General features: G+C 43.9%; 1 protein-coding gene across 1 annotated transcript; it reads right to left on the minus strand.

Moving 5' to 3' along the window:
• Nucleotides 1-7634: 7634 nt before the first annotated feature.
• On the minus strand, nt 7635-48254 carry LOC129858958 (noelin-3-like). The gene is made up of 6 exons (XM_055928216.1): nt 47811-48254; nt 19693-19836; nt 17776-17931; nt 14811-15030; nt 13043-13149; nt 7635-9046 (listed from the first exon to the last, which is right to left on the minus strand). The coding sequence occupies exons 1-6, from the start codon at nt 47877-47879 to the stop codon at nt 8369-8371; spliced, it is 1374 nt and encodes a 457-aa protein (XP_055784191.1). The 5' UTR covers nt 47880-48254; the 3' UTR covers nt 7635-8368.
• Nucleotides 48255-72089: the final 23835 nt, after the last annotated feature.

Here is a 72089-nt window from a genome sequence, read left to right on the forward strand (position 1 = left end):
ATCAATACACAGTGTAACACTTCACTGGGTGCTATATCAATACACAGTGTAACACTTCACTGGCTGCTATATCAATACACAGTGTAACACTTCACTTGGTGCTATATCAATACACAGCACAACACTTCACTGGGTGCTATATCAATACACAGTGTAACACTTCACTGGGTGCTATATCAATACACAGTGTAACACTTCACTGGGTGCTATATCAATACACAGTACAACACTTCACTGGGTGCAATATCAATACACAGTGTAACACTTCACTGGGTACTATATCAATACACAGTATAACACTTCACTGGGTGCTATATCAATACACATACCTACAAACAAGCAAAATTTCTAACTCTCACAGACCTGTAACTTCTTCTTTAAGAGGCTCCTCTGTCCTCCACTCGTTACCTGTATTAATGGCACCTGTTTGAACTTGTTATCAGTATAAAAGACACCTGTCCACAACCTCAAACAGTCACACTCCAAACTCCACTATGGCCAAGACCAAAGGGCTGTCAAAGGACACCAGAAAGAAAATTGTAGACCTGCACCAGGCTGGGAAGACTGAATCTGCAATGGGGAAGCAGCTTGGTTTGAAGAAATCAACTGTGGGAGCAATTATTAGGAAATGGAAGACATACAAGACCACTGATCATCTCCCTCGATCTGGGGCTCCACGCAAGATCTCACCCCGTGGGGTCAAAATGATCACAAGAACGGTGAGCAAAAATCCCAGAACCACATGGAGGGACCTAGTGAATGACCTGCAGAGAGCTGGGACCAAAGTAACAAAGCCTACCATCAGTAACACACTACGCCGCCAGGGACTCAAATCCTGCAGTGCCGGACGTGTCCCCATGCTTAAGCCAGTACATGTCCAGGCCCGTCTGAAGTTTGCTAGAGAGCATTTGGATGATCCAGAAGAAGATTGGGAGAATGTCATATGGTCAGATGAAACCAAAATATAACTTTTTGGTAAAAACTCAACTCGTTGTGTTTGGAGGACAAAGAATGCTGAGTTGCATCCAAAGAACACCATACCTACTGTGAAGCATGGGGGTGGAAACATCATGCTTTGGGGCTGTTTTTCTGCAAAGGGACCAGGACGACTGATCCGTGTAAAGGAAAGAATGAATGGGGCCATGTATCGTGAGATTTTGAGTGAAAACCTCCTTCCATCAGCAAGGGCATTGAAGATGAAACGTGGCTGGGTCTTTCAGCATGACAATGATCCCAAACACACCGCCCGGACAATGATGGAGTGGCTTCGTAAGAAGCATTTCAAGGTCCTGGAGTGGCCTAGCCAGTCTCCAGATCTCAACCCCATAGAAAATCTTTGGAGGGAGTTGAAAGTCCGTGTTGCCCAGCAACAGCCCCAAAACATCACTGCTCTAGAGGAGATCTGCATGGAGGAATGGGCCAAAATACCAGCAACAGTGTGTGAAAACCTTGTGAAGACTTACAGAAAACGTTTGACCTCTGTCATTGCCAACAAAGTATTGGGTATATATAGGGTATATAACAAAGTATTGAGAAACTTTTGAAACTTTTTCCACCATAATTTGCAAATAAATTCATTAAAAATCCTACAATGTGATTTTCTGGATTTTTTCCCTCATTTTGTCTGTCATAGTTGAAGTGTACCTATGATGAAAATTACAGGCCTCTCTCATCTTTTTAAGAGAAGAGGAGGGAGAGAGGTGTTGTTTTTTAAGAGAAGAGAAGAGGAGGGAGAGAGGTGTTGTTTTAAGAGAAGAGAAGAGGAGGGAGAGAGGTGTTGTTTTTTAAGAGAAGAGAAGAGGAGGGAGAGAGGTGTTGTTTTTTAAGAGAAGAGGAGGGGAGGGAGAGAGGTGTTGTTTTTTAAGAGAAGAGGAGGGGAGGGAGAGAGGTGTTGTTTTTTAAGAGAAGAGAAGAGGAGGGAGAGAGGTGTTGTTTTTTAAGAGAAGAGGAGGGGAGGGAGAGAGGTGTTGTTTTTTAAGAGAAGAGGAGGGGAGGGAGAGAGGTGTTGTTTTTTAAGAGAAGAGGAGGGGAGGGAGAGAGGTGTTGTTTTTTAAGAGAAGAGGAGGGGAGGGAGAGAGGTGTTGTTTTTTAAGAGAAGAGGAGGGGAGGGAGAGAGGTGTTGTTTTTTAAGAGAAGAGGAGGGGAGGGAGAGAGGTGTTGTTTTAAGAGAAGAGGAGGGGAGGGAGAGAGGTGTTGTTTTTTAAGAGAAGAGGAGGGGAGGGAGAGAGGTGTTGTTTTAAGAGAAGAGGAGGGAGAGAGGTGTTGTTTTTTTAAGAGAAGAGGAGGGAGAGAGGAGTTGTTTTAAGAGAAGAGGAGGGGAGGGAGAGAGGTGTTGTTTTAAGAGAAGAGGAGGGAGAGAGGTGTTGTTTCAAGAGAAGAGGAGGGAGAGAGGTGTTGTTTTTTAAGAGAAGAGGAGGGGAGGGAGAGAGGTGTTGTTTTTTAAGAGAAGAGGAGGGGAGGGAGAGAGGTGTTGTTTTTTTAAGAGAAGAGGAGGGGAGGGAGAGAGGTGTTGTTTTTTTAAGAGAAGAGGAGGGGAGGGAGAGAGGTGTTGTTTTTTAAGAGAAGAGGAGGGGAGGGAGAGAGGTGTTGTTTTTTAAGAGAAGAGAAGAGGAGGGAGAGAGGTGTTGTTTTTTAAGAGAAGAGAAGGGAGAGAGGTGTTGTTTTTTAAGAGAAGAGGAGGGGAGGGAGAGAGGTGTTGTTTTAAGAGAAGAGGAGGGAGAGAGGTGTTGTTTTTTAAGAGAAGAGGAGGGAGAGAGGTGTTGTTTTTTAAGAAAAGAGGGGGGAGAGAGGTGTAGTTTTTTTAAGAAAAGAGGGGGGAGAGAGAGAGGTTGTTTTTTTAAGAGAAGAGGAGGGAGAGAGGAGTTGTTTTAAGAGAAGAGGGGGAGGGAGGGAGAGGTGTTGTTTTTTAAGAGAAGAGGGGGAGGGAGGGAGAGGTGTTGTTTTTTAAGAGAAGAGGGGGAGGGAGGGAGAGGTGTTGTTTTTTAAGAGAAGAGGGGAGGGAGAGAGGTGTTGTTTTTTAAGAGAAGAGGAGGGGAGGGAGAGAGGTGTTGTTTTTTAAGAAAAGAGGGGGGAGAGAGGTGTAGTTTTTTTAAGAAAAGAGGGGGGAGAGAGAGAGGTTGTTTTTTTAAGAGAAGAGGAGGGAGAGAGGAGTTGTTTTAAGAGAAGAGGGGGAGGGAGGGAGAGGTGTTGTTTTTTAAGAGAAGAGGGGGAGGGAGGGAGAGGTGTTGTTTTTTAAGAGAAGAGGGGGAGGGAGGGAGAGGTGTTGTTTTTTAAGAGAAGAGGGGAGGGAGAGAGGTGTTGTTTTTTAAGAGAAGAGGAGGGGAGGGAGAGAGGTGTAGTTATTTTTAAGAGAAGAGGGGAGGGAGAGAGGTGTAGTTATTTTTAAGAGAAGAGGGGAGGGAGAGAGGTGTAGTTATTTTTAAGAGAAGAGGGGAGGGAGAGAGGTGTAGTTATTTTTAAGAGAAGAGGGGAGGGAGAGAGGTGTAGTTATTTTTTAAGAGAAGAGGTGTTGTTTTTTTAAGAGAAGAGGAGGGGAGGGAGAGAGATGGTCAATGATTTAGTATGTCTCATGGCCTGCTACTGTAAAACTGTCAAACCAGACAGATTGGTGATTTTATCAGAAATTATATGTGTCTGTGTGTGAGAGAGAGTGTGTGTATGTGCTTGCGTGTTTATAAAATAGATAGTTACCATATACCGTCAGTGTTGGTGACAGAAACTGAGCTACACTATGAGTATATGGATGCAAAGGGTGGGGACTGGGGGGTGATGCAATCTGAATCATCCCAGCTCTTCTCTGCCTGTTCCTGATTGGAATGCCAAAGGATAGCACTCAACCATCAGACAAAAATGCTTTAGAACGGATATATGAAAATGCCAATCTTTGCAATCCATCATCCTCATCATCATCATCATCATTCATAAACGGGGCCTTCATAATAGGATTCCCTTCAGCCCAGCTGTTTTTATCTTGGCAGGAAGATGTCCAATTTTTATATTTTACTCTGACTGTAAAATATTTCCCTATTTCCCTGTATTATCAGGCAGACTTCTTTCAAAAATGTTACAGGTTGAACAGACATCAAGATGCAGGCAGACTACAGGTAGAACAGACATCAAGATGCAGGCAGACTACAGGTAGAACAGACATCACGATGCAGGCAGACTACAGGTAGAACAGACATCACGATGCAGGCAGACTACATGTAGAAAAGACATCACGATGCAGGCAGACTACAGGTAGAACAGACATCAAGATGCAGGCAGACTACAGGTAGAACAGACATCACGATGCAGGCAGACTACAGGTAGAACAGACATCAAGATGCAGGCAGACTACATGTAGAACAGACATCACGATGCAGGCAGACTACAGGTCAAACAGACATCAAGATGCAGGCAGACTACAGGTAGAACAGACATCACGATGCAGGCAGACTACAGGTAGAACAGACATCGAGATGCAGGCAGACTACAGGTAGAATAGACATCACGATGCAGGCAGACTACAGGTAGAACAGACATCACGATGCAGGCAGACTACAGGTAGAACAGACATCAAGATGCAGGCAGACTACAGGTAGAACAGACATCACGATGCAGGCAGACTACAGGTAGAACAGACATCGAGATGCAGGCAGACTACAGGTAGAATAGACATCACGATGCAGGCAGACTACAGGTAGAACAGACATCAAGATGCAGGCAGACTACAGGTAGAACAGACCTCAAGATGCAGGCAGACTATAGGTAGAACAGACATCGAGATGCAGGCAGACTACAGGTAGAATAGACATCAAGATGCAGGCAGACTACAGGTAGAACAGACATCAAGATGCAGGCAGACTACAGGTAGAATAGACATCAAGATGCAGGCAGACTACAGGTTGAACAGACATCACGATGCAGGCAGACTACAGGTAGAACAGACATCACGATGCAGGCAGACTACAGGTAGAATAGACATCAAGATGCAGGCAGACTACAGGTAGAACAGACATCACGATGCAGGCAGACTACAGGTAGAACAGACATCACGATGCAGGCAGACTACAGGTAGAACAGACATCAAGATGCAGGCAGACTACAGGTAGAACAGACATCAAGATGCAGGCAGACTACAGGTAGAACAGACATCAAGATGCAGGCAGACTACAGGTAGAATAGACATCAAGATGCAGGCAGACTACAGGTAGAACAGACATCACGATGCAGGCAGACTACAGGTAGAATAGACATCAAGATGCAGGCAGACTACAGGTAGAATAGACATCAAGATGCAGGCAGACTACAGGTAGAACAGACATCAAGATGCAGGCAGACTACAGGTAGAACAGACATCAAGATGCAGGCAGACTACAGGTAGAACAGACATCAAGATGCAGGCAGACTACAGGTAGAATAGACATCACGATGCAGGCAGACTACAGGTCAAACAGACATCAAGATGCAGGCAGACTACAGGTAGAACAGACATCACGATGCAGGCAGACTACAGGTAGAACAGACATCAAGATGCAGGCAGACTACAGGTAGAATAGACATCACGATGCAGGCAGACTACAGGTAGAACAGACATCAAGATGCAGGCAGACTACAGGTAGAACAGACCTCAAGATGCAGGCAGACTACAGGTAGAACAGACATCAAGATGCAGGCAGACTACAGGTAGAATAGACATCAAGATGCAGGCAGACTACAGGTAGAACAGACATCACGATGCAGGCAGACTACAGGTAGAACAGACATCACGATGCTGGCAGACTACAGGTAGAACAGACATCACGATGCAGGCAGACTACAGGTAGAACAGACATCACGATGCAGGCAGACTACAGGTAGAACAGACATCAAGATGCAGGCAGACTACAGGTAGAACAGACATCAAGATGCAGGCAGACTACAGGTAGAACAGACATCAAGATGCAGGCAGACTACAGGTAGAACAGACATCACGATGCAGGCAGACTACAGGTAGAACAGACATCAAGATGCAGGCAGACTACAGGTAGAACAGACATCAAGATGCAGGCAGACTACAGGTAGAACAGACATCAAGATGCAGGCAGACTACAGGTAGAACAGACATCAAGATCCAGGCAGACTACAGGTAGAACAGACATCAAGATGCAGGCAGACTACAGGTAGAACAGACATCAAGATGCAGGCAGACTACAGGTAGAATAGACATCACGATGCAGGCAGACTACAGGTAGAACAGACATCACGATGCTGGCAGAACATATTGAGCCTAACAATGTGTGTGTTTGTGTGTATGTGTGTGTGTGTGCACATGTGCATTTGTGTGAAAGTATATTGAGTTGCAGCCCCCCCCCTTACTTTGTCGGGCCATGGCCTCTGCAAGGTGTCGAAAGCGTTCCACAGGAAAGCTGGCCCATGTTGACTCCAATGCTTCCCACAGTTGTGTCAAGTTGGCTGCATGTCCTTTTGGTGGTGGACCATTCTTGATACACACAGAAAACAGCTGAGTGTGAAGAACCCAGAAGCGTTGCAATTCTTGACACAAACCGGTGGGCCTGTCACCTACTACCATACTCCATTCAAAGGCACTTACATTTTCTGTCTTGCCCATTCACTCTCTGAATGGCACAGATACACAATCCATGTCTCAAGGCTTAAAAATCCTTCTTTAACCTGTCTCCTCCCCTGCAGAGTAGCCAAGTGGTTAGAGTGGTTAGAGTGTTGGACTAGTGTTGGACTAGTAACCGAAAGGTTTCAAGTTCAAATCCCCGAGCCAACAAGGTACAAATCTGTCGTTCTGCCCCTGAGCAAGGCAGTTAGTTAACCCACTGTTCCTAGGCCGTCATTGAAAATAAGAATTTGTTCTTAACTGACTTGCCTAGTTAAATACAGGTACATTTTTTAAATAAAAAATCTACACTAATTGAAGTGGATTTAAACAAGGGACGTCAATAAGGGATCATAGCTTTCACCTGCATTCACCTGGTCAGTCCATGTCATGGTAAGAGCAGTTGTTAATGTTTAGTACAGTCACGCCCTGACCATAGAGAGCCCTGACCATAGAGAGCTCTGACCATAGAGAGCCCTGACCATAGAGAGCCCTGACCATAGAGAGCCCTGACCATAGAGAGCCCTGACCATAGAGAGCCCTGACCATAGAGAGCCCTGACCATAGAGAGCCCTGACCATAGAGAGCCCTTGGTTCTCTATGGTGTTGTAGATCAGGGCGTGACTAGGGGGTGTTCTAGTCGATTCGTTTCTATGTTTGGGATTGAGTATGGTTCCCAATTAGAGGCAGCTGATTATCATTGTCTCTAATTGGGGATCATACGTAAAGTGTCCCTGTCCCCACCTGCTTTGTGGGATATTGTTTTGTGTATGTGAGTGTTGCACCACGTCGGTCACGTTTCGTTGTTTGTTTTTCGTGTTTTTGTCGTTGTTGAAGTTTCACTAAATTAAAGATGTGGAACTCAAATCACGCCGCGCCTTGATCCGACCATGTCAACAAACGTGACACGTGCACTTCGTGTATATCAAGATGTAGCATTTTCATACCAAGATAAAAGCATTGAATTACTTTGGTGCTGGATTGGTCGGTTTCAGTTTTGTGCTATAAGAAGTAATGCCTTTGAAACACAAATAAAAAACTGATACACTTTTGATACAGTATTTTATAACAAACAAAAAATATTTACTTAGCTTTCGCATAGAGACATACAATTGTTACCACAATGTTTTCCATAATAAGACTGTCCATTTCCCTTTGTAACATGGCAGCAAATACTCTGGAGAGGACCTTAAACCGGGTTTAAATACTTTAAATAGACGTCACTACAAACACTGTGCGAACTGAAGGACATCTGGAACAGAAACATAGCAAGTACACTGCATCATTGTAAATTACAGCAGACAAAATGACAGACATTCATGCACATATCTATCAAGAGCCTGTGGATCATAGAGAACGTAAAGACAGCAGTAAATAAGGCCATATAGTAAAGTCATATTTTCAGCAGCGATGGGAAAAGAAGAGGATCATAGAGAATGTAAAGACAGCAGGAAATAAGGCCATACAGTAAACTCCTATTTTCAGCAGCGACGGGAAAAGAAAAAAGAAGAAAGGATAAATAGAATCTATGACATTCTGTCCGTGTTCAAGTCACCTCAAGTGTTCTGGCCCAGAAAATACAAAAAAGGCAATTTCTTCAAGTAATGGCAATGTAATGACAGAGCAGTTCACTTTAGGGAGGAGGTGAGGAAAAACATGAACAAGGTTGTAAGCAACAAGGTCCCTTTTTATATCACAAATGATGGCGCTTTGCCTTGGAAAGTTGTCATTTCTACGGTGTCCATATGAGGACTTGTGACATTTCATCTCCCGTGTCCTCTAGGAGTCGTCTTGGGTTTTGATGACGTGGAACAGAGTGACATTGAACAGCACCTGGTGTCCATTGTTCCAGCCATAGAGGGCCCTCTCCCTGGCGTTATAGGCCAGCATGGAGATGTGAAAGTACTGGTTGTGGAAGGGGATGTCTGTGTACTCATAGCTGGAGGTCTTGGTGGAGTACGAGTAGTAGACCTTAGCACCCGTCAGGTGAGAGTTGGTGATGTAGAGTGTTCCGCAGATCATAAAGGATTCCCCCGCGTTCCGTCTGGAATATTCCGTGTTCCAAGTCTTCTGGAGTTCCAGGGTGTCCGGGTCCATCTGGGCGATGACGATATTTCCCGCGTTCTGATTGGTTGCGTACACTACCCACATGCCCAGTTCGTCGGCCATGACATCGATGTCAGAGTATCCTCCCCAGGAGTAGGGGTAGGTATTGTGGAAGCCGGCGTACTCCAGAGCCCGCTGAGCCAACACCCGACCCGTCTCAAAACTGTACTTGACGATGATGTTGCTCTGATACTTATTGTAGTACAGAGATCCATTGTACGCCACGTGACCGGTTCCCTCCCATTTAAACGGGAGGTTGTAGGTTCGCGACACCGCGTTAGCTACAAAGTCGTCCATGGTCTTGTACTCACGGACAATCTTACTGTTGGTGTAGCTGTCCATGTACCAGACCTATGTCAAAGAAAGATGAATAGCAGGAAGCTGATATGTATTAGACTGAACAGTGACTGAGTTAACATGCAACATACATTTAAATATCTTTATGGAAAGGTGATTTTTTTCTCCATCTCTCTTATGAATATACAGTGGCTTGACAAAGTGTTCACCCCCATGGCATTTTTCCTATTTTGTTGCCTTACAACCTGGAATTAAAATATATATATTTTTTTGGGGGGGGATTGTATCATTTGATTTACAAAACGTGCCCACCACTTTGAAGATGCAAAATAGATTTTTTTGTGAAACAAACATTGAGAGTGTGTTAACAATTCCCCCCCCCCCCCCCCCCCAAAGTCAATACTTTGTAGAGCCACCTTTTGCAGCAATAACAGCTGCAAGTCTCTTGGGGTATGTCTCTATAAGCTTGGCACATCTTGCCACTGGGATTTTTGTCCATTCTTCAAGACAAAACTGCTCCAGCTCCTTCAAGTTGGATGGGTTCCGCTGGTGTACAGCAATCTTTAAGTCATACCACAGATTCTCAATTGGATTGAGGTCTGGGCTTTGACTAGGGCATTCCAAGACATTTAAATTTCCCCTTAATCCACTCGAGTGTTGCTTTAGCAGTATGCTTAGGGTCATTGTCCTGCTGGAAAGTGAACCTCCGTCCCAGTCTCAAATCTCTGGCAGACTGCCACCACCATGCTTCACTGTGGGGATGGTGTTCTCGCGGTGATGAGAGGTGTTGGGTTTGCGCCAGCCATTGCGTTTTCCTTGATGGCCAAAAAGTTAAATTTTAGTCTCATCTGACCAGAGTACCTTCTTCTGTATATTTGGGGAGACTCCCAAATGTCTTTTGAAGAAAACCAAACGTGTTTGCTTATTTTTATCTTTGAGCAATGGCTTTTTTTCTGGCCACTCTTCCATAAAGCCCAGCTCTGTGGAGTGAACGGCTTAAAGTGGTCTATGGACAGATCATTTGCAGCCCCTTCAGGGTTATCTTTGGTCTCTATGTTGCCTCTCTGATTAATGCCCTTCTTGACTGGTCCGTGAGTTTTGGTGGGCGGCCCTCTCTTGGCAGGTTTGTTGTGGTGCCATATTCTTTCAATTTTTTTATAATGGATTTAATGGTGCTGTATGGGCTGTTCAAAGTTTCTGATATTTTTTTTATAACCCAACCCTGATCTGTACTTCTCCACAACCTGTTTAGAGAGCTCCTTGGTCTTCATGGTGCCACCTGCTTGGTGGTGCCCCTTGCTTAGTGGTGTTGCAGACTCTGGGGCCTTTCAGAATAGGTGTATATATACTGAGATCATGTGACAGATCATGTGACTCTTACATTGCACAGAGGTGGACTTTAGTTAACAAATTATGTGACTTCTGAATGTAATTGGTTGCACCAGATCTTATTTAGGGGCTTCATAGCAAAGGGGGTGAATACATATGCACGCACCACTTTTCAATTCTTTTTTTTTTTTAAACAAGTAATTTTTTTCATTTCACTTCACCAGTTTGGACTATTTTGTGTATGTCCATTACATGAAATCCAAATAAAAATCTATTTAAATTACAGGTTGAAATGCAACAAAATAGGAAAAACGGCAAGGGGGATGAATACTTTTGCAAGGCAATGTACCTGAACTACTTCCCAAGGCATTATAAATCTAATACCTGAACGACTTCCCAAGGCATTATAAATCTAATACCTGAATGACTTCCCAAGGCATTATAAATCTAATACCTGAACGACTTCCCAAGGCATTATAAATCTAATACCTGAACGACTTCCCAAGGCATTATAAATCTAATACCTGAACCACTTCCCAAGGTATTATAAATCTAATACCTGAACGACTTCCCAAGGCATTATAAATCTAATACCTGAATGACTTCCCAAGGCATTATAAATCTAATACCTGAATGACTTCCCAAGGCATTATAAATCTAATACCTGAATGACTTCCCAAGGCGTTATAAATCTAATACCTGAATGACTTCCCAAGGCATTATAAATCTAATACCTGAATGACTTCCCAAGGCATTATAAATCTAATACCTGAATGACTTCCCAAGGCGTTATAAATCTAATACCTGAATGACTTCCCAAGGCATTATAAATCTAATACCTGAATGACTTCCCAAGGCATTATAAATCTAATACCTGAATGACTTCCCAAGGCATTATAAATCTAATACCTGAATGACTTCCCAAGGCATTATAAATCTAATACCTGAATGACTTCCCAAGGCGTTATAAATCTAATACCTGAATGACATCCCAAGGCATTATAAATCTAATACCTGAATGACATCCCAAGGCATTATAAATCTAATACCTGAATGACATCCCAAGGCATTATAAATCTAATACCTGAATGACATCCCAAGGCATTATAAATCTAATACCTGAATGACTTCCCAAGGCATTATAAATCTAATACCTGAATGACATCCCAAGGCATTATAAATCTAATACCTGAATGACATCCCAAGGCGTTATAAATCTAATACCTGAATGACATCCCAAGGCATTATAAATCTAATACCTGAATGACATCCCAAGGCATTATAAATCTAATACCTGAATGACTTCCCAAGGCATTATAAATCTAATACCTGAATGACTTCCCAAGGCATTATAAATCTAATACCTGAATGACTTCCCAAGGCATTATAAATATGATACCTGAACTCCTTCTCAAGGCCTCATGAATCAAAATAAATGATCCTCTGCATCAGAAAAGCTATTGAATATTCCCATCTCAGAAGCCCCTAGAAGAAAACCAACCCCATGATATTAGGTCATGAAAAGTCTTTGATTATTGTTATAAATCCTTCCGTAGTGGTCCGGAAACGAAACAGAGATGTTGTTAAACACCCAGAGACACCCCCAAAGACAACGCTATCGCCTCCCACCTCCTCCACTCCACTCCACTCCCATCACTCACCCTGTTAACACCCAGAGACACCCCCGCAGACAGCGCTATCGCCTCCCACCTCCTCCACTCCACTCCACTCCCATCACTCACCCTGTTAACACCCAGAGACACCCCCAAAGACAACGCTATCGCCTCCCACCTCCTCCACTCCACTCCACTCCCATCACTCACCCTGTTAACACCCAGAGACACCCCCGCAGACAGCGCTATCGCCTCCCACCTCCTCCACTCCACTCCACTCCCATCACTCACCCTGTTAACCTCCAGAGACACCCCCGCAGACAAAGCTATCGCCTCCCACCTCCTCCACTCCACTCCCATCCCATCACTCACCCTGTTGACACCCAGAGACACACCCGCAGACAAAGCTATCGCCTCCCACCTCCTCCACTCCACTCCACTCCCATCACTCACCCTGTTGACACCCAGAGACACACCCGCAGACAAAGCTATCGCCTCCCACCTCCTCCACTCCACTCCACTCCCATCACTCACCCTGTTAACACCCAGAGACACACCCGCGGACAAAGCTATCGCCTCCCACCTCCTCCACTCCACTCCACTCCCATCCCATCACTCACCCTGTTAACACCCAGAGACACCCCCGCAGACAGCGCTATCGCCTCCCACCTCCTCCACTCCACTCCACTCCCATCCCATCACTCACCCTGTTAACACCCAGAGACACCCCCGCAGACAAAGCTATCGCCTCCCACCTCCTCCACTCCCATCACTCACCCTGTTAACACCCAGAGACACACCCGCGGACAAAGCTATCGCCTCCCACCTCCACTCCACTCCACTCCACTCCCATCACTCACCCTGTTAACACCCAGAGACACACCCGCAGACAAAGCTATCGCCTCCCACCTCCTCCACTCCACTCCACTCCCATCACTCACCCTGTTAACACCCAGAGACACACCCGCGGACAAAGCTATCGCCTCCCACCTCCTCCACTCCACTCCACTCCCATCCCATCACTCACCCTGTTAACCCCCAGAGACACCCCCGCAGACAGCGCTATCACCTCCCACCTCCTCCACTCCACTCCCATACCATAACTCACCCTGTTGTTCCTCTGAGAGGCCTGTGGGTCAGTCATCCATGCTCCAAACCGGGTGCCAGATGTCTTTATTGTTACAGGTCCAGTGATTTTCATTAATTTCCCACATGCTGTTAATAAAGAAATGCAGTGGTAAGATGTACTGTTGTTTTCCCTCCTCGTCTTACTAGATTTCTCAAGCCAATTTCATGCCTGCGCCACTGTGAGAGTTTACTGAACACCGCTGTACATATTAATAAAACCAGGCTGGCGGAGAAAAGCACACACTCAGCTCTAGGCCTCAGGCAGTCATATAGGCCTCAGGCAGTCATATAGGCCTCAGGCAGTCATATAGGCCTCAGGCAGTCATATAGGCCTCAGGCAGTCATATAGGCCTCAGGCAGTCATATAGGCCTCAGGCAGTCATATAGGCCTCAGGCAGTCATATAGGCCTCAGGCAGTCATATAGGCCTCAGGCAGTCATATAGGCCTCAGGCAGTCATATAGGCCTCAGGCAGTCATATAGGCCTCAGGCAGGCATATAGGCCTCAGGCAGTCATATAGGCCTCAGGCAGTCATATAGGCCTCAGGCAGTCATATAGGCCTCAGGCAGTCATATAGGCCTCAGGCAGTCATATAGGCCTCAGGCAGTCATATCGGACTCAATCAATTGGCCATAGGTACTGACTACATGTGAAAGCGGTTTGCTAATACTGCTTGTGGTATCCCACATGTTATTGCAGAGTTATATATGAGCACATGCAGGTACAACTGATTACTCACTGGGTTTTACCCACGCAGTCGATACTGATCTGGTTCTATTCACTGAGTTTACCCACGCAGTCGATACTGATCTGGTTGTCCTCACTGAGTTTACTCACGCAGTCGATACTGATCTGGTTCTATTCACTGAGTTTACCCACGCAGTCGATACTGATCTGGTTGTCCTCACTGAGTTTACCCACGCAGTCGATACTGATCTGGTTGTCCTCACTGAGTTTACCCACGCAGTCGATACTGATCTGGTTCTACTCACTGAGTTTACTCCTGCAGTCGATACTGATCTGGTTCTACTCACTGAGTTTACCCACACAGTCGATACTGATCTGGTTGTACTCACTGAGTTTACCCACGCAGTCGATACTGATCTGGTTGTCCTCACTGAGTTTACCCACACAGTCGATACTGATCTGGTTGTCCTCACTGAGTTTACCCACACAGTCGATACTGATCTGGTTCTACTCACTGAGTTTACCCACGCAGTCGATACTGATCTGGTTCTACTCACTGAGTTTGCCCATGCAGCAGATATTGATCTGGTCCTACTCACTGAGTTTGCCCATGCAGTCGATATTGATCTGGTTCTACTCACTGAGTTTGCCCACGCAGTCGATACTGATCTGGTTCTACTCACTGAGTTTGCCCATGCAGCAGATATTGATCTGGTTCTACTCACTGAGTTTGCCCATGCAGTCGATATTGATCTGGTTGTCCTCACTGAGTTTGCCCACGCAGTCGATACTGATCTGGTTCTACTCATTGAGTTTGCCCATGCAGCAGATATTGATCTGGTTCTACTCACTGAGTTTTCCCATGCAGTCGATATTGATCTGGTTCTACTCACTGAGTTTGCCCACGCAGTCGATACTGATCTGGTTGTCCTCACTGAGTTTACCCACGCAGTCGATACTGATCTGGTTCTACTCACTGAGTTTGCCCACGCAGTCGATACTGATCTGGTTCTACTCACTGAGTTTGCCCATGCAGCAGATATTGATCTGGTTCTACTCACTGAGTTTGCCCATGCAGTTGTGCAGCCTGCTGTCCAGTCTGAGGACCCTCTGGTAGAGCTCGTCATAGTCGTATGCCCCCATCTCCTCCTGAATAGTGGTGAGCACCATGGACAGGTTCCTGATCTCCTCTTTAAAGGAGGAGATGAGCTGGGCGTCAGTCTTGTACTGCTCCAACACAGGGATCAGAGGCTGCAGCTCATCCATCTTGTTCTTCAGCTCCTGAAGCAGACACAAAGACAGAGACGGACACAGAGACAGACACAAAGACGGACACAGAGACAGACACAAAGACAGAGACGGACACAGAGACAGACACAGAGACATAGACACAGAGACATAGACACAGAGACATAGACACAGACACAGAGACAGACACAGAGACAGACACAGACAGACACAAAGACAGAGACGGACACAGAGACAGACACAGAGACATAGACACAGAGACAGACACAGAGACATAGACACAAAGACAGACACAGAGACAGACACAGAGACAGACGAAAAGACAGACACAAAGACAGAGACGGACACAGAGACGGACACAAAGACATAGACACAGAGACAGACACAGAGACATAGACACAGAGACAGACACAGAGACAGACACAGAGACAGACACAAAGACAGACACAAAGACAGAGACGGACACAGAGACAGACACAGAGACAGAGACAGACACAAAGACACAGAGACAGACACAGAGACAGACACAGAGACAGACACAGAGACAGACACAGAGACAGACACAGAGACAGACACAGAGACAGACACAGAGACAGACACAGAGACAGACACAAAGACAGACACAGACACAGAGACAGACACAGACACAGAGACAGACACAGAGACAGACACAGACACAGAGACAGACAGACAGGCACACAGAAACAGAGACAGGCCCACAGACAGACATAGGCACGAGACAGAGACACGCACAGAGACAGAGACAGGCAATGTGACAGAGACAGAGAGAGGCATTAAGACAGTGACCGTGACAGTGACAGAGACAGAGGCAGGCATAAAGACAGAGACAGGCCATAATGGTAGAAGAGAAGAGGCCATAATGGTAGAAGAGAAAGAGAAGAGAAGAGGCCATAATGGTAGAACAGAAGAGAGGGGAAGAGGCCATCGTGGCAGAAGAGAAGAGAGAAGTCCATAATGGTAGAAGAGAAGAGAGAAGAGGCCATAATGGTATAAGAGGCCATAATGGTAGAAGAGGAGAGGCCATAATGGTTGAAGGAGGAGAAGAGGGAAGAGAAGAGGCCATAATGGTAGAAGAGAAGAGAGAAGAGGCCATAATGGAAGAAGAGAAGATGCCATTAAGTTAGAAGGAGAAGATTGAAGAGAAGAGGCCATAATGGTAGAAGGAGAAGAGAGAAGGGAAAAGGCCATAATGGTAGAAGAGAAGAGGCCATCATGGTAGAAAAGAAGAGAGATGAGAAGAGGCCATCATGGTAGAAGAGAGAAGAAAAGAGAAGAGAGCATAACGGAAGAAGAAAAGAGAGAAGAGAAGTCCATAATGGTAGAACAGAAGAGAGAAGTCCATAATGGTAGAATAGAAGAGGCCATAATGGCAAAGAGAAAATGCCATAATGGTAGAAGAGAGAAGAGAAGGCCATAATGGTAGAAGAGAAGAGGCCATAATGGTAGAAGGAGAAGAGTGAAGAGAAGAGAAGGGGCCATAATGGTAGAAGAGAAGAAAGAAGAGGCCATAATGGTAGAAGAGAAGAGGCCATACTGGTAGAAGAGAAGAAAGAAGAGGCCATAGTGGTAGAAGGAGAAGAGTGAAGAGAAGAGAAGAGGCCATAATGGTAGAAGAGAAGATTGAAGAGAAGAGAAGAGGCCATAATGGTAGAAGGAGAAGAGAGAAGAGGGCATACTGGTAGAAGAGAAAAGAGAAGAGGTCATACTGGTAGAAGAGAAGAGAGAAGAGGTCATACTGGTAGAAGGAGAAGAGAGAAGAGAAGTGGCCATAGTGGTAGAAGGAGAAGAGAGAAGAGAAGAGGCCATAATGGTAGAAGGAGAAGAGAGAAGAGGGCATACTGGTAGAAGAGAAGAGAGAAGAGGTCATACTGGTAGAAGAGAAGAGAGAAGAGGTCATACTGGTAGAAGGAGAAGAGAGAAGAGAAGTGGCCATAGTGGTAGAAGGAGAAGAGAGAAGAGAAGAGAAGAGGCCATAATGGTAGAAGGAGAAGAGAGAAGAGGGCATACTGGTAGAAGAGAAGAGAGAAGAGGTCATACTGGTAGAAGAGAAGAGAGAAGAGGTCATACTGGTAGAAGAGAAGAGAGAAGAGGTCATACTGGTAGAAGAGAAGAGAGAAGAGGTCATACTGGTAGAAGAGAAAGTGAAGAGAAGAGGCCATAATGGTAGAAGGAGAAGAGAGAAGAGAAGTGGCCATAGTGGTAGAAGAGAAAGTGAAGAGAAGAGGCCATAATGGTAGAAGGAGAAGAGAGAAGAGAAGTGGCCATAATGGTAGAAGGAGAAGAGAGAAGAGAAGAGTGAAGAGGAGAGGCCATAATGATAGAAGAGAAGAGAGAAGAGAAGAGGCCATAATGGTAGAAGGAGAAGAGAGAAGAGACCATAATGGTAGAAGAGGAGGCCTCTCTGCTCAGGTGACGTGGTCAGGAAAATTACCTGGGCCTATTTATAAACAATGTTCTATTCTTTAATGTATCCTAGTGCTGTAATGTTCTGTACTTTATTGTATTCTAGTGCTGTAATGTTCTGTACTTTATTGTATTCTAGTACTGTAATGTTCTATACTTTATTGTATTCTAGTGCTGTAATGTTCTGTACTTTATTGTATTCTAGTGCTGTAATGTTCTGTACTTATTGTATTCTAGTACTGTAATGTTCTATACTTTATTGTATTCTAGTGCTGTAATGTTCTGTACTTTATTGTATTCTAGTGCTGTAATGTTTTGCACTTTATTGTATTCTAGTGCTGTAATGTTTTGTACCTGGAAGTTCCTGGTTATAATGGTCTTCCTGTCGTCTTCTATCTGTCTGAGCGTGGTCTGGAGCCCTTTCATCTGATTCTCCATCTTCATGACGTACTGGAAGTCCCTCTGGGTCCGCAGGTTCAACACCTCAATGGACTGGGACATGTTCTGCACCTGGATCAGAGAATACAACTACCTCCAATATGTTCTGGACTACAGCAAACAGAAGCACATTTAATCTAGCCTAGTCGACCCAGATCTGTTTGTGTTTGGCATGATGGCCATGACCATAGGAGTTGTCGAGACAGCACAGACCAATCTGGAACCAAGCAAAACTAAATCTACTCAACCTTCTCAAACAAGAACTGAGTTTACAGTAACCGAAAGGATGCTGGATCAAATCCCTGAGCTGACAAGGTACAACTCTGTCGTTCTGCCCCTGAACAAGGCAGTTAACCCACTGTTCCTAGGCCGTCATTGAAAATAAGAATTTGTTCTTAATTGACTTGCCTAGCTAAATAAAGGTTAAAATTAAATAACAATTACACAGACTCCTTAGCAAACTAACTTAAGATTTTTATGTATAACTCAGATTGAGGTGTAACAATCCTATTCTCCCATTGACAACAAAGCATGTCTATATGGAGGTCAAAGACTGAATTACATACACACACCCCAAGGCAAGTTGGAATTCAGCCCTATTCGAATACTGTATTTGAGCATGTCAATGCCTATTCCCCCTCAGGAGACTGAAAAGATTTGGCATGGGTCCTCAGATACTCAAAAAGTTCTAAAGCTGCACCATCGAGAGCGTCTTGACTGGTTGCATCACCACTTGGTATGGGAACTGCTCGGCATCTGAGGGTAGTACGTATGGCCCAGTACATAACTGGGCACAAGCTTCCTGCCATGTATGTAATTCAGTCTTTGACCTCCATATAGACAGGCTTTGTTGTCAATGGGAGAATAGGATTGTTACACATGCTTCCTGCCACCCAGGAACTCTCTATACCAGGCGGTACTGCTTGGAGTGCAACTTCTAGGTCCAAAACGCTCCTGAACAGCTTCTACCCCAAAGCCATTAAACTGCTAAAAAGTTAATCAAATGGCTACCTGGACATTTTTTCATTGACCCCCTTTTTTGTGTTGCTGCTACTCGCTGTTTATTATCTATGCACATTGACTCGGTACCAGAACCCCCTGTACATGTATATAGCCTCATTATTGTTAATTGATTGTGTAACTTTTTTCTTGCTTTAGTTTATTTTTTATTTGAAAAAAATTGTTTCCCAAATATTTTCTTACATAAAATTGTTTGTCTGAATTGTTGGTTAAGGGCTTGTAAATAAGGATTTCACGGTAAGTTGTTGTATTTGGCGCAATTGACAAATCAAATGTTATTCTATTTGAGTCATGAGATTGCCTTTGGATCCTGAGTCATGGGATTACCTTTGGATCCTGAGTCATGAGATTACCTTCGGATCCGGAGTCATGGGATTACTTTTGGATCCTGAGACATGGGATTACCTTCGAATCCGAAGTCATGGGATTACGCCCATTTTTCACCCCAGTCTACAAGACAGTAGCAAAACCCAAGCCTACTGTACTTGATGGTAAGAGCACTCACTGCTGCCACTAGTGGCTGGACAGATGTCCAATTCCGAAGTCAATTTCGAGTGATCTGCCTGAGCTGACATGGGGGCTACTGTCAGGGAAAAACTGCTGATGCACACCAACATTTTGAAATTGCACCTAATGCTCAACAGTAAATTGAGACACTGACTGAGTTACAAAAATAAATATACGGTATATATGTTTTTCATTTGGGGTATTGGAGGCCGCCTAGCAGACACAGGGCCCTAAGCGGTCGATTATGCCTGGAACCGGCCCCGATAGAGTATGTACTGTATGTGTCTGTATTGCTTTGTGTGTGACCTTCTCCAGTAGCTGGCGGAGCTGTCTTCCCTTGGCGTCTCTGGAGCAGAGGTTCTGTTCAGGTGCCACCACCGTGCAGATACACCGCCCGTCAGTATCCTGGGCTGAACTGTACACCTGCCAACCCTCCTTAGGCCCGATGGTCTACACACACAAACAAACACACAAACAAGAAAATATCAGTGAAGGGAATCAGTAATCTGGATAAATGACGTTGGACGACAGACAACATTTTTCAATGTGAACTGGTAGCTAGATAATCATATAGCTAGTGATAGAAAGTGATAGATATGTCAAATGTTATTGTATACCGTGCCTTGAAAAAGTATTCATCCCCCTTGGCGTTTTTCCTATTTTGTTGCATTACAACCTGTAATTTAAATTGATTTTCATTTGGATTTTATGTAATGGACATATACACAAAATAGTCTGAACTGGTGAAGTGAAATTTAAAAAATGACTTGTTTCAACAACAACAACAAAAAAAAAGTAAAGTGAAAAGTGGTGCGTGTATTCACCCCCATTACTATGAAACCCCTAAATAAAATCTGGTGCAACCAGTTACCTTCAGAAGTTACAAAATTAGGTGTACTTTATTTAAGTGTCACATGATCTGTCACATGATTTCAGTATATATACACCAGTTTCTGAAAGGCCCCAGAGTCTGCAACACCACTAAGCAAGGGTCACCACCAAGCAAGCGGCACCATGAAGACCAAGGAACTCTCCAAACAGGTCAGATACAAAGTTGTGGAGAAGTACAGATCAGGGTTGGGTTATAAAAAAATATCTGAAACATTGAACATCCCACAGAGCATCATTAAATCCATAAATTAAAAATGTAAAGTATATGGCACCACAACAAACCTGCCAAGAGAGGACCACCCACCAAAACACAACGAACAGGCAAGGAGGGCATTAATCAGAGAGGCAGCAAAGAGACCAAAGATAACCCTGAAGCAGCTGCAAAGCTCCAAAGCGGAGATTGGAGTCTGTCCATAGGACCACTTTAAGCCCACAGAGCTGGGCTTTACGGAAGAGTGGCCAGAAAAAAGCCATTGCTCAAAGAAAAAAATAACCAAATACGTTTGGTGTTCGCCAAAAGGCATGTGGGAGACTCCCCAAACATATGGAAGAGGGTACTCTGGTCAGATGAGACAAAAATTGAGCTTTTTGGCCATCAAGGAAAACGCTATGTCTGGTTCAAACCTAACACCTCTAATCACCCCGAGAACCCCATCCCCACATTGAAGCACGGTGGTGGCAGCATCATGCTGTGGGGATGTTTGTCATCGGCAGGGACTGGGAAACTGGTCAGAATTGAAAGAATGATGGATGGCGCTAAATACAGGGAAATTCTTGAGGGAAACCTGTTTGAGTCTTCCAGAGATTTGAGACTGGGACGAAGGTTCACCTTCCAGCAGAACAATGACCCTAAGCATACTGCTAAAGCAACACTCGAGTGGCTTAAGGGGAAACATTTAAATGTCTTGGAATGGCCTAGTCAAAGCCCAGACCTCAATCCAATTGAGAATCTGTGGTATGACTTAAATATTGCTGTACACCAGCAGAACCCATCTAACTTGAAGGAGCTGGAGCAGTTTTGCCTTGAAGAATGGGCAAAAATCCCAGTGGCTAGATGTGCCAAGCTTATAGAGACATACCCCAAGAGACTTGCAGCTGTAATTGCTGCAAAAGGTGGCTCTACAAAGTATTGACTTTGGGGGGGGGGGGGGGTGAATAGTTATGCTTGCTCAAGTTGACAGTTTTTTGGGGTCTGGGGCTGTTTTTTATAGTTCGTGCTAGGCCCCACCGTTCCAGTGAAGGGAAAACATAACGCTACAGCATACAATGACATTCTAGACAATGCCCACATGCACAAAGTGAGGTCCATACAGACATGGTTTGTGTGGAAGAACTTAACTGGCCTGCACAGAGCTCTGTCCTCAAAACCATCAAACACCTTTGTGATGAATTGCAACGGTAACTGTGAGCCAGGCCTACTCGCCCAACATCAGTGCCCGACCTCACTAATGCTCTTGTGGCTGAATGGAAGCAAGTCCCTGCAGCAATGTTCCAACATCTAGTGGAAAGCCTTCCCAGAAGAGTGGAGGCTGTTATAGCAGCAAAGGGGGGGACCAACTCCATATTAATGCCCATGATTTTGGAATGAGATGTTCGACAAGCAGGTGTCCACATAGCTTCCTTATACACTACATATTCAAAAGTAAGGAAATATTTTACTTTTTTTCTAGACATATTTAACCCTTTATTTTTGCTGCCACAAAACTACAGCGCATTAGGAAAGTACTCAGACCCCTTGACTTTTTCCACATTGTGTTACGTTACAGCCTTATTCAAAAATGTATTAAATTAATGTTTTTCCTCATCTATCTACACACAATATCCCATAATGACGAAGCAAAAACAGCTTTTTAGAAATGTTTGTAAATGTATTAAAAATAAATAACAAAAATACCTTATTTACGTAAGTATTCAGAGCCTTTGCTATGAGACTCGAAATTGAGCTCAGGTGCATCCTGTTTCCATTTATCATCCTTGAGATGTTTCTACAACTTGATTGGAGTCCACCTGTGGTAAATTCAAATGATTGGACATGATTTGGAAAGGCACACACCTGTCTATACAAGGTTCCACAGTTGACAGTGTATGAGCAAAAACTAAGTCATGAGGTCGATGGAATTGTCCGTAGATTTTGTCGAGGCCCAGATCCTGGGAATATATTTATTTATTCATTTCTGCTGCATTGAAGGTCCCCAAGAACACAGTGGCCTCCGTCATTCTTAAATGGAAGAAGTTTGGAACCACCAAGACTCCTCCTAGAGCTGGCCGCCCGGCCAAACTGAACAATCAGGGGAGAAGGGCCTTGGTCAGGGAGGTGACCAAGAACCTGATGGTCACTCTGACAGAGCTCCAGAGTTCATCTGTGGAGATGAGAGAACCTTCCAGAAGGACAACCATCTCTGCAACACTCCACCAATCAGACACTTACGGTAGAGTGGCCAGATGGAAGCCACTCCTCACTAAAAGGCACATGACAGCCCACTTGGAGTTTGCCAAGAGGCACCTAAAGGACTCTCAGACCATGAGAAAAAAGATTCTCTGGTCTGATGAAACCAAGATTTAACTTTTTGGCCTGAATGCCAAGCGTCACGTCTTAATAAGGAAACCTGACACCATCCCTACGGTGAAGTACGGTGGTGGCAGCATCATGTTGTGGGGATGTTTTTCAGCAGCAGGGACTTGGAGACTAGTCAGGTTTGAGGGAAAGATGAACGGAGCAAAGTACAGAGAGATCCTTGATGAAAACCTCCTCCAGAGCCCTCAGAACCTTAGACTGGGGCGAAGGTTCACCATCCAACAGGACAACGACCCTAAGCACACAGCCAAGACAACGTAGGAGTGGCTTTGAGACAAGTCTCAGAATATCCTTGAGTTGCTCAGCCAAAGCCCGGACTTGAACCCGATCAAACATCTCGCTCCCCCATCCAACTTGACAGAGCTTGAGAGGATCTGCAGGGGAAAAAGTGATAAACTCCCCAAATACTGGTGTGCCATACTTGTAGCGTCGTACCCAAGAAGACTCGAGGCTGTAATCGCTGCCTAAAGTGCTGGTGCGTCAATAGACACATTTTTTTAAGGAATAACACATTGACATGTCTGTCTTATTTTTCTCCATTCCTTTAAACGTGCAGCTCTCAGAAAACCATCCCATTAAAACATTAATCATCGGTCTGTCACTTCAGAGAGAGAGATAGAAAGAGAGAGATAGAGAAATAGACATAAAGAGAGAGAGAGAGAGGAGAGAGGAGAGAGAGGAGAAAGAGAGAGGGGGAGAGATGGTGAGAGGAGAGTGAGGGGAGATGAGAGAGGAGAGAGGAGAGAGGAGAGAGAGGGGAGACAGAGAGGAGCGAGAGAGAGGAGAGAGAGAGGGGAGAGAGAGAGAGAGGAGATGGGAGAGAGAGAGGAGAGGGGAGAGAGAGAGGAGAGGGGAGAGAGGACAGGGGAGAGAGAGAGGAGAGAGAGAGAGGAGAGAGGGAGAGAGGAGAGAGAGAGGAGAGAGATGCGGGTGTGAAATAGACAACCCCAGATGCTTGTGCAGAGAGTTAAACTGGTGCTGGTCCACTGAGGATGGGGCTGCAGCAGGGGTGGCTCCATGGCTCTCGTGAAAGGTATTTTGTGAGAATGATTAATGACCATCCATTGGAGTGTATCTCTGTGGGAAACCAATGTAGTCTTGTATCAGATCCTCCTCTATCTAACTTACAGAGATCTGGAACCATAGTGTACTGTGTATTGACTGCAGAGAGAGATTATGTGAGACAGAAAATGCCCTAAAGTTCTCAAAATGTTGCAATTCCTATTTTTTTTATCCTCTGTGGACCTTTTATGAACTGTGTCCTAACAGTGTTACTTTGATGTACAGTTTGAACTGGGCTATAATATGCAAGACACGTCCTATAGCAGAGCTACCGTCAACACCTTACCGCCCACAGTAGAGTACAAACAAACTAACAGACAGTTCATAGTGGGGTTGAAGAGACGAATGATTAAACAAACACACACTCATACACACACACACACACACACACACACACACACAAAAATAAATGCACACGACATCAGGAGGGCTACCTCGGAACGTCTGAAAATTGTTTTTAAAGAACTGAAAGATTCCAAAAAGCAGTCAATCATTTCAGGTCCGGTATGTTGGGCAGCGCGTGTGAACGTTTCAGCGACCTACTGGCATTACACAGCTGGCTAAAAGATTACTGGAGCTGTGTGTTGGAAACACTTTCATAGATAACTTTGACACCTTCTGGAAACAGAAGATATTGGCTCCTCCACTCCGGCCACGCATTTCAAGGCTGCGTTGAGACTACGATGACCAAAGCCCAGATCAGTTAATCCATACCTTTGTGATGCTGAGTTGTCATAATGTTGCATCAAATGTGCGTTATTACAGGGGAGTTGGCTGACACAATGTAAGTAACTTAATTAATAACCCCCTAACTGCCCTGAATACCTCTGTTGATCCTACAGCTATTGTATGCAGTAATCATGTGCCTATGAACCAGAGTTAGACTGTTAGAACTGATGCGGTGTGTCCTAGTAGGAAATCCCCTGTGTGCAGCTCACCGTGCACTTTAAGCTCCAATATAAATAACACGAGCATGTCTACTTCTGATAAGCTTCCCAGTAAAGCATTAAAATCAATCAAGCAACACAGAAAAGTTATAAAAATAGCCCTTAACATAAGTAGCCTGAGAAACAAGGTTCATGAAGTCAATAACGCAACAGATGACATTCATATTCTGACTCTTTTTGAAACTCAGATAATACCTTTGATGATACAGTGGTAGCAATACATTGTTAAAAACATTTACCGAAAATACAGAAATGCCAATGTCAACACCTTGTCAACACCACCGGTGTTGCAGTCTATATTCAGAACCACATTCCTGTAAAGCTTAGAGAGGATCTCATGTTAAATACTTTTAAAGTAATATGGCTACAGGTTCCTCTGCCTCACCTAAAGCCCATTCTTGTGGGAAGCTGCTATAGACCACCAAGTGCTAACAGTTAGTATCTGGATAATATGTGTGAAATGCTTGAGAATATATGTGATATCAACAGAGAGGTATATTTTCTGGGTGACTTAAATATTGACTGGATTTCATCAAGCTGCCAACTCAAGAAAAAGCTTCAAACTGTAAACTAGTGCCTGCAACTTGGTTCCGGTTATCAGTCAACCTATCAGGGTAGTTACAAACAGCACAGGAAATGAACTCATCAACTTGCATTGATTATATCTTTACTAATGTTGCAGAAATTTGCTTTAAAGCTGTATCGAAGTCCATTGTATTTAGTGAATATAGTAGCCATTTCTAGGAAAACCAAAGTTCCAAAGGCTGGGCCTAATATAGTGTATAAGAGGTCATACAAGAAGTTTGTAGTGATTCTTATGTTGATGATGTAAAGAATATTTGCTGGTCTGTGGTGTGTAGTGAGGAGCAACCAGATGCGGCACTTGACACTTTTATGAAATTGCTTATTCAAGTTAAGCATTCAGCCATTAAGAAAATGACTGTAAAAACTGTTAAATCCCTGTGGATTGATGAGGGATTGAACATGTGTATGGTTGAGAGTTATGAGGTAAAAGGTATGGCAAATAATTCTGACAGCACAACCGATTGGCAAACGTACTGCAAATTGAGAAATCAAGTGACTAAACTAAATAAAAATAAACTATACTATGAAACAGAAACAAATGATATAAAGAATGATAGTAAAAAGCTTTGGAGGACCTTAAATGAAATTTGGGGAAAAAAAGGCAAACTCAGCTCCATCATTCATTGAAATGATGGCTAATTTATCACAAAACAGACTGACATTGTCAACTACTTTAATGATTTTTTTTAAATGGGCAAGATTAGCAAACCTAGGCATGATATGCCAGCAACAAACGCAATAATTGTACTTTTGAATTTCGTAAAGTGAGTGTGGAAGAGGTGGGAAATGTACTGTTGTCTATCAGCAGTGACAAGCCACTGGGGTCTGACAACCTGGATGGAAAAATACTGAGGATAATAGCAGATGATATTGGCACTCCTATTTGCCATGTCTTCAATTTAAGCTTACTAGAAAATGTGTGCCGTCAGGCCTGGAGGGAAGCAAAAGTCATTCCGCTACCCAAGAATAGTAAAGCCCCCTTTACTGGCTCAAATAGCCAACCAATCAGCCTGTTACCAACCCAATTGTGTTTGACCAGATACAATGCTATTTTAGAGTAAACAAATTGACAACAAACTTTCAACACACTTATATGGAAGGACATTCAACAAGCAATGTCACGTTCCTGACCTGTTTTATGTTATTTTTGTATGTGTTTAGTTGGTCAGGGCGTGAGTTGGGGTGGGCATTCTATGTTTTGTGTTTCTTTGTTTAGGTGGTTGGTAATTAGCCTTATATGGTTCTCAATCAGAGACAGGTGTTTGACTTTTCCTCTGATTGAGAATCATATATAGGTTGGCTGTTCACACTGTTTGTTTGTGGGTGATTGTCTTCCGTGTCTGTGTCTATGTACCACACGGGACTGTTTCGGTTTGTTTGTTCGTTCGTTCGTTTGTTGTAGTCTGTAACTGTTCGTGCGTTCTTCGTGTTACATGTAAGTTCTCAGAGTTCAGGTTTGTCTACGTTTTCGTTTTGTTATCTTGTAATCATTTCAAGTGTTCTTCGTGTTTCGTCTTCGTCTGTAAATAAATCATTATGTATTCACAACCCGCTGCATTTTGGTCCTCCGATCCTTCTCTCCTCTCCTCGTCCGAGGAGGAGGAAGATCTAGACATCCGTTACAAGCAAGGCACTTACACAAATGATTGGCTGAGAGAAATTTATGATAAAAATATTGTGAGGGCTGTTTTGTTAGACTTTAGTGTGGCTTTTGATATTATCGATCATAGTCTGCTGCTGGAAATAAATAATGCGTTACTGCTTTACAACCCCTGCTATATTGTAGATAAAGAGTTGCCTGTCTAACAGAACACAGAGGGTGTCCTTTAATGGAAGCCTCTCAAACATAATCCAGAAAGTGTCAGGAATTCCCCAGGGCAGCTGTTTAGGCCCTTTACTTTTTTCAATCTTTACTAACGACATGCCACTGGCTTTGAGTAAATCAAAAGATAAAACAGTACATCACATAACATTATTACACCACTACATATCTACAATACAAAATGTCAAATACCACCATACAACAATATTACAATGTATGTGTGTGTAGAGTGCTTGTGTCTGTACATTTGTGTGTGTCTCTTCACAGTCCACGCTTTTCCATAAGGTGTTATGGCTCAAAATTATAGGAGAGATTGACTTCATCACTACTTGTTTTTGTATGAAGTGGTGACAGTTGAACCGCTGCTGACTAAATACACCGAGCTGTCTGTTTAAACTACTACAACACAGCTCAGACACCCAGACTTACCCCACAAGACACGCCACCAGAGGTCTCTTCACAATCCCCAAGTCTAGAACAGACTATTGGAAGAGTACAGTACAGTACATAGAGTCATGACTACTTTGAACTTCATTTCACTTCAGGTAACTGATGCAAGCAGTAAAGTCAGATAAAAAAACAGGTAAAAAATACATCTTATGGAAAAGCGTGGACTGTGAAGAGACACACACACAAATGTACATTACATTTACATTTTAGTCATTTAGCAGACACTCTTATCCAGAGCGACTTACAGTAGAGTGCATACATTTTATTACATTTTTTTACATTTCATTACATTTTACATACTGAGACAAGGATATCTCTACCGGCCAAACCCTCCCTAACCCGGACGACGCTATGCCAATTGTGCGTCGCCCCACGGACCTCCCGGTTGCGGCCGGCTGTGACAGAGCCTGGGCGCGAACCCAGAGACTCTGGTGGCGCAGCTAGCACTCACCCGGGCGCAGTGGTCAGACACAAGCACTAGCACAAGCACTCTACACACACGTACATTGTAATATTGTTGTATGGTGGTATTATACATTTGGTATTGTAGATATGTAGTGGTGTAATGTTATATGATGGACTGTTTTATCTTTTGATTTACTAGTAATGCAAGGGCCTTCGGAAGAGTAACCATGGTATCAGCTAATGGGGATCCCTAATAAATACAAATACAGACACACACACACACACACACACACACACACACACACACACACACACACACACACACACACACACACACACACACACACACACACACACACACACACACACACACACACACACACACACACACACACACACACACACACACTACTGTATGACAACTGATCAATACATAAAGATGTCAGCCTGGTCTAAACTAGTCAGAATAAAGGATGCTGAACAAACAAGACAACAGAAATGGACATAACTTATTATTACTTATTATTATTTACTAATTATTCATTACATCAAATGACCAAACGGTCTCTATAAAAGCTATGAGGTATTGGGAGCAGCTGAAGTGGAATGTCCTGGAATTGATGATCATGCTCCGTAAACGAGTTAAAATTTCTGCTCTAATGGTGGACGAGATGAAGTCGCAGTTGCCGTGTGTGTGTGAGTGGGTGATTTTGAGTGTGTGTGCGTGCCTGCACAGAGCTTCGAAACTAGATAGAGACAGACATTTTAGTCAGCAGCGGTTCAACTTGACAAGCGGTGACCTCCAAAACGTAACAGCAACGACAACGATAACAACAGCACCTAACGTAGCACTGGGAACAACAGAGATGTAGACGAGTAGAATAGAAGAATGTGTGACAGTGTGCTGCGGAATTATTCACAAGGTCAGAGAAGGCAGGGAAGTACCACTCCTGGAAATAAATCCATTTCTCTCTCTCTCCAATTCAATTCAAGGGGCTTTATAGGCATGGGAAACATGTGTTAACATTGCCAAAGCAAGACAGGTAGATAATATACAAAAGTGAAATAAACAATCAAAATTAACAGTAAAGTTTCAAAACAATAAAGACATTACAAATGCCATAATACAGTGGGGGCAAAAAGTATTTAGTCCGCCACCAGTTGTGCAAGTTCTCCCTCTTAAAAAGATGAGAGAGGCCTGTCATTTTCATCATAGGTACACTTCAACTATGACAGACAAAATGAGAAAAAAAATCCAGAAAATCACATTGTAGGATTTTTAATTGAATTTATTTGCAAATTATGTGACCGTATCCTCTGCAGCAGAGGTAACTCTGGGTCTTCCTATCCTGTGGCAGTCCTCATGAGAGCCAGTTTCATCGTAGCGCTTGATGGTTTTTGCGACTACTCTTTTCTGGTTTAACTGACTTTCATGTCTTACATTTACATTACATTACATTTAAGTCATTTAGCAGACGCTCTTATCCAGAGCGACTTACAAATTGGTGCATTCACCTAATGACATCCAGTGGAACAGCCACTTTACAATAGTGCATCTAAATCTTTTAAGGGGGGGGGGGGCAGAAGGATTGCTTTATCCTATCTTAGGTATTCCTTGAAGAGGTGGGGTTTCAGGTGTCTCCGGAAGGTGGTGATTGACTCCGCTGTCCTGGCGTCGTGAGGGAGTTTGTTCCACCATTGGGGTGCCAGAGCAGCGAACAGTTTTGACTGGGCTGAGCGGGAACTGTACTTCCTCAGTGGTAGGGAGGCGAGCAGGCCAGAGGTGGATGAACGCAGTGCCCTTGTTTGGGTGTAGGGCCTGATCAGAGCCTGAAGGTACTGAGGTGCCGTTCCCCTCACAGCTCCGTAGGCAAGCACCATGGTCTTGTAGCGGATGCGAGCTTCAACTGGAAGCCAGTGGAGAGAGCGGAGGAGCGGGGTGACGTGAGAGAACTTGGGAAGGTTGAACACCAGACGGGCTGCGGCGTTCTGGATGAGTTGTAGGGGTTTGATGGCACAGGCAGGGAGCCCAGCCAACAGCGAGTTGCAGTAATCCAGACGGGAGATGACAAGTGCCTGGATTAGGACCTGCGCCGCTTCCTGTGTGAGGCAGGGTCGTACTCTGCGGATGTTGTAGAGCATGAACCTACAGGAACGGGCCACCGCCTTGATGTTAGTTGAGAACGACAGGGTGTTGTCCAGGATCACGCCAAGGTTCTTAGCGCTCTGGGAGGAGGACACAATGGAGTTGTCAACCGTGATGGCGAGATCATGGAACGGGCAGTCCTTCCCCGGGAGGAAGAGCAGCTCCGTCTTGCCGAGGTTCAGCTTGAGGTGGTGATCCGTCATCCACACTGATATGTCTGCCAGACATGCAGAGATGCGATTCGCCACCTGGTCATCAGAAGGGGGAAAGGAGAAGATTAATTGTGTGTCGTCTGCATAGCAATGATAGGAGAGACCATGTGAGGTTATGACAGAGCCAAGTGACTTGGTGTATAGCGAGAATAGGAGAGGGCCTAGAACAGAGCCCTGGGGGACACCAGTGGTGAGAGCGCGTGGTGAGGAGACAGATTCTCGCCACGCCACCTGGTAGGAGCGACCTGTCAGGTAGGACGCAATCCAAGCGTGGGCCGCGCCGGAGATGCCCAACTCGGAGAGGGTGGAGAGGAGGATCTGATGGTTCACAGTATCGAAGGCAGCCGATAGGTCTAGAAGGATGAGAGCAGAGGAGAGAGAGTTAGCTTTAGCAGTGCGGAGCGCCTCCGTGATACAGAGAAGAGCAGTCTCAGTTGAGTGACTAGTCTTGAAACCTGACTGATTTGGATCAAGAAGGTCATTCTGAGAGAGATAGCAGGAGAGCTGGCCAAGGACGGCACGTTCAAGAGTTTTGGAGAGAAAAGAAAGAAGGGATACTGGTCTTAAAGTAATGATGGACTAACGTTCTTTCCATAATATGGACTTGGTCTTTTACCAAATAGGTCTATCTTCTGTATACCACCCCTACCATGTCACAACACAACTGATTGGCTCAAAAGCATTGCGAAGGAAATAAATTCCACACATGAACTTTTAACAAGGCACACCTGTTAATTGAAATGCATTCCAGGTGACTACCTCATGAAGCTTGTTGAGAGAATGCCACAACTTTTGACTGGTAGTGTGTGTGTATATAAATATATATACATCTCAACTGTGTTGAATACTCCAATATTTTTTCCAAGTCATTTTTTCAACAATTGTTTACAGACAGATTATTTCACTTATAACTCACTGTATCACAATTCCAGTGGGTCAGAAGTTTACATACAGTAAGTTGACTGTGCCTTTAAACAGTTTGGAAAATTCCAGAAAATTAGGTCATGGGTTTAGAAGCTTCTGATAGTCTAACTGACATCATTTAAGTCAATTGGAGGTGTACCTGTGGATGTATTTCAAGGCCTACCTTCAAACTCAGTGCCTCTGCTTGACATCATGGGAAAATCAAAGGAAATCAGCCAAGACCTCAGAAAAAAATTGTAGACCACCACAAGTCTGGTTCATCCTTGGGAGCAATTTCCAAATGCCTGAAGGTACCACTTTCGTCTGTGCAAACAATAGTATGCAAGTATAAACACCATGGGACCACGCACCCGTAATACCGCTCAGGAAGGAGACGCGTTCTGTCTCCTAGAGATGAACGTACTTTGGTGCGAAAAGTGCAAATCAATCCCAGAACAACAGCAAAGGACCTTGTGAAGATGCTGGAGGAAACAGGTACAAAAGTGTCTATATCCACAGTAAAACGAGTCCTATATCGACTTAACCTGAAAGGCCGCTCAGCAAGGAAGAAGCCACTGCTCCAAATCCGCCATAAAAAATACAGACTACGGTTTTGTTGTTGTTATCTTACCAGGTATGTTGACTGAGAACACATTCTCATTTACAGCAACAACCTGGGAAATAGTTACAGGGGAGAGGAGGGGGATGAATGAGCCAATTGCAAACTGGGGATGATTAGGTGACCATGATGGTTTGAGGGCCAGATTGGGAATTTAGCCAGGTCACCAGAGGTTAACACCCCTACTCTTACGATAAGTGCCATGGGATCTTTAATGACCTCAGAGAGTCAGGACTTCCGTATAACATCCCATCCGAAAGACGGTACCCTACACAGGGCAGTGTCCCAAATCACTGCCCTGGGGCATTGGGATATTTTTTAGACCAGAGGAAAGAGTGCCACCTACTGGCCCTCCAACACCACTTCCAGCAGCATCTGGAAGTCCTTCTTCTTAGTTGTCCGGTCTTCCAGTAGCTTTGTTCAGAACTTGTTCTTAGCTCGTGTGGATAGTCAGAGTCTGAACCCCTTTTGTACGGACAGCTGCAGCCTGTTCTTTTTCAGGTATAGTCTGTTGAGTTTATCTTCTTCACCTCGTGTTGGTTCAACGTTTCAACCATTTCCCACATGTAGCTAACGCTCCACGTTTCGCTGGTCTTGTAGGTGAGGTTATCTTCTCATCTAGTGTTGAGGTTGAGAGTTTCAGAGTTTGTAATCATTTCAACGTGTGGACCACAGTCTCACGCCTTCTGGTATGGTATGTTAATTCTTACCCAGTCCTTTTAAGCACTCTGGTCGAAAAGGGCGGTTTCATCACGCTGACAAGCTCTCTGACCTCATTGGCTACTTAATGGGCAACGTATCATCCAAACTATGATCTCGTTAGAAAACTAAAATCACATTCCTACACAACGTAAAGGATGTAAATCTGACATAAACAGTGGGAAAACTCTTCAAGTTACAATATTTTCGTTATAACATGTTTATACAATTTTTATGACATCACAAAATAGACATTAATGTTACATAGACCATCCCTCATCATTCCCCACATCCAGATGTTTAGAAATATTGTCCCAGTGTTCACTTCTGGACGATAAAGTTTTGGGTGGCAAAATGTCTCTGTAACAAAGCAACATTCCAATCACCACTCCTGAAGACCAAAAATAGTTCCCTGCTGCATACAATTTACGATTGGCGTGCGGTGTCATAAAACCCACACATCATACCTACTCCCTTCTGCGGGTGAGAGGGCTCTGGTGGACGTTGATCCATTGTAACCTGTTCTTTGGATCCTCACAGGAGAGTCATGACACCATGTCAGATGCTTCTCTCGTTTTGTTATCGTTCCATGTTTTGTTATTATTAAACTCACTAACTGCACCTACTTCCTGACTCCCTACGTCTATGTTACATAGGCGCATAACGAGTTTGCTTGTTGGAACTGCACAGGGGAAGTCTAGTTAAACCAAACTTCTAATCCATTCTCCTCTGTTATTATGGGCCCTGCATGCTGTGCAGTAATGTGTGTCTAATATGGGGACTGTCTGCATCACACACACACAAACACATTTCCCTGGGTGCTGTGGAATGATATTTGTCTGTTATGGGGTTGTCTGCATCACCACTCAGGGCCACAATTACTGTAACTAAGAAGAGGAAGGAGGGATGGATGAGAGGATCGAGGGATAGATAGATCTCCTGAACATTGTATTTGGTACAAATCATTCCCTAAGTTCTAGACCTCAGCTGAATCTGGTAATGAATGGTGTGTCTGTTGAACAAGTTGAGGAGACTAAATTACTGGGTGTTATCTTAGATTGTAAACTGTCATGGTCAAAACATATAGATTCAATGGTTGTAAAGATGGGGAGAGGACTGTCCTTAATAAAGAGATGCTCTGTTTTTTGACACCACACTCCACAAAGCAAGTCCTGCAGGATCTAGTTTTGCCTTATCTTGATTCATGTCCAGCCATATGGTTAAGTGCTGTTAAAAAATACCTGTTTAAGCTGCAGCTGGACCAGAACAGAGTGGCATATCTTGCTCTTCCTTGTAGTCCGAGGGTTAATATAAATACTATGCATGCCAGTCTCTTTGGCTAAGAGTTGAAGAGAGACTGACCAGATCACTTCTTCATTTAATAAGAAACATTAATGTGCTGAAAAATTCAAAATTGTTTCCATAGTCAATTTACGCACAGCTCTGACACACACAAACTTACCCCACCAGACATGCCACCAGGGGTCTTTTCATAGTCCCCAAATCCAAGAAAGCTAAACTACTAAAAATGTTTAAAAATGTAACTAGGCAAGTCAGTTATTAAGATCAAATTCTTATTTACAATGACGACCTACCGGGAAACAGTTGGTTACCTCCCTTGTTCAAGGGCAAAATGACAGATTTTTACATTGTCAGCTCGGGGATTCAATCCTGCAACCTTTCAGTTACTGGGCTCACGCTCTAACCACTAAGCTACACGCTACATTAAGCAATGCAGGTGATCAAAGCAATATCGTTTTCTCTCAGTGTCTCCCACTACAGCTATCAATATTGGTCATGCAAATAACTCGATAAAGACTCCAGTCCATTGATGTAATATTATTGACATTAGACTTTCTTTAGATATAATCAGCTTTCCTTCCCTAATGGGCGATGTTAGCTCTATGAATAATCAGCTTTCCTTCCCTATGGGCGATGTTAGCTCTATGAATAATCAGATTTCCTTCCCTATGGGAGATGTTAGCTCTATGAATAATCAGCTTTCACTCCCTATGGGCGATGTTAGCTCTATGAATAATCAGCTTTCACTCCCTATGGGCGATGTTAGCTCTGGAAGGCCAGCATCTCGAAGTTGCCTCTTCATTGTTGACGTTGAGACTGGTGTTTTGCAGGTACTATTTAATGAAGCTGCCAGTTGAGGACTAGTGAGGCATCTGTTTCTCAAACTAGACACTCTAATGTACTTGTCCTCTTGCTCAGTTGTACACCGGGGCCTCCCACTCCTCTTTCGATTCTGGTTAGGGCCAGTTTGCTCTGTTCTGTGAAGGGAGTAGTACACAGCATTGTACGAGACCTTCAGTTTCTTGGCAATTTCTCGCAAGGAATAGCCTTAATTAGAATAGACTGACGGGTTTAAGAAGAAAGGTCCTTGTTTCGGGCCATTTTGAGCCTGTAATCGACCAAACATCGACCGGTCCCTGGTCGTTCTTTGCTTAGTGTGCCCAGGTACAACCTCTGTGTTGTGAGTGGCTACCTGGTTGATCTTGCCAGTAGCATATGCTTGTCTCAAAGATTAAGCCATGCAAGTCTAAGTACACATGGCCGGTACAGTGCAGCTGCGAATGGCTCATTAAATCAGACTCAACTAGTCTAAAGAAGGCCAGTTTTATTGCTTCTTTAAGCAGGACAACAGTTTTCAGCTGTGCTAACATAATTGCAAAAGGGTTTTCTAATGATCAATTAGCCTTTCAAAATGATGTACTTGGATTAGCTAACCCAATGTGCCATTGGAACACAGGAGTGATGGTTGCTGATGATGGGCCTCTGTACGCCTATGTAGATATTCCATTAAAAATCAGCCGTTTCCAGCTACAATAGTCATTTACAACATCTACACTGTATTTCTGATCAATTTGATGTTATTTTGATGGACAAACATGTGATTCTCTTTCAAAAACAAGGACATTTCTAAGTGACCCCAAACTTTTGAATGGTAGTGTACGTGGGTGGTATCTAACACATCATTGGTTGATCAATTCCACGGCTCGTTGCTCGATTGCGTTTAACTGGGCTGCGGTCAGTATGACAGAACGTTGTTCAACTTTTAAAGGCCGTGTTTCACATTAGCACACAGCCAAACAATAACGTGTAGAGCATATAGCTATGTTTCAATCTGATATGTCACCTTTTTTGAGGGTGGAAATTGGAGATTAAATCGATTATAATACTGCTATGCCGCAAGTGAAGCATAAAAATACACAAAAATAAAAAACAATGTAACATTGTCCTTGCTTGAAGTAGAAACAGGTGAACAGTTTTGGAACACTGAGTCATTGACTGCCTGGCTATACCAGGTGGCTGTGTTACGGATTTCTTTTGACAATAAGGCACCGGACTACAGCCATATTGTTTTGAACCTAGAAAAAGACCAAGAGCCCGAAGCAGGCAAGAAGGAGTCGACCGGGATTGGCCAGAAAGTCATGGTACGCTAAGGTTACTGAGTGAGCATCAAGCAAGCTAGCTTGGCTACAACTGATAAAAGTCCATTTGGCTAGCTTGCTGCGTTTTAATAGCCAGACTCTGTTTTACACTTAGCTAGCTATATAATGAATTAAACTGCAATTATCATAAACCATTGTTATCTAGATAACTAGATCATTTCTTAAGCAATAGAGTGGATACTTAATTTATATGGTTGTCATTTAGTTAGCTAGCTACCAAGGCTCATTATCGACATCATCCATCTTTAAAGCATTTTGGTTGCAAAATCACATCTAAACTGGCCGCTAGTTAATTAGACTACAGTCAAACAAGGAGGAGCATGATGTTGTCATGATGGAATGTCACCTATGTGAAGCTAGCCACTATACATATTAGCTTTTCGCCTTAGTAAATGTTAGTGAGATGAGAGGTGGTACAATAATATAACTAATAGTTAAAGCTAGCTATAAATTCACATGCATGCCATAAAAATTGCCGTAGCCGTTATCACAAAATGGCATGCGTACTTTTAATCAGCTCTATTGTTGTCATTTACAGACATGAATGTGAAGTAGACAAAATAAAAATAAAATCCTAGATACAGGTGCCATTTTAATTTGGTTAATCTCTGTCGTCTGATCTCTTGGAGCCTGGTGGAGATGCAACTCTACTACAAGGCATGACATTTCTCTGCATCCAGGTTGCTACCAGCAGAAACACAGGCCATTCCAGGTCAGCAAGGCATAATATTATTTGTCTTTTACATTACAGGAGGCCCTGGGAGGTAGGGAGCGCAGACAGAACAATGAGACATATTTCACCGATGTATACATGTGAAACATCTGCTTGGCGTTTCCACTCGCTACCAAATGTTGTAGGGAGCGGAAACACAGTGGCCGGCAGTGGGAGAAGATGGAACGAGGTGGATTTTGTCCGACATTCTAATTTTCTCATCGATGAAACATTTGATCTGAATACAGTTTTCTGTTCCCAAAACCAGAATCTGTTACGAACGGAGTGGATTGTTTTTTTTAACGTTTAAAAAAAAAACTTTACCCTTTGCCAGGGTGGTCCAAGGAGCACAGAGCAGTCAGCTACAGTCATAATAGTATAGTTGATGCATTGTGTAAATGTCCACTGTGGCAGTCTGCCTGTGCCTGTATCCAGGGACCACTGGTTGGATTTACTACACTCACTCAAACTCTCTCCTCCCTGTTATGGCTCCCAGAGTTTTATCATAACTAACATGTGTCCATCCTTCTGTCCCCCCACTGACTAACACCTCTAGGGCAGGGCTAGGCGACCCTGGTCCTGGAGGGACGCAGATTTAACCAGGTGTGTTGAATTTATGTAATCACTGAACTGATTTGATCAGTTGGTCCGGGCTGCATTCAGTACTTAACGTAATAGAATGTTCAATTGAACAGACGGTGCTGTACTGAGTGACCAGTTGAAGACGGTGCTGTACTGAGTGACCAGTTGAAGACGGTGCTGTACTGAGTGACCAGTTAAAAACAGGGAAAGGTTCAAAATTCACCACTTCCTATTAAATACGTAATTCATTGCTTCATGCCACACCCAATGAACGGAGCAAACATATCTAAAAAAAAGTCTGTTCAAGAACGTTTTGGGGGAAAAAAGTTTTGTCCAGTACAAACCATTCAAACGAACTGAACGCACTACTGGTTTAGGGCCTAGTTTGGACAAAATCCTGCAGTACAGTTTACACTTCCAAGAACAGGGTTGCCTACCCTTGCTCTAGGGTCTTGTGGTGAAACAACGGCTGTGAAAGGTATTGGGGAAACAGCTTTCTTCCAGGGACCATTTCACAACGTGTCTCAGAGTAAGGATAGCAATCTAGGATAACCTCCCCTTGCCAATATAATTGGACTCACTGTGAAGGCAAAATCCTCAAAATCAATACTCCTACACTAAGATTCTACCTGAATATGGGCCCAATGTCACTTCCCCTGAAATGCAACAACATGAATAAGAGTTAGCTCAGTCAGTCAGTAACTTAGCTAACTAACCACTAATGTAAATGTGCAAAAACCTAAATCAGACAAATTATATGAAGACAACACAGCCTATTTGCAGTGAAACACAGCAATAAACAGTGAACAAAGTAGCTTGACAAACTGTTAAATAATCTTTAGCTAGCTAGTCTTTAAAATATAGATACCAATTAATTATATCGCAAGTTATTTTCTAGAAACCTAGCTACAGTGGTGAACTCTGATGGTGGGAGTAAGCGAATGCTGGCTAGCTTTACCCCAACACTTTGAAGATAGCTGGCTAGTTAATGGTATTTGTATCAACTTTACTAATCAGATGAATAGCTAGCAAATATATTTGATCACATATGTTCCCTTGTAGCAGCTAGCTGATCCAATTTTAGACGCATGTCACCACACTGAAAGCTGATCATCTGAATATTCGTTGTTTTCAGCAGCGGCCAGCAACGCCCAAAGTCACTTATGTCAAACTAGCCACAATAACGTTTAGACACATTAGTGGAATTTGCGGTTCGCCTTCAAAATAAAAGTCCTGCATTGAAACTGATGCAAATAGTTACAAATAGTGGAATAATGCCATGTTTAGACTAGATAATGCTGAACAAGTTTGGAATGTTTTTATATAAATTCAACAAAAGACAATGATTCATTAAATTGACAAAAAATGACAAATTAGTTGAAATCGCAATGTGGATGTATTAGACTTCATAATTGCATTGGAGGCATGCACTGTATGCCCTGTACAGTCTATCCTATGGATTGTGGATCAATTCAAATGGGGTATCAGCCTATTCAGTGACACCCACAGAACACAACTGTAAAGAGTTTACACACATATTAGCATCGTAGCTTTTATTGCAGGACTTTGACTTTTGGGAAATCACCTCCCCCGGCAGTCCATTGTGTGCACTGGACATTCATATTGCAATGTACAGCCTTACCTATGGAACGTGGGTCCATGATGTGGCGTATCAGCCTACTCAGTGACACCCACAGAACACAACTAGGAAAAGAACACAACTATTGACTGGTGAGACAATGTGGCTCATTTCACAGTGGTGTCATTTCACAGTGGTGTCCTTTCACAGTGGTGTCATTTCACAGTGGTGTCATTTCACAGTGGTGTCATTTACCAGTGGTGTCATTTCACAGTGTTGTCATTTCACAGTGGTGTCATTTCACAGTGGTGTCATTTCACAGTGGTGTTATTTCACATTGGTGTCATTTCACAGTGGTGTCATTTCACAGTGGTGTCATTTCACAGTGGTGTCATTTCACAGTGGTTGTCAAAGTCCTGCAATAAGAACTACGACCTTAATATTTGTGTAAACTCTAAACATTTGAGTGTAAAATGGCGCCGATAGAGAGGGCAGCCATGGTTCAGCCCCTTTTTATGTGTCATTTCTTACATCACTAGTCCATCATTTTTTTGGTGTTATTACATACAGCCGGGAAGAACTTTTGGATATCAAAGCGGCAATAACTCACCAGAATTACCAGCCTTACGAACAGGAATACGAATTTCCCGAACCGGGATCATTTGTTCGTACCCCCCAGGAAAATTGAACTGATTCCAGAGGCAGATTCAAAACATCGCCGGCGAAGAAGAGCTAGTATTTTACTAGCCAATGTTCAGTCTCTGGAGAATAAAGTCGACGGGCTCAGGGCGAGGATTTCCTTCCAGAGAGACATCAGGGATTGTAACATACTCTGTTTCACGGAAACATGGCTCTCTCGGGAAATACTGTCTGAGTACGTACAACCAATTGGGTTCTCAGTACATCGTGCAGACATGGATAAATATCTCTCCGTGAAAGAAGAAAAGTGGGTGTGTATGTTTCATGATTAACTACTCATGGTGTGATTGTGAAAACATACAGGAACTCAAGTCCTTTTGTTCACCCGACCTAGAATATCTCACAATCAAATGCAGACTGTATTACCTCCCAAGAGAATTCTCTTCGGTTATAGTCACAGCCATGTATATTTCCCCCTAAGCCGATACCACGTCAGCCCTCAAAGATCTTCACTGGAATTTATACAAACTGGAAACCACATATCCTGAGGCTGCATTTATTGTATCTGGGAATTTTAACAAATTAGCAAATTTAGCAAATTTGAAGAAAATGCTACCAAAGTTCTATCAACACATAGACCGTAGTACTCGCGCTGCTAAAACACTCGACCACTGCTACTCCAACTTCTGGGATGCCTACAAGCCCTCCCCCGGCCTCCCTTCGGCAAATCTGACCACGACTCCATACTGCTCCTCCCTTCCTATGGGCAGAAACTCAAACAGGAAGTACCCGTAATAAGGACTATTCAACTCTGGTCTGATCAATCGGAATCCACGCTTCAAGATTGTTTTAATAACGCGGAGTGGGATATGTTGCGGGTAGACTCCTACAATAACATTGACGAATACACTGATACAGTGATTGAGTTTATTAGGAAGTGTATAGAAGATGTTGTGGCCTGCTACCAAGGATGCTTCAAGATGGTGCTTCAAGAGGGCCACCATTGTTCCTGTACCCAAGAAATCAAAGGTAACTGAACTAAATGACTATCACAGTCATTTAGTAGCACTCACTCATGTCATCATGAAGTGCATTGAGAGACTAGCTAAGGATCATATCACCTCTACCTTACCCGACACCCTGCATTCACTTAAATTTGCTTACAGCCCCAATAGATCCACAGACAATGCAATAGCCATCGCACTGCACACTACCCTATCCCATCTGGACAAGAGGAATACCTACACTACCGTTCAAAAATTTGGGGTAACAAATTGCTAAGAAACTGAAGATCTTGTACAGAGCTGTGTACTACTCCCTTCACAGAACAGCGCAAACTGATTCTAACCAGAATAAGAAGAGAAGTGGGAGAACCCGGTCCACAACTGAACAAGAGGACAAGTACATTAGTGTCTAGCTTGAGAAATAGATGCCTCACAAGTCCTCAACTAGCAGCATCATGAAATAGTACCCACAAAACACCAGTCTCAATGTCAACAGTGAAGAGGCGACTCCGGGATGCTGGCATTCTAGGCAGAGTTCCTCTGTCCAGAGTCTGTGTTATTTTGCCCATCTTAATCTTTTATTTTTATTGGCCAGCCCGAGATATGCATTTTTCTTTGTAACTCTGCCTATAAGGCCAGCATCCCGGAGTCGCCTCTTCACCACTCTATCATCCAGATGGCGAGGTCAGTACAGGTGCATCAAAGCTGAGACCGAGAGACTGAAAAACAGCTTCTATCTCAAGGCCATCAGACTGTTAAATAGCCATCACTAGCACATTAGAGGCTGCTGCCTATACACATAGACTTGAAATAATTGGCCACTTTAATAATGAAACACCAGTCACTTTAAAACATCTTAAGAATCTGCCCCTTTTTAAAAAAATGCCTAAAATAACATACCCAAATCTAACTGCCTGTAGCTCAGGCCCTGAAGCAAGGATATGCATATTCTTGGTACCATTTGAAAGGAAACACTTTGAAGTTTGTGGAAATGTGAAAGGAATGTAGGAGAATACAACACAATAATAATAATAATACAACAACAAAAAACGCTCTTTTGTATTTTATTGTACCATCATCTTTGAAATGCAAGACAAAGACCATAATGTTTTATTCCAACCCAGGTGCATTTTAGATTTTGGACACTAGATGGCAGCAGTGTATGTGCAAAGTTTTAGACTGATCCAATGAGCCATTGTATTTCTGTTCAAATGTTGTATCAAGACTGCCCAAATGGGCCTAATTTGTTTAACTTTTCATGTTCAAGATTGTGCACTCTCCTCCAACAATAGCATGGTATTCATTCACTGTAATAGCTACTGTAAATTGGACAGTGCAGTTAGATCAACAAGAATTTAAGCTTTCTGACAACATCAGATATGTCTATGTCCTGGGAAATGTTTTATAACAAGAATAGTTTTGCAACATCCCAGACAACTCCCATAACTTATTTAAATGTTCTGGGAACCTTTAAAGAACTTAGACCAGGTGTTCTGTCAACATCCTTACAACATTATTGGAATCTGTGCAACCTAACTTAAACATTGTGTGAATGTCATCACAACTGGCCAGTTTTTGTGTTTTGGGAACCTATCTCTCGTCATATACCCACAATGTTCCCACAACCTAAAGAAACATTGTGGGAACCTTAAAGAACAGACAAACTGTGTTCTGGGAATGTTATTGTAACGTCAGCTGAATGCTTTTTTGAACCCTAAAAAAACATTGCAGGATCATCTGCACAACTGAAAAGTTTTAGTTTTTTGGTAACATGTCTTTTGTGATGTCCTCATAATGTTCTCACCAGACTGTTCCCACAACCTAATGAAACATTTTGGGAATCTTTAAAGAACAGATTAAATGTTTTCTTGGAACCTCCTTGCAACATCAAGCAAATGTTTTATGCAAACATTCTATAATCATCAGCATGACTTGATAGTTTTTGTGTTATGATAACATTTGCTGCGACCTAACGAATGTTCTGGGAACGTTTACAGAACCAATTTTGGTTTGCTGGGCCCACTGTAACAAAATAATGCACAATTTTGTTTATTTCCGAACCAATACCCGGAGCTTTGACGACAAGGACCCAGTGAAAACCAACATGTATTATAAAAAATGGTTGTTTTTGTCATCACAGTGTTGTTGTTTTGTTTCTGTTGTCATGTCATTAGGCTTGTTATTTTTTATTCACAAGGAATTGTAAAACAGTCATGCTGACTCACAGAGAGATAGGGGTGGGAGAGAGATAGAGAGAGCAGGGAGAGAGAGAGACAGAGCGAGAGAGAGACAGAGAGACAGAGAGACAGAGAGACAGAGAGACAGAGAGACAGAGAGACAGAGAGAGAGAGAGAGAGAGAGAGAGAGAGAGAGAGAGAGAGAGAGAGAGAGAGAGAGAGAGAGAGAGAGAGATCTCTATGTCAAGGACTTTTGTCTCTCACGTTCTGACCTCTGTTCGACAGTCTCCTCATATTTAGGTTGAACGAAAGTATTTGCCAAATCTTCTGAACTGAATGATTAATACTTCATATTAGCAAAAATAGCTGCGAGGGAATTGAAGAAAATCAATTTATAGTGGAAAATATCCCCAGCTGTTGGCAATTGTCTCCGTCCCTTGAGTTTCACATTCGTATTCAACATCAAAGAATGTTTTTTTCTCACAATGTGGTATAATAGACGAAACCAAGAGATACATTCAAGGGACAAATCACAATGGTTTGATCTTATCTAGAGCTTTAACGTACCATTTTCATCTCATTGAGCCTTAACCCAACATACTGTAAGCTGTATTTTCTCACATTTTACAGATCAATTAACATTTGAAAACACAGACATAAGGAGAGCTCACAATGTGTCTGAGACACTGACAGCTGTGTGTGTGTGTGTGTGTGTGTGTGTGTGTGTGTGTGTGTGTGTGTGTGTGTGTGTGTGTGTGTGTGTGTGTGTGTGTGTGTGTGTGTGTGTGTGTGTGTGTGTGTGTGTGTGTGTGTGTGTGTGTGTGTGTGTGTGTGTACGTGACTATATTGAGTTTCACCCCCCCACCCCTTTTTTCCCTCAGAACAGCCTCAATTCGTCGGGGCATGGACTCTAATAGGTCTCTAAAGCGTTCCACAGGGATCCTGGGTCATGTTGAACCCAATGCTTCCCACAGTTGTGTCACGTTGGCTGGATGTCCTTTGGGTGGTGGACCATTCTTGATACACACTGGAAACTGTTGAGTGTGAAAACTCAGTAGCGTTGCAGTTCTTGACACAAACCGGCGCACCTGGCACCTACTACCATACCCCGTTCAAAGGCATATTTTGTCTTGCCCATTTACCCTCTGAATGGCACCCATAAACAATTCATGTCTCAATTGTCTCAAGGCTTAAACATACTTCTTTATTTAACCTGTCTGCTCCCCTTCATCTACACTGATTGAAATAGATTTAACACGTGACATCAATGAGGGATCATAGCTTTCACCTGGATTCACCTGGTCAGTCTGTCATGGAGAGAGCAGGTGTCCTTAATGTTTGGAACACTCAGTGTACAGTGAAAAGCTCGAAAAGTATTGGGACATGTTGTTGTTGTTTTGGCTCTGTACTCCAGCACTTTGGATTTGAAACGATACAATGACTATGAGGTTAAAGTGCCGACTGTCAGCTTTAATTTGAGGGTATTTTCATCCATATCGGGTGACCCGTTTAGAAATGACAGCAATTTGTTGTACATAGTCCCTCTATTTTAGGGGACCAAAAGTATCGGGACAAATTCACTTTTGTGTGTATTAAATCCTAAGAGTCTATTGCCGCACCCGTGCATCAATTTAAGTAACTTAGTAAAAAATCCCCTTCAAAATCCGCTGTCTCAATCCACTGCGTCCTCCTTTGTCGGCCTTTCGCTACTGTGGTGGAAGGTGGCAAATCTACAACGATGTTAGTCAGAACACGAGACATCCCGAAAACCCGGTCTTCTCACAACAACATCTATATCGTCCGAGCGATATGGCCTGTAAAACTCATATGATCACTCAGTGGTCAAAGGGGAGACTCTCACACACACACAGCGATGTTCTCCGTTTTGCTCATCTGAAGGTTAACCCCTACAAACGAATGGAACAACCAAACAATAAGGGGTTAAATATGTGTTCATAAAACTAACTATTTTCTGAGCATTCCTATGCCTCCTAGATGTAGGTGAGACAATTCAAAACCTTATTCCTTTTTATATATTGTTTTGCCATTTATGACCGTGTTATTCAATGTGTTTCTATGAGCTATCGTAGTAAAGGCCAAATTCAATATTTTGTTCAAATAATAAAGTAAAATAAATGTATACCTAAAGGGGGTAAACAGCTAAATGATCCATGGTATGACCATCTTTAAACAACTCCATATGTTATCTTTGTAGCACCCCTCCCCCACAGACTTTTAGAGATAAAAGTAGTCGCAAATTTAGTATCTGGTCCCATATTCCTAGAACACAATGACTACATCAAGCTTGTGACTCTACAAACTTATTGGAAGCATTTGCTGTTTGTTTTGGTTGTTGTTTCAGATTATTGTGTGACCAATAGAAATTAATGGTAAATCATGTTTTGTGTCACTTTTATTGTAAATTTACATTTTACATTTAAGTCATTTAGCAGACACTCTTATCCAGAGCGACTTACAAGTACATACATTCATACTTTTTTTGTACTGGTCCCCCGTGGGAATCGAACCCACAACCCTGGCGTTGCAAGCGCCATGCTCTACCAACTGAGCCACACGGGGCCACGTAAATAAGAATAGAATATGCTTCCAAACACTTCTACATTCATGTGGATGATAACATTATTACGGATAGTCCTGAATGAATCGTAAATAATGATGAGAGAGAACGTTTACAGATGCACAAATAGTGCAGCTCAGTTTCCACCTCATTTTGTGGGCAGTGTGCCAGAGCGGTCTTCTCTTGAGAGCCATGTCTGACTAGGCAGCCTTTCTCAATAGCAAGGCTATGCTCACTGAGTCTGTACATATTCCAAACTTTCCTTAAGTTTGTGTGCGTCTAACTTTGTCACTCATCATTGTTCACGATTAATTCGGGACCCGCCGTAATCACGGTAGTATCCACATTCATCTAAATGTGTTCTATTCTTATTTACAATAAAAGTGACTCTAAAATGACACAATACCTGATTTACCATTCATTTCTATTGGTCACACAATAATCTGAAACACATCCAAAACAAACAGCAAATGCTTCCAATAAGTTTGTAGAGTCACAAGCTTGATGTAATCATTGTGTTCTAGGAATATGGGACCAAATACTACGCTTTTGACTACCTTAATACACATACGTGAATTCATTCCAACTTTTGGTCCCCTAAAATGGGGGGACTATGTACAAAAACTGCTGTAATGTCTAAACGGTTCACTCTATGGATGAAAATACCCTCAAATTAAAGCTGACAGTCGGCACTTTAAACCTCATAGTCAGTGTATCATTTCAAATCCAAAGTTCTGGAGTACAGAGTCAAAAACAACAAAACACTTGTCACTGTCCCAATACTTTTAGAGCTCACTGTATGGAGGCGTATACATCATTCTCTGGGTTATTTAAAGATGCCAGAGCTTTGATTGACAATGGTCTGACTGGCACAATGTGGGGATCAAATGATCAAAGTACTGTAAATTGATCAAAGTACTGTAAATTGACCAAAGTACTGTAAATTGACCAAAGTACTGTAAATTGACCAAAGTACTGTAAATTGATCAAAGTACTGTAAATTTATCAAAGTACTGTAAATTGATCAAAGTACTGTAAATTGACCAAAGTACTGTAAATTGACCAAAGTACTGTAAATTGATCAAAGTACTGTAAATTGACCAAAGTACTGTAAATTTATCAAAGTACTGTAAATTGATCAAAGTACTGTAAATTGACCAAAGTACTGTAAATTGTGACAGTTTAAAAAAATATATATATCTAGGTCCATATCTGGTGACATATTTCAGAAAAAAGGTTTGATTGAATAAAACTTATTCAGTAGCCTAATTAACCAATAAAAAAGTTTACTTGTATAAGGTTATCAATAATACAAGCTAGGTAATGGGAATGGGAACATTACATACATCTATGTTGGGAGTAATACATAGATGTGTCTCAGTTAAAAATGAAATGTGTTCTCTAGAACATATTGATATCAGAATAGCAATTGGCTGAGATCGGGAATCGACATGAAATCAAACTCAGAAGCAGGAGACTGCACACCGCCTGCACCCCTTGTCGTTGATTGAATGGTTTCAGCACCACCGACTATTGAACAGCTCGACAGCGTTCCGCACCACTCCGCCCAGTCGTCCTCAATCAGACAGCACCGACTTGAGTTTCTTATTCGCTCATAGTTTCCACAGAGACGATCCATGAAGGGGATAAAACCAACTGTCACTAGTTCACCTAAAATCCAAGTCTTGAATACTTCCCCGATAGAAAATGATGTGTGAAGGTTTAGATGCGACAGAAAACGTGAAAACAGCTTCCATAGACTGAACAGATTCCCTATCATAGCCAGTATTCGTTCACTAACAACATGCTCTGGGAACGGGATGATACACTAGGAGAGCCGGTTGAGGAATTTAAGAAAAGCTAAAGACAGAGGGCTGTGCGTTAGAGATGTAGCCTACATAATGAAAATATCAATCAATTCGTGAGATATATGTGTGGGTCCTGCACTAAGCATTTTCATCACTTTAAAGTTTGCGGTCTCCGGTCCAGTGTGTCGAGGCTTAACATCCGAACGGGATCCACTACTTGATTCTACTGTTGAGTTTACTGTTCTCTACGAATATTCAGGAGAATCAAACGCGAGTTATGCCAACATTCTCTCTAAAATCACTCTAACACAATCATGTTCTTGCCTCACTGATATTGTGAAGGGTTCATATTATTTTGAATATTTTCAGACACAGTTATTGCAGGCAACGTCAAAGAAAACGAACATCATAACATGCAATGTGTGTAGGCTAATTGAGGAGACCCATTCATTTGAGGCTATGTGAATAAAGGTGAAATTAGGTACAAAATCGCAGATCCTGAAGCAAAGACACGGAAACATGCAGAGACCTCGCGTGGAATGGCAAGACATTAGGAGGGGAAACTCACCATTGACGGATATAATCCGAAGACGGTGATTGAAAGCACCGGGTACAGGACACTCAACAGAACACGCATTCTGTCTGTCTGGAGGCAGTTACACTTTTCTCGCTTATTCACCCAGAGCCCTCGTTGCGGGACTGCGTCAGCGTCGCTGCGGGTGTAGGCTATGCCCGCCACTGTTCAGAGCGATCCAACAGAAGAAAGCGGATAGATCCACGATCATTCCCACCCACAGCTCCGTGGACTCTGGCGTGAAGCCAATACAGAAAGTGCTGCCTGGTCTGATTAAAACTGACACCATAGATAAAAGTTTCTGCCAGGGGACGAGACAGACCTACGAGACTATAGGGGAGACACACAACAGATGTGGCATCATGTGTTGTGTGTCCTGGGTGTTGGGCAGAAATGTTTGTTGATGTCGATCAGTTCCAAGACCTGCCACTCCCCGCGCAGTGCCGGGAGAAAAGGCAACAGTTACAAACGCACACCTCCCACTGTGAAAGGAAAGGACTTAGAGCTTTAATTACCAGATCACGACACCACTTGTACACATTTACATTGACACATAAAATGCGCTTTAATTGTTAACGAATAAAGGTGCATGACAAACTGTACTGGATGTACAGTAATACACTATATTGAAATGCTGGAAACTATGAAATATGAAGTGGTAAATAATCATTTCTTAGCGTTACAATTTTTACAATGTGCCACTTCAGGATGGACATGTGGAGTGCATCAATTGACTATGCAATGCAGGGCACATGCCACACTAAGTTAACATCCATGTACTACTATGAAAACAAGCTGATATTGTTTTGAATCCCAGTCAAGCAAACCCCCGTAATTTGCAGCATTGATGCCAGAAGTGGGATTGACAGTAGAATGACAGAAATGATAATGTGATGAATTCTTGGTGCCTACAGTACCAGGGTTAGACCTCATCTACAGTATCAGGGTTAGACCTCATCTACAGAACCAGGGTCAGACCTCATCTACAGTACCATAGACCTCATCTACAGAACCAGGGTTAGACCTCATCTACAGTAACAGGGTTAGACCTCATCTACAGTACCAGGGTTAGACCTCATCTATAGTACCATAGACCTCATCTACAGTACCATAGCGCTCATCTACAGTACCAGGGTTAGACCTCATCTACAGTACCAGGGTTAGACCTCATCTACAGTACCAGGGTTAGACCTCATCTACAGTACCATAGACCTCATCTACAGTATCAGGGTTAGACCTCATCTACAGTACCATAAACCTCATCTACAGTACCAGGGTTAGACCTCATCTACAGTATCAGGGTTAGACCTCATCTACAGTATCAGGGTTAGACCTCATCTATAGTACCAGGGTTAGACCTCATCTACAGAACCAGGGTTAGACCTCATCTACAGTACCATAGACCTCATCTACAGTACCAGGGTTAGACCTCATCTACAGAACCAGGGTTAGACCTCATCTACAGTACCAGGGTTAGACCTCATCTACAGTATCAGGGTTAGACCTCATCTACAGAACCAGGGTTAGACCTCATCTACAGTATCAGGGTTAGACCTCATCTACAGTATCAGGGTTAGACCTCATCTACAGTATCAGGTTTAGACCTCATCTACAGTACCAGGGTTAGACCTCATCTACAGTACCAGGGCTAGACCTCATCTACAGTACCATAGACCTCATCTACAGTACCAGGGCTAGACCTCATCTACAGTACCATAGACCTCATCTACAGTACCAGGGTTAGACCTCATCTACAGTACCAGGGTTAGACCTCATCTCACAGTTTAGATTTAGGGTTACCAGACTGGGTGTTGTATAGGGTTACCAGACTGGGTGTTGTATAGGGTTACCAGACTGGGATTTGTATAGGGTTACCAGACTGAGTGTTGTATAGGGTTAGGGTTACCAGACTGAGTGTTGTATAGGGTTAGGGTTACCAGACTGAGTGTTGTATAGGGTTAGGGTTACCAGACTGGGTGTTGTATAGGGTTAACAGACTGAGTGTTGTATAGGGTTACCAGACTGGGTGTTGTATAGGGTTACCAGACTGGGTGTTGTATAGGCTTACCAGACTGAGTGTTGTATAGGGTTACCAGACTGGGTGTTGTATAGGGTTACCAGACCGGGTGTTGTATAGGGTTACCAGACTGGGTGTTGTATAGGGTTAGGGTTACCAGACTGAGTGTTGTATAGGGTTAGGGTTACCAGACTGGGTGTTGTATAGGGTTACCAGACTGAGTGTTGTATAGGCTTACCAGACTGGGTGTTGTATAGGGTTAGGGTTACCAGACTGAGTGTTGTATAGGGTTACCAGACTGGGTGTTGTATAGGGTTACCAGACTGAGTGTTGTATAGGCTTACCAGACTGGGTGTTGTATAGGGTTACCAGACTGGGTGTTGTATAGGGTTACCAGACTGAGTGTTGTATAGGGTTACCAGACTGGGTGTTGTATAGGGTTACCAGACTGGGTGTTGTATAGGGTTACCAGACTGGGTGTTGTATAGGGTTACCAGACTGGGTGTTGTATAGGGTTACCAGACTGGGTGTTGTATAGGGTTAGGGTTACCAGACTGAGTGTTGTATAGGGTTACCAGACTGGGTGTTGTATAGGGTTAGGGTTACCAGACTGGGTGTTGTATAGGGTTACCAGACTGGGTGTTGTATAGGGTTAGGGTTACCAGACTGGGTGTTGTATAGGGTTAGGGTTACCAGACTGAGTGTTGTATAGGCTTACCAGACTGAGTGTTGTATAGGGTTACCAGACTGGGTGTTGTATAGGGTTACCAGACTGAGTGTTGTATAGGGTTACCAGACTGGGTGTTGTATAGGGTTACCAGACTGAGTGTTGTATAGGGTTACCAGACTGGGTGTTGTATAGGGTTACCAGACTGGGTGTTGTATAGGGTTACCAGACTGAGTGTTGTATAGGGTTACCAGACTGGGTGTTGTATAGGGTTACCAGACTGAGTGTTGTATAGGGTTAGAGTTACCAGACTGAGTGTTGTATAGGGTTAGGGTTACCAGACTGAGTGTTGTATAGGGTTACCAGACTGGGTGTTGTATAGGGTTACCAGACTGAGTGTTGTATAGGGTTACCAGACTGAGTGTTGTATAGGGTTACCAGACTTGGTTTTGTATAGGGTTACCAGACTGGGTGTTGTATAGGGTTACCAGACTGGGTGTTGTATAGGGTTACCAGACTGGGTGTTGTATAGGGTTACCAGACTGGGTGTTGTATAGGGTTACCAGACTGGGTGTTGTATAGGGTTACCAGACTGGGTGTTGTATAGGGTTACACTGGGTGTTGTATAGGGTTAGGGTCACCAGACTGGGTGTTGTATAGGGTTACCAGACTGGGTGTTGTATAGGCTTACCAGACTGGGTGTTGTATAGGGTTACCAGACTGGGTGTTGTATAGGGTTACCAGACTGGGTGTTGTATAGGGTTACCAGACTGGGTGTTGTATAGGGTTACCAGACTGGGTGTTGTATAGGGTTAGGGTTACCAGACTGGGTGTTGTATATGGTTACCAGACTGGGTGTTGTTTAGGGTTACCAGACTGAGTGTTGTATAGGGTTACCAGACTGAGTGTTGTATAGGGTTAGGGTTACCAGACTGGGTGTTGTATAGGGTTACCAGACTGGGTGTTGTATAGGGTTAGGGTTACCAGACTGAGTGTTGTATAGGGTTACCAGACTGAGTGTTGTATTGGGTTACCAGACTGGGTGTTGTATAGGGTTACCAGACTGAGTGTTGTATAGGGTTACCAGACTGAGTGTTGTATAGGGTTAGGGTCACCAGACTGGGTGTTGTATAGGGTTACCCGACTGGGTGTTGTATAGGGTTACCAGACTGCGTGTTGTATAGGGTTAGGGTTACCAGACTGAGTGTTGTATAGGGTTACCAGACTGAGTGTTGTATAGGGTTACCAGACTGGGTGTTGTATAGGGTTACCAGACTGGGTGTTGTATAGGGTTACCAGACTGGGTGTTGTATAGGGTTACCAGACTGGGTGTTGTATAGGGTTACCAGACTGGGTGTTGTATAGGGTTACCAGACTGGGTGTTGTATAGGGTTACGAGACTGAGTGTTGTATAGGGTTAGGGTTACCAGACTGGGTGTTGTATAGGGTTACCAGACTGAGTGTTGTATAGGGTTACCAGACTGGGTGTTGTATAGGGTTACCAGACAGGGTGTTGTATAGGGTTACCAGACTGGGTGTTGTATAGGGTTACCAGACTTGGTGTTGTATAGGGTTACCAGACTGGGTGTTGTATAGGGTTACCAGACTGGGTGTTGTATAGGGTTACCAGACTGAGTGTTGTATAGGGTTAGGGTTACCAGACTGGGTGTTGTATAGGGTTACCAGACTGGGTGTTGTATAGGGTTAGGGTTACCAGACTGGGTGTTGTATAGGGTTAGGGTTACCAGACTGAGTTTGTATAGGGTTACCAGACTGGGTGTTGTATAGGGTTAGGGTTACCAGACTGGGTGTTGTATAGGGTTACCAGACTGAGTGTTGTATAGGGTTACCAGACTGGGTGTTGTATAGGGTTACCAGACTGGGTGTTGTATAGGGTTACCAGACTGGGTGTTGTATAGGGTTACCAGACTGGGTGTTGTATAGGGTTACCAGACTGGGTGTTGTATAGGGTTACCAGACTGAGTGTTGTATAGGGTTACCAGACTGAGAGTTGTATAGGGTTACCAGACTGGGTGTTGTATAGGGTTACCAGACTGAGTGTTGTATAGGGTTACCAGACTGAGTGTTGTATAGGGTTACCAGACTGAGTGTTGTATAGGGTTACCAGACTGGGTGTTGTATAGGGTTACTAGACTGGGTGTTGTATAGGGTTAGGGTTACCAGACTGGGTGTTGTATAGGGTTACCAGACTGAGTGTTGTATAGGGTTACCAGACTGAGTGTTGTATAGGGTTACCAGACTGGGTGTTGTATAGGGTTACCAGACTGAGTGTTGTATAGGGTTACCAGACTGGGTGTTGTATAGGGTTAGGGTTACCAGACTGAGTGTTGTATAGGGTTACCAGACTGGGTGTTGTATAGGGTTACCAGACTTGGTGTTGTATAGGGTTACCAGACTGAGTGTTGTATAGGGTTAGGGTTACCAGACTGAGTGTTGTATAGGGTTAGGGTTACCAGACTGGGTGTTGTATAGGGTTAGGGTTACCAGACTGGGTGTTGTATAGGGTTACCAGACTGGGTGTTGTATAGGGTTACCAGACTGGGTGTTGTATATGGTTACTAGACTGGGTGTTGTTTAGGGTTACCAGACTGAGTGTTGTATAGGGTTACCAGACTGAGTGTTGTATAGGGTTACCAGACTGAGTGTTGTATAGGGTTAGGGTTACCAGACTGAGTGTTGTATAGGGTTACCAGACTGGGTGTTGTATAGGGTTACCAGACTGGGTGTTGTATAGGGTTACCAGACTGGGTGTTGTATAGGGTTACCAGACTGAGTGTTGTATAGGGTTACCAGACTGAGTGTTGTATAGGGTTACCAGACTGGGTGTTGTATAGGGTTACCAGACTGGGTGTTGTATAGGGTTAGGGTTACCAGACTGGGTGTTGTATAGGGTTACCAGACTGGGTGTTGTATAGGGTTACCAGACTGAGTGTTGTATAGGGTTACCAGACTGAGTGTTGTATAGGGTTACCAGACTGAGTGTTGTATAGGGTTACCAGACTGGGTCTTGTATAGGGTTACCAGATGGATATGACAGAGAGAGATCCATTTATTTTCCTTCTTATCACCGTTCTCTCTCTATATCTCTCGTTTCGTCTTGATCCTCTTTCATCCTCCCTTTCTCTTGATCTCTCCCTTCTCGAAATGTCCACCTTCATTCTGCCCACCTCACTCTGTCTCCGTTTCTCTGCTTCTGTCCCCTTCTCACACAATCTGAAAGACAGCACCTGGTTGAAACCAACTGTGTTTTTCTGTCATGTCTTGTCCACAGTTGAAACACATATCAGAGGGAGTCATGTTCACCAACTAGATGTATCCTTTTTACACATAATAATAATAATGTGAATGGCCACCATCTCCTCTATACCAGGTTTGTTGTAGGATGACAATGTCTGTATTTCCAATTCATTTGATGAAGTCTGGGTTCCTGCTCTTTAGGCCAAAGGCAGATGACCTCAGACCTTGTATATTCCAGGATGAGATAGTAAAAGCTTTGTGTTCCATAGTGTCAAGTGTTGTTTTCGTGTGGTTTAGGCCCCGGACCATCACAGTAGGTGTTAGCAGAGCATGTTGAGCATCTGATACATACCTCTTAGGTCGCAGGATGGGGCTTGGCTGGGTGTATTAGTGGGGGTTGGGCCTGTTGCTCTGCTCACGGCTTGGGCTTATGTGTGGTTGTCATGTTGAGGTCCTTGCTGCAGGGACGACGATGTGAGGGCAGAAGGGGCATAGCATCTGGGTGTGGCTAGGGTTTGTTTGGGGAGTGTTTGACTGGTTGGGGGGTACCCTGTCTGTGGGGGGTACCCTGTCTATGCGGGGTGTCAGTTTCTCTGTAGCTCCTGTGTGAGGTGATGGGGCTGCGTTTGAGAGTGATGTCCTTCAGGGTCCTGGCAAAGGTGGGGACTGCTGCCTTGTTGAGGTGGGCCTGGTCGCAAAGGCTGTTCAAGTCCAGGGTAGAGTAGTTGGCCAGGTAAACATATATATATATAGCTATTTATTTCTGTGTAATTTTTCCCCCTTTTTCCCCCCAATTTCGTGTTATCCAATTGGTAGTTACAGTCTTGTCCCATCGCTGCAACTCCGATACTGACTGAGGAGAGGCGAAGGTTGAGAGGCATGCTTCCTCCGAAACATGACCCTGCCAAGCCGCACTGCTTCTTGACACACTGCTCGCTTAACCCGGAAGCCAGAGGCTCCAATGTGTCGGAGGAAACTCCGTCCAACTGGCGACTGTGTCAGCATGCATGCACCTGGCCCGCCACAGGAGTCGGTAGAGCACGATGCGACAAGGCCATCCCGGCCGGCTAAACGCTCCCCTAACCCAAAACAATGCTGGGCCAATTGTGCACCGCCTCATGGGTCTTCCAGTCGTGGCGGGCTACAACACAGCCCGGGATCGAACCCAGATCTGTAGTGATGCAGTGCCTTAGACCGCTGCACCACTCGGGAGGCCCCAAACATTTGGTTTTGAGGCACAGTCCAGGGAAATACTTGCATTCACCCGCTGTGTGGTGGCAGGGTGTAAGTATTTTCTGTGGTTGCAGTGTGGAGATAACCATTTGTGGTTGGGGAAAGTGGAAGAGACTTCTTCAATCATTCCCTTGAGTGCTGTGTCCACACTTTCCTGCTGGGCTCTCAGTCCGGCTGTGTGTATTATGATGTGGCTGGGGGACCTTAGTTGGTCCTCTGACAGCAGTTTCAGGGCACGCCAGGTGTTCGACACCATAGTTTAGCCACTTGGTCTCTCTCTCTCTCGCTCTCTCCTGTCTCTCTCTCCCCCTCTCCTCTCTCTCACTGTCCCCTCTCTCACTCTCCTCTTCCCTTTCTCTCTCCTCTCTCTCTCTGCTTTCTCTCTCTCTCTCCCTCTCCACTCTCTCTCCCCTCTCTTTCTCTCCTCTCTCTCCCCTCGCTCTCTCCCCTCTCCCTTTCCCTCACCCCTGACTTTGGTTGCTCAGCAACATCAACTGATAGCTCACATATAACTTCTTGCTACAAAAGTACTTTCAAACTTATAGCGTGGGAGCATGTTTATCTAGCCAGCCACTAATTACAGACTGCTTTGTGCTTTGAGAGGTTTACCATGCACAGCAGGAGACATTAAAAGGTCAAGACAGACAATCTGTTAAAAAACATGCACTGTGAAGGCATTCAACTGACTAGGTATCCATCCCCCCATCCCCCTTTCCCTTTCCCCTTCTCTTACGTTCAGACAGTTGTCAGAGAGTCAGGGGAAGAAAGAGTAATAAATTGCTGAAGGAGAGAAAGCAAGAGGTAGAGAGAGAGAGCGGTAGACAGAGAGAGACGTGGAGAGAGGTAGAGAGAGAGAGGTAGACAGAGAGAGACGTAGAGAGAGAGGTAGAGAGAGAGAGGTAGAGAGAGAGGTAGAGAGAGGTAGAGAGAGAGGTAGAGAGAGAGGTAGAGAGAGAGAGAGAGAGAGAGAGAGAGAGGAGAGAGAGAGAGAGAGAGAGAGAGAGAGAGAGAGAGAGAGAGAGAGAGAGAGAGAGAGAGAGAGAGAGAGAGAGGTAGAGAGAGGTAGAGAGAGGTAGAGAGAGAGGTAGAGAGAGAGAGGTAGAGAGAGAGAGGTAGAGAGAGAGAGGTAGAGAGAGAGAGAGAGAGAGAGAGAGAGGTAGAGAGAGAGAGGTAGAGAGAGGTAGAGAGAGAGGTAGAGAGAGAGGTAGAGAGAGAGGTAGAGAGAGAGGTAGAGAGAGAGAGAGAGAGAGAGAGAGAGAGAGAGGTAGAGAGAGAGAGAGAGAGAGAGAGAGAGAGAGAGAGAGAGAGAGAGAGAGAGAGAGGTAGAGAGAGGTAGAGAGAGGTAGAGAGAGAGGTAGAGAGAGAGAGGTAGAGAGAGAGAGGTAGAGAGAGAGAGGTAGAGAGAGAGAGAGAGAGAGAGAGAGAGAGGTAGAGAGAGAGAGGTAGAGAGAGGTAGAGAGAGGTAGAGAGAGGTAGAGAGAGAGAGAGAGAGAGAGAGAGAGAGAGAGAGAGAGAGAGAGAGAGAGAGAGAGAGAGAGAGAGAGAGAGTAAAGCAGTGAGGTAAGCCAGTGAAAGGAGAGATGACAGACCACCAGGTTCATCTCTCCTTGAAACACATCGATCATCCCAGACTACAGATTTGAGGCATATTGCTCTGCTCAACTCTCTTCAATATAATACTATTTACGCTTCTAAAAACATTTTATATTTGTGTCTTTGTCTTTTTTCTGTCTGTCTTTGTCTCTCTTTGTCTTTTTTCTGTCTGTCTTTGTCTCTCTTTGTCTTTTTTCTGTCTGTCTTTGTCTCTCTTTGTCTTTTTTCTGTCTGTCTTTGTCTCCCTTTGTCTTTTTTCTGTCTATCTTTGGCTGGCAGTGCTGTAGTCATGTCTCTGCTTATATTAGACTTTTAGAGTGGTGATTTGTTGTTCTGGAGTGTGGATGGCAGAAGTGGTATAGCTGGTAGGGGCCACATCTCCTGGATGGACAGCACATATGGCAGACGCCACATCTCCTGGATGGACAGGACACATGGCAGACGCCACATCTCCTGGATGGACAGCACACATGGCAGACGCCACATCTCCTGGATGGACAGGACACATGGCAGACGCCACATCTCCTGGATGGACAGCACACATGGCAGACGCCACATCTCCTGGATGGACAGGACACATGGCAGACGCCACATCTCCTGGATGGACAGGACACATGGCAGACGCCACATCTCCTGGATGGACAGGACACATGGCAGACGCCACATCTCCTGGATGGACAGGACACATGGCAGACGCCACATCTCCTGGATGGACAGCACATATGGCAGACGCCACATCTCCTGGATGGACAGCACACGTGGCAGACGCCACATCTCCTGGATGGACAGCACACATGGCAGACGCCACATCTCCTGGATGGCGACGAGCCTTCACATCTCCTCCAATATGGCGACGAGCCTTCACATCTCCTCCAATATGGCGACGAGCCTTCACATCTCCTCCAATATGGCGACGAGCCTTCACATCTCCTCCAATATGGCGACGAGCCTTCACATCTCCTCCAACATGGCGACGAGCCTTCACATCTCCTCCAATATGGCGACGAGCCTTCACATCTCCTCCAATATGGCGACGAGCCTTCACATCTCCTCCAACATGGCGACGAGCCTTCACATCTCCTCCAACATGGCGGCGAGTCTGGGTTCTGCTGAATGTCCAGTTACACACAGCAGGAGGATATGAGCCGTATGAGGAGTCATTACTTATCTTATGGCATACATCTATTGTCCGCCGGCCAGCCCTCTCTCAACACTATGATACCGAACAGCCCCATAACCCCCATCTAGGCTACTGTAAACAGTACTGCTGTAAGTCCCCCAATGAGACTGCCCTTCACCACAGCTTAGTAAGGGACAATGACTCGTCCTCCTTTTGTTTTCTCACTGTCTCTCTCCTTCCCTTCTTCTCTCTGTGCTCTACACACACCACAATGCAAACATAGCTTTCTGTGATAAGCTGCACCTGTGGTGTTTTTAATTAGTACAACGTTCCTCTGTGTGTGTGTGTGTGTGTGTGTGTGTACGTCAGTTCCTCTGTGTGTGTGTGTACGTCAGTTCCTCTGTGTGTGTGTGTACGTCAGTTCCTCTGTGTGTGTGTGTACGTCAGTTCCTCTGTGTGTGTGTGTACGTCAGTTCCTCTGTGTGTGTGTGTATGTCAGTTCCTCTGTGTGTGTGTGTACGTCAGTTCCTCTGTGTATGTGTGTGTGTGTGTGTGTACGTCAGTTCCTCTGTGTGTGTGTGTGTGTGTGTGTAAGTCAGTTCCTCTGTGTGTGTGTGTGTGTGTACGTCAGTTCCTCTGTGTGTGTGTGTGTGTGTGTGTGTACGTCAGTTCCTCTGTGTGTGTGTGTGTGTGTGTGTGTACGTCAGTTCCTCTGTGTGTGTGTGTGTGTGTGTGTGTACGTCAGTTCCTCTGTGTGTGTGTGTACGTCAGTTCCTCTGTGTGTGTGTGTGTGTGTGTGTGTGTACGTCAGTTCCTCTGTGTGTGTGTGTACGTCAGTTCCTCTGTGTGTGTGTGTACGTCAGTTCCTCTGTGTGTGTGTGTGTGTGTGTGTGTACGTCAGTTCCTCTGTGTGTGTGTGTGTGTGTGTGTGTACGTCAGTTCCTCTGTGTGTGTGTGTGTGTGTGTGTGTACGTCAGTTCCTCTGTGTGTGTGTGTGTGTGTGTGTGTACGTCAGTTCCTCTGTGTGTATGTGTGTATGTGTGTGCACGTCAGTTCCTCTTCACAAAAAGCCTTTTCTGCAGGAGAGAGACCAGCCACTTCTGCCAACCACCCACACAGGGTTTAAAGTAGACCTTAAACATGTCACTAAAATGTCAGATTAGCCCGTTTACGCTCACATACTCTGTAATGGCCAATTTATACCAAGAAACCCACCCTAGACCCAAAAGTGCTGGTCAATTACAGGCCAATATCCAACCCCCCCCTTCCTCTCCAAAGTGTTGGAAAAAGTGTTTGCTGTATAGCTCCTGGGACCATCTCAATCTGAACAATTTATTTAAAAAGTTTTAATCAGGTTTCCGGTTGGTATCCTGTCTTCCTGGACTTGAGTCCAGTGTTTGATGCTGTCAACCACCCCATCCTCTCAGAATGCCTCCAGGATACCAATGGACTGTCTGGACCGCCTCTGTTGATTCCATTCCTACCTCTAAGGCTGAGTATGTCACCAGGTGGGTCCAGGTTCCGGACCCACCACATCACCTGCGGTGTCCCACAAGGATCTGCTCTTGGACCCATCCTATTCATTCAGTACACGCTTCCCCTCGGTTGAGCCATCTCATTCCACCCAAGTCCCTTTGATGCAAGTGGCTGTCTGAACACTTGCCGTGAGGAGATGATGGCATGGATGAAGCAAAAAATGTTCTTCAACTGAACAGCAGTAAAACCGAGGACCGACTTGCTGGCACCCGTCAGCAGGTCCAGCACTCACCAATAAAACGCCTCACTATTGCATGACAGAACATCCCTCTCTCCCCCTCAGTTTCCAATCTGGGTGTAAAGCTCGATTCCTCCCGGACAGCAACATCAAACAACTGTGTAAAGCCTAATTCTATCACCTCAAGAACATTGCCAAACTTCGTCCCACCCTCACTCAGTCTGACGCAGAGAAGATCGACCACGTCTTTATCTCCTCAATGCTGAACTAAAACAACACACTCTTCACCTGGATCCCTGGCAGGAGTCTCTGTAACTACTACAACACACTCTTCACCTGGATCCCTGGCAGGAGTCTTCATAAGCTCTGGTACATCCAGAACAGCACTGCCACGATCCTGACGAGATTGCAGAAACAGCATCACATCACCCATGTCCTGGAATCTCTTCACTGGCTCCCGGTCTCATTCTGAATTGAATTCAAATCCCCCCCGAGGACGTTCCAGTGTAGTCAATGTAATGCCCTTCCTTATCTCAAATATCTGATCACCCTCCATAACTCCAACTGCACCCCCAGGTCAACCCACAGCCTGCTCCTGCACACCCCCAGGTCAAGCCACAGCCTGCTCCTCCACACCCCCAGGTCAAGCCACAGCCTGCTCCTCCACACCCCCAGGTCAAGCCACAGCATGCTCCTCCACACCCCCAGGTCAAGCCACAGCCTGCTCCTCCACACCCCCAGGTCAAGCCACAGCCTGCTTCTCCACACCCCCAGGTCAAGCCACAGCCTGCTCCTCCACACCCCCAAGACAACCCCCGCCCTCAGCCTCTGGAATGCCCTCCCGGACCACCTGAAGGCACCACGAAGGGCTAAAGACCTTTCTCTCTAGGACGGCTTTCTGTTGATCGCTGTGCTCCTTGGTGTCCTTGTCCCTATAAAGTGCATACCTTTTTCCAAGGGCTCGTAGGGTCCATTTGGGATGTGTCTGCTGTTGTGTCTGTGTAGGAAGTGGTAGACAAAACAATCCAAAAGAAGGTAGAGCAGTAGACGGTTCTCAGAATAGCTGCACATTTATTTAATAAAGCTAGCAGGTATTTCACAATCGGAATGAAATTAAAACATGAAAGGGACTGCAAGGCTGTGAATGCCTCAGCAGTAAATAATAATAATAATAATGTATTACGTCTGTAAAGTGATTTTCATTATACAGAATCATCTCAAAGTGCATTAAATCACAAAGAAAACCCCAAAAGACAAAATAGAAATTTAGACAGGGCAACTGACACAAAGAACATAGCCGACGCTACTAGGGAATAGGGTTCCATTTGGGACCCACATGTTATTTGTGACAGTCTCTTCCCCCATCTAAGATACTTCACTTTATTGCAATTTGAGCCTGCTAGCTCTATTTACCATTAAAAAACCAAAACATCATGTTAAAATAAAAATAAAAAGTGGTTTGATGTCTGCAGTGTAAAGTGCTTAAGTGAAAATACTTTAAAATACTTTTTTTTAAAGTACTAGTCTTTTGGGGTATTTGAACTTTACTATTTATATATTTTTTTGACAACTTATACTTTTACTCCACTACAGTCCTAATTAAAATATGTTTCCCTGACAACCAAAAGTACTCGTTACATTTCGAATGCTGAGGCAGGACAGCAATATGGTCCATCCCTACTGCCTCTGATCTGGCCTATTTACCAAACACAAATACTGCAGAAATCATGTCTGTGTGTGGGAGTGTGTCTGTCCCTAAACATATATTTTTAAAAATACATTCGTTGCATCTGGTTTACTTAATATCAGGAATTTGATGTATTTACTTTCACTTTTTAATTTTACTCTTGTATGACAATTGAGTACTTTTCCACCACTGTACATTTTTTACATAATTTTACTCAAGAAGTATTTTACTGGGTGACTTTCACTTTTACTTGAGTCATTTTCTATTAAGGTATCTTTACTTTTACTCAAGCATGACAATTGGGTACTGACTTGCCTAGATAAATAAAGATAGAAAAAAGAAAAGGCAACTTTTTCCACCACTGGATGTGTGCAACAATAAGTCTGAGCAGCAAGTCATCGTGTTACAATTCAAATGGGAGCAAGATGTCCTCCGTCTTCTGTACAGGGGGATTCTCCTGGTGAAGACGCTCTAATTCCTCAGGTAGCTAGCAAGCTGTCACTGCACATCTGATTACCACACGCCTGTTTTAATGTGAAGATCCTTTACGACTCAATCTAGTGCATTATGGTTAACAAGAAGACAGTACACTGAGTGTAGAAGTGAATGCTGGGATTTAACTGTGATTTATTTCATGCTTGTGGATGGGATCAGACATTTTAACAGTTGTCCTAGTTGTCATCATGATGTATTTTCACATAAAGGACCATTTTTTAAATTTCTGAGCTATAGACTATGAGAACTTAAAAATACTACAGTAGGTGGTATGCTAATGTCTGTAAAACTCTGTATTTCTGTCTCTCACTCTCTCTCTCTCTCTTACACAAACACACACACACACACACACACACACACACACACACACACACACACACACACACACACACACACACACACACACAGTCACACAGTCACACAGTCACACAGTCACACGCACACGCACACAAACTCACTGGTAATTGCTAACCCGTCTAAACACACCGATTTCATGGAATTAATAATGAATAGAATAAATTCCAAGCGGTTCAGAGACAGGCAACGGGGTTGAGACCCTTTTAGACCCACTCTGCTCTTACATACCCACATGCACTAGCAATTTGGCTCCAAAGAACAAAAATAAATGCTTGTTTTGAGAAAAACATTATATTTTAAAAATATTATTCTAGTTATTAGTTGCTTTTTCTTGGCAGATAGTTTTTAGTCCGTTGTGTACCATCAGGGTATTCAAAGTCTTCAGAAAGGAATCATGTCAAATGGAATAATATAACATGTGTAAAAGAAATGTGGTATTCAATGCTGATATTTGTAATTAAAGATCAATATATACAACTATCTCTCAAGTTCAAAACAGGTTCAAACTAATTACTCAGTCCTCTCCTACCCTTACAGTTCTATGGTGCGTTCACATTTCTCCGTTCTCCCATTCATTTATCTCAGCTGTTGTTGCTTCCATGTTTCTACTGTACACCGTCTATACATTCTGTTCTCCTGCCTCCGTAGAGCTATAACCTTGGTTGGTACTGTAAGCACAGTCACCACACTTGTCCTTCGCCTGCAGTTTCAAAGAACGCACCGGCTCTCTCGTTCTCTCCTTTTCCCTCTTCTCCCTCCCTCTCTCGTTCTCTCCTTTTCCCTCTTCTCCCTCCCTCTCTCTGGAGATGTGCTAGGAGTCATTAGTATGGAGGTCAGGGAGCTTGTTGTCTGTCCTAAATGTGATTCATCAAGATATGGCTCAGATATGGTGGTGGATACACGCTTTACCCTATATAATGAGTGATGGGGGGGGGGGATGGGTGAAGCAGCAGGGTCGATTGAACTTATTCAAATCAGAGTGTGGCTTTGAAGCGATGGCATCTGGAAGCTTTGTCAGTGGTCCCAGTGGAGCGGCTGTGTTGACAGTCTCTCAGGTTTCTGATGGGGAAAGGGGGAAACCTTGGCGTGTTTAACCTTGGCGTGTTTAACCTTGGCGTGTGCCCCCGGGGCTTGTTCAGCATCGCTTCGCCTGCCTCTCTGATCACCTTGCCCGTCTTGTTTAAAGTTACCCTTGAAGTCCGATTCCAAGGAGTCCGAAAGACAAACACTGACTGAGATGGAACGAGACTTTATGTACTTTATGTGGTGTTGGTGCTGGAGGAGGATGCCCGTCAGAAGAATGTCAATATCTTCATTGAATCTTTTATAATGGCCGTAGTTACATGTCCCCTAAAGGGGTTGAACAACCGTGTGAGAACAAAAATGGTGGAAGTATGCTACACAGCTCTGAATGTCAGGATAAGTGCAACAGAACAAACTCCTGACGACCGTCTAGCTACGTTACACCCACACTCACAAACAGCATGGTGGACTGTTATTAGCATTTCTGTTCGATCGTGCTGCCACGACAACCACTGAAGATGCTTCTGATCAGCCGGGTAGAATCTCCAGTTCTGAATAATGGATGTTTAGTTGAATTCATCACAGAGGGCTGTACTGTCTCGGAAACCTTGACTACTTGACTGAGCTTTTGCTTCCTGTCTTAGCTAACCTAAAGGAAAAGAAGGGCTACTCAAAGTTTAACTTAAGAGAGGACATTAGTGAAGAGGAGGCATGAAGGCAGAGAATACAGTAGGAACATCTGAGCTATAAGGAGATGATCTTCTGAGCTGTGGAACTGTGGCCGTGTATCAGCACCTATCCCCTCAGACACACACACCTATACACACACACACACACACACACACACACACACACACACACACACACACACACACACACACACACACACACACACACACCTATACACACACACACACACACACACCTATACACACACACACACACACACACACACACACACACACACACACACACACACACACACACACACACACACACACACACACACACACACACACACACACACACACACACACCTATACACACACACACCTATACACACACACACCTATACACACACACACCTATACACACACCTATACACACACACACACACACACACACACACACACACACACACACACACACACACACACACACACACACACACACACACACACACACACACACACACACACACTCACACACTCACACACATGCACACACAAAGAGGTAATTAGAAGCATCGACCAGGACATGTCCAAAATTCTAACACACCTCATTGAGGTAAGGTACAGTGACACATCAGAGAGAAACCAAAAAAACCCGAACATGATCAATATGAAGTACCTCTGGAATAGCAAACTCTGCTGCTAGGTTAGTACGGTAACACTGACCTTACTTAAAACTGGCAACCAGACAGATGCTTTTTTCTCTCTTTCATTTTCTTTCATCTTTCTTTGTACTGAAGCTGTCAGAGGTTCTCCATCTCAGTTTACCTGAGCTGGGATTGGACCTGTCAGAGATTCTCCATCTCAGTTGACCTGAGCTGGGATTGGACCTGTCAGAGGTTCTCCATCTCAGTTGACCTGAGCTGGGATTGGACCTGTCAGAGATTCTCCATCTCAGTTGACCTGAGCTGGGATTGGACCTGTCAGAGGTTCTCCATCTCAGTTGACCTGAGCTGGGATTGGACCTGTCAGAGATTCTCCATCTCAGTTGACCTGAGCTGGGATTGGACCTGTCAGAGATTCTCCATCTCAGTTGACCTGAGCTGGGATTGGACCTGTCAGAGGTTCTCCATCTCAGTTGACCTGAGCTGACTCCGTGAAGCATAAGATGTTACAGTTTTTAATGTCCCGTTGGTAGTTTAATCTTCCCAATAACTCGTCCATTTTATTGTCCAAAGGTTGCATGTTTGCTAGCAGAATTGAGGGGAGGGGGGGGGGGGGGGTTGATTCGAACGCCTCCGACTTCTCAGAAGGCAGCCTGCCCTCCGGCATCTCTTTCTCCGCCTCCTCTTCACTCCCGAGGGAGCCATATATCCTCTGCCTCCCCTTCACACAGATCACTGGGGTCGGGGCCTGTTCCCGAGGGAGCTGGAGGGAGCCGTATATCCTCCGCCTCCTCTTCACACAGATCACTGGGGTCGGGGCCTGTTCCCGAGGGAGCCGGAGGGAGCCGTATATCCTCCGCCTCCTCTTCACACAGATCACTGGGGTCGGGGCCTGTTCCCGAGGGTGCCGGAGGGAGCCGTATATCCTCCGTCTCGGGCTCGTCAGAGTAGTGAAAGAAGAAAAAGGAGTCTGCTTATTCGTGGTTCTGATGTCTAGAAGTTATTTTCGGTCATAAGAGACGGTAGCGGCAACATTATGTACAAAAAGAGTAAAAATATGGAAAAGAGTAAAAATACGTTTGAGTATTTGCATGTCAAAAAAGACACATGTCAAATAACATTATTTGACTCGTTAATAAATAAGCTTTAAATTTGACACGACAAATAACACAATTCTATGATAGAATGTTGTGTGTGCTGAATTTGCACGTGCAAGCCAAGCGCCACAACTGCTATCAGTAGCACTGTCAAAGCTGTACAAAACAAGTCTGCAAACAATCACACACCGGCCACGAACAATGTGTTAACAATACCGTATTGGTGAAAATAGACCAAATTATGGGGTGAGGCACATGGGCTACTAACAGCTTACTACACAACATACACTTAGTATTACTTTCTTAGCTACAGTATACAAATCTCCCTGCCATATTACATAAATTATACAGCAGCATACAATACATTTTTGGACTCACCTTGCTCACTTAAACAGGAAGGTGGCACGGCGGTCCTTTGTGGGCAAATTTTATCATCAAAACTTTTTCATCAAAGTCTGGCATTCTCTGGATTTATGGTGGGAAATCTATAAAAATCACACAGCTACTCCACTAAATAGCAGGCTAGTGATTGCTTTGCAATGCTTGCAGTTAGCCACTGATTACTTCCAAACCACTCATTGTTGAATTAGCGATTTCCAACTGTTGTGTAATGGGTATGTTGTCCAATGGGTATGTCCATTATTTATCTTCTTATGACAATGGATGTCAGTAGATTGTAGACTTGATTCATGATTATGACTGCTAGCTAAGATTTAGAAAGGAAGATGTTGACATGATCAATCCAATCAAAGTTACTGTACATATGACGTGATTTCATTTAATTTTATCTGTGGCCAATGACTTTGAGCCTTCTTGGAAGGGCACCTGTAATATAACTCTATGGCAGGACCCAAAGGGCTGACATTTTTTATGTCTACTCTTACGAAGAACTTAGACTTGGCCTGTGACGTAGTGACCCCATGAGTGACAGAACACTGAGCCAATCAGGGGCAATGCTCCTATTTTCTGCTGGCTTGCTCCACAACCACAGAAAGCACTGGAGGTGGAGGTGCCACAGGGTTCAATTCTCGGGCCGACTCTTTTCTCTGTATTCATCAATCATGTCGCTCTTGATGCTGGTGATTCTCTGATCCACCTCTACGCAGACGACACCATTCTGTATACTTCTGGCCCTTCTTTGGACACTGTGTTAACTAATCTCGGGACAAGCTTTAATGCCATACAACTCTCCTTCCATGGCCTCCAACTGCTCTTAAATGCAAGTAAAACTAAATGCATGCTCTTCAACCAATCGCTGCCCACACCTGCCCGCCCGTCCAGCATCACTACTCTGGATGGTTCTGACTTAGAATATGTGGACAACTACAAATACCTAGGTGTCTGGTTAGACTGTAAACTCTCCTTCCAGAATCACATTAAGCATCTCCAATCCAACATTTAATCTAGAATCGGCTTCCTATTTCGCAACAAAGCATCCTTCACTCATGCTGCCAAACATACCCTCGTAAAACTGACAATCCTACTGATCCTCGACTTTGGCGTGTAATTTATAAAATAGCCTCCAACACTCTACTCAACAAATTGGATGCAGTCTTTCGCAGTGCCATCTGTTTTGTCACCAAAGCCCCATATACTACCCACCACTGCGACCTGTATGCTCTCGTTGGCTGGCCCTCGCTTCATATTTGTCGCCAAACCCACTGGCTCCAGGTCATCTATAACTCTTTGCTAGGTAAAGCTCCGCCTTATCGCAGCTCACTGGTCACCATAGCAGCACCCACTCGTAGCAAGCGCTCCAGCAGGTATATCTCACTGGTCACCCCCAAAGCCAACATTTCCTTTGGCTGCCTTTCCTTCCAGTTCTCTGCTGCCAATGACTGGAACGAACTGCAAAAATCACTGAAGCTGGAGACTCATATCTCCCTCACTAACTTTAAGCACCAGCTGTCAGAGCAGCTCACAGATCACTGCACCTATAAAATAGCCCATCTGTAAATAGCCCATCCAACTACCTCATCCCCATACTGTTATTTGTTTTATTTATTTTGCTCCTTTGCACCCCAGTATCTCTACTTGCACACTCATCTTCTGCACATCTATCACTCCAGTGTTTAATTGCTATATTGTAATTATTTCGCCACTATGGCCTATTTATTGCCTTACCTTCCTTATCCTACCTCATTTGCACACACTGTAAATATACTTTTCTATTGTATTATTGACTGTATGTTTGTTTATTCCGTGTGTAACTCTGTGTTGTTGTTTGTGTCACACTGCTTTGCTTTATCTTGGCCAGGTCGCAGTTGTAAATGAGAACTTGTTCTCAACTAGACTGCCTGGTTAAATAAAGGTGAAAAAACTGAGCTTGGCTGAAAAACCTGCATTTTGGAGCTGCCTTATTCAAGAAAACAAAAAAGAGATATATAAATTCAGCAAAAAAAGAAACGTCCTGTCACTGTCAGCTGCGTTTGTTTTCAACTTCTTAGGGATAGGGGGCAGTATTTTCACGTTCGGATGAAAAGCGTGCCCAAAGTAAACTGCCAGCTACTCGGGCCCAGAAGCTAGGATATTTATATAATTGGTAGATTTGGAAGGAAACACTCTAAAGTTCCTAAAACTGTTTAAATAATGTTTGTGAGTATAACACAACTGATTTGGCAGGTGAAACCCCGGAGGACAAACCATTCAGGAAAAAAAAACTGAGGTCATAGTATTTCCCATGGGTTTCTATTGAAAGCCCTATTTAATGGGAGCCTGGTTGCAGTTCCTATGGCTTCCACTAGGTGTCAACAGTCTTTAGAAATTGGTTAATGTTTTTCTTTTGAGAAATGAGGAAGTAGGGTTGTTCTTTGTTTGTGTCAAGCCACTATTATTTGGTGCGTGTGAACTGGAACGCACTTCATGTTGTTTTTATCCGGTATTGAACACAGTATATTCCGTGTTAAATTTGATTTATTCTGGCCTATTCATTTGAGCTGGAATACACTGAAGAGGAGTTGAGACATTGTGAACAACAATTGGTAGACCAGCAAGCAGCGATGGGGAACTAGGGTCAGAAACCGACTGGTGGTGCCTATGCGGGTGCTTTGCAGTCATGCCGACAGAAGAGGAGTGTCTGTGCTAAAACAAATTTGATCACGGACAGTTCTTACTGGAGAGTGGAATGTATGTGTGTGACAGACCATCAATGTTTCGACGCACATATGGATAGAGTTGTGCTGGAGACATTCTTCAGAACCTCCAAGATCAACTGACGGCGGCAGCCTAGACCAGCTGGATCAGGAGGGCAATTGAAAAATGAGTAAGTTGTTTCACTGTTGGTAGCTAGCTGGCAATATAGCTAAGCTCTTTTCACACGAGGGAGTGTTGTTCATTACAGTATAATTTCATGATCGATTCTGCCATAACAGGGCTTGCTGGTACCACTACAAGCCAAGCTGAGCTAGCTAGCTGTTTTTGCTATACCCAAAATATACTGTAGCCTAATGTTATAGCTGGCTAGCTCCTGTAACGTTAGCTAACTAGCCTCAGTGCATCTCAATAGGACTAGGAGCAAAAGTGGGTAAATGTTTTGATGATGATGACGAAGAGTAAAGAAATAACTTTGACTTTATGACTCATATTGGTCTTTAAATACACCTGCTTGTTGTAGCTAGCTAGCTAACGTGTCTCTGTGAGATTTCTCATATTGGTCTTTAACTATACCTGTGTGTTGTAGCTAGCTAGCTATCGTGTCTCTGTGAGAGTTCTCATATTAGCCTTGGAGTTATTATACCTGCGTGTTGTAGCTAGCTAGCTATCGTGTCTCTGTGAGATTTCTCATATTGGACTTTGAGTAATTATACCTGTGTGTTGTAGCTAGCTAGCTAACGTGTGTCTGTGAGATTTCTCATATTAGCCTTGGAGTAACTATACCTGCGTGTTGTAGCTAGCTAGCTAATGTGTGTCTGTGAGATTTCTCATATTGGACTTTCAGTAATTATACCTGTGTGTTGTAGCTAGCTAGCTAACATGTTTTTGATGATGTTGTAACATATGTTATAGTTTAGAGACCCTTGTGTACATCTCCTGACGTTTTTGTAACATGCCTGCCATTTGCTTCACTTGATGTGACGCAAAGCACTTCCCCGTTGTCTCCGTACTGCTGTACTGTTTGTTGCTACTGGGCTACGTGCCAAACTGTTTTGCTTTTTACTCTTAATAACTTTTTAATCAAACTGTGTTTAACCCTGTGTTTAACCAGTTTACAAACGTCTTAGGTTTGTCCTTACACAACTTTTTAAATTCTACTTTTTCACCACACACACTTTATCTGGACATTGATCTGCAGGACCTCCTCCGGACACCCCCAAAAAGCTAAGTGACATTATGTCTTCTCATTGCAGTTGCTGTACTCTTAATATTCAGGAGATATTCATCGCCTGATGGTGAGGATAGCCAAGCTGCAAGACACAATCGCTAGGCAAGGGCAATGTAAGTGTAGGAAAGGATGATACAGTGTCTGTGCCACCAGTAAATTCAGGTAGTCTCAGTCATCTATGCGCCTGGGGGCTAGGGTCAGTCTGTTCTTTCTGGTGTAATTCTCCTGTCTTATCTGGTGTCCTGTGTCATGGAATCTTGACCTGTTCACCAGACATGCTACCTTATTCTGCTGCTGCTCCAGTTTTAACTGTTCTGCCTGCGGCTATAGAACCCTGATCTCTTCACCGGATATGCTACCCTCTCTCTCTCCCTCTCTCCCTCTGTCTTTACCGCACCTGCTGTTTCGATCCCTCTGAATGTTTGGCTATGAAAAGCCAACTGACATTGACTCCTGAGGTGCTGACCTGTTGCACCCTCGACAACCACTGTGATTATTATTTGACCCCGCTGGTCATCTATGAACGGCACAACCAGAAGAGGACTGGCTATCCCTCAGAGCCTGGTTCCTCTCTAGGTTTCTTCTTAGGTTCCTGCCTTTCTAGGGAGTTTTTTTGAAGCCACTGTGCTTCTACATCTGCATTGCTTGTTGTTAAGGGTTTTAGACTGGGTTTCTGTATAAGCATGTTGTGACATCTGCTGATGTAAAAAGTGCTTTATAAATACATGTGATTTGATTGATTGATATGTGTAATATTCTGTTTTGTGCAGCTACAGTAAGAATTCAGACACAACGATTGAAAGTCTAATAGTGTTTTGTTATTCTCTTACAGCAGCGGCAGGTATCCTAGTGGTTAGAGTGTTGGACTAGTATCCGGAAGGTTGCAAGATCGAATCCCGAGCTGACAAGGTACAAATCTGTCGTTCTGTCCCTGAACAAGGCAGATAACCCATTGTTCCTAGGCCGTCATTGAAAATAAGAATTTGTTCTTATTGGTGTCCTTTAGTAGGGGTTTCTTTGCAGCAATTTGACCATGAAGGCCTGATTCACACAGTCTCCTCTGAACAATTGATGTTGAGATGTGTCTGTTATTTGAACTCTGTGAAGCATTTATTTGGGCTGCAATCTGAGGTGCAGTTAACTCTAATGACCTTATCCTCTGCAGTAGAGGTAACTCTGGGTCTTCCTTTCCTGTAGCGGTCCTCATGAGAGCCAGTTTCATCACAGCACTTGATGGTTTTTGCGACTACACTCAAAGTTCTTGAAATATTCCGGATTAACTGACGTTCATGTCTTAAAGTAATGATGGTCTGTCGTTTCTCTTTGCTTAATTGAGATGTTCTTGCCATAATATGGACTTGGTCTTTGACCAAATAGGGCTATCGTCTGTATACCACCTCTACCTTGTCACAACACAATTGATTGGCTTAAAGGCATTAACTTAAGGATCCAACCCTTTTTTTCAGTTTTCGCCAAAAATGACATACCCAAATCTAACTGCCTGTAGCTCAGGACCTGAAGCAAGGGTATGTATTTTCTTGATAACGTTTGAAAGGAAACACTTTGAAGTTTGTGGAAATGTTAAATACATGTAGGAGAATAGAACACATTAGATCTGGAGAAAGATAATACAAAGAAAAAAACATGTTTTTTTTGTCTTTTTTGTACCATCATCTTTGAAATGCAAGAGAAAGGCCATAATTTGTTATTCCAGTCCAGGAGCAATTTAGATTTTGGTCTCGAGATGGCAGCAGTGTATGTGCAAAGTTTTAGACTGATCCAGTGAAGCATTGCATTTATGTTCAACATTTTGTATCAAGACTACCCAAAGAAAAAGTTGCAAAGAAAAAGCCATATCTCAGACTGGACAATAAAGAGATTAAGATGGGCAAAAGAACATAGACCACTGGACAGAGAAACTCTGCCTAGAAGGCCAATATCCAGGAGTCGCCACTTCACTGTTGATGTTGGGACTGGTGTTTTGCGGGTACTATTGAATGAAGATGCCAGTTGAGGACTTGTAAGGCATCTGTTTCTCAAACTAGACACTCTAATGTACTTTTCCTCTTGCTCAGTTGTGCACTGGGGCCTCCCACTCCTCTTTCTATTCTGGTTAGTGCCAGTTTGCACTGTTCTGTGAAAGGAGTAGTACACAGCGTTGTACCTAATCTTCATTTTCTTGGCACTTTCTCCCATGGAATAGATGTCATTTCTCAGAACAAGAATAGACTGACGAGTTTCAGAAGAAAGGTATTTGTTTTTGTACATTTTGAGCCTGTAATCGAACCCACAACTGCTGATGCTCCATATACTCAACTAGTCTAAAGAACGCCAGTTTTATTGCTTCTTTAAATC

This window comes from Salvelinus fontinalis, chromosome 7, assembly GCF_029448725.1.
Source record: "Salvelinus fontinalis isolate EN_2023a chromosome 7, ASM2944872v1, whole genome shotgun sequence".
Taxonomy (NCBI): domain Eukaryota; kingdom Metazoa; phylum Chordata; class Actinopteri; order Salmoniformes; family Salmonidae; genus Salvelinus; species Salvelinus fontinalis.

Excerpts from the sequence above, each read along its gene's own strand:
- LOC129858958 (XM_055928216.1), bottom strand. The coding sequence starts at position 47,879 with ATGCGTGTTCTGTTGAGTGTCCTGTACCCGGTGCTTTCAATCACCGTC. Across the intron at positions 17,932-19,692 it reads TCCGCCAGCTACTGGAGAAG|GTGCAGAACATGTCCCAGTC; the intron begins GTCACACACAAA and ends TCTCTGATCCAG. Across the intron at positions 15,031-17,775 it reads TTATAACCAGGAACTTCCAG|GAGCTGAAGAACAAGATGGA; the intron begins GTACAAAACATT and ends TGTCTGCTTCAG.